Source organism: Lynx rufus, unplaced genomic scaffold (assembly GCF_022079265.1).
Source record: "Lynx rufus isolate CCGP_SWC_20201006 ecotype Redwood Valley unplaced genomic scaffold, mLynRuf1.p SCAF_4, whole genome shotgun sequence".
Classification (NCBI taxonomy): Eukaryota; Metazoa; Chordata; class Mammalia; order Carnivora; family Felidae; genus Lynx; species Lynx rufus.
In genome coordinates this window covers 36,249,653-36,321,741 of record NW_025814856.1, presented here as the reverse complement: position 1 = coordinate 36,321,741, position 72,089 = coordinate 36,249,653, and the positions used below count along the sequence as shown (strand labels likewise).

At 43.1% G+C, this 72,089-nt stretch overlaps 1 long non-coding RNA gene across 1 annotated transcript; it reads right to left on the bottom strand.

Moving 5' to 3' along the window:
- Positions 1–48,607: 48,607 nt before the first annotated feature.
- Positions 48,608–51,236, bottom strand: LOC124523566 (uncharacterized). Its single transcript, XR_006965032.1, has 3 exons — positions 51,157–51,236; positions 49,562–49,703; positions 48,608–48,685 (listed from the first exon to the last, which is right to left on the bottom strand). It is a non-coding gene; the product is annotated as an uncharacterized LOC124523566 (long non-coding RNA).
- Between the last annotated feature and the right edge of the window lie 20,853 nt (positions 51,237–72,089).

The window sequence follows — 72,089 nt, the reverse complement described above, 5'->3', positions numbered from 1 at the left end:
GATGCTACCTTTATTTTTGAGGAGAATGATTTTATTGACCAGGATTCAAGTGGTTTTCTCCCAGATACTCAAGGGGCTGCTCTACACCAAAATGGGGGGTTGTGGTTTGAGTGGTGTTTCCAGTGGGGCATTTGCAATATGACTGAACCAACGTTTCTGATAAAGTTGGAAAAACCTCAGGTCCCCTTAGGTTTTTATTTCTTTGCTGGGAACGTGGCTTTCTGCTTGCTGTCCTGGAGTCTCCCTGCCTGTGGCAGTATGCGGGTGTGTACACCTCAAATGGGAATCACCTCCCTCCTGTTACCGGAAGGTCCAAGGCCATCTGTTGCTCCCAACACCTTGATACGGCGCTGATATCTTTTTAGCTTTGTTGTAAAAAGAATCTGGCAGCTGCTGAAGCAGCACCTGACTCTCATCTTGTCCTTCACCTCTTACTATTGGCCCTTGGGTCACGGAGCTCTGCCCCTTCCATTTGCTCTTCATTCTGTGTGCAGGGCCTTGCTTCTCTGCCTTCTGAATTTCAGAAGACCTACTTACGTTTTTTTTCTAAGTTACATAAACAAGAGTATGTTTTTGAAAGAAATTAAGTAATACATATATATATTGGATAGAATACAAAATACAAGTGTCCCTCTCCCAGAGATCTTTCCTGTGAAGAGATTTGGTATCTATCCTTCCAGATACACTTACGCATTTACACAAAGACACATGTATGCACCTATACTTGACTATTTTTAACAGCTGATTGGAACTGGCTTTCTCCACTCATGAGCATGAGTTGGCATCTCCTTCCTTCCCTGTCTTCCAAATCTTTTCAATCCTTCAGAGACCAACTCGTTCTCAAGCCCTTTGTGGCCTGTAGGTACTGAGTGGTTTGTATTTTTAACTTTCTCTGAATTCTTGTAATCCTTTTTTCTCCCCTGGGCCACCCCTTTTGTCTAGTTTTCTTATGCCCTCCTTTGTTCATTAGTTTGTTCTGTTGACCCACACCCAGTTCAGTTCTTCTGCCGCTGGACAGAGGTTAGTTGTACAGTGGAGGGAACCCAGAGATATGTTCACATGTAATTGTAGTAGAGTATGGTTGTGTGTGACAGTTGGTTGGCTCTTGAGACATGATTGTTGAATGAATGAATACACGAGAAAGAGTTCTGTAGAAGTAGGTGTAATGGTGGCACAGGGGTGGGTCAGTTAACTGAGACTGACTGGGAAGGCTTCAAAGAGGACATGTTTGTCTTGGGTTTTGAAGGATGAGTAGAAATTGGTCAGGAGGATGGGCCTGTTAGAAGGAACAGTGGTGTAAGTCAACACAGTTTGTTTATATTATCCGCTGCTTTGGAGGGAGTATCTTTGTGCTTCTGCATCAGATAATGAAGTCCATAAAAATGGGAGAGGCATTTATGCTCTTACCTATGGCCGCAGATTACATTTATTGAGCACTTACTATATACCAAATTCTTTACCAAGTATTTTATGTGCAGCAGCAAGCCTGTGGAGTAAGTGCTCTCCTGTCCATTTTAGGGATGAGAAAATGAAGGCACACGTAAAATAGATACTGTCCCCAGGTCCTTGTGATGAGTAAGGGATTGAGCTGGTAAGTATCCCCTTTTTTCAGTCTTCATGTGCTCATCTTTAAACAGGACTGTTGGGGGGCAAGGGAGTGCCTGGGTGGCTCAGTTGGTTAAGCGTCCAACTTCGGCTCAGGTTGTGATCTCACAGTTTGTGGGTTTGAGCCCCGCGTCGGGCTCTGTGCTGACAGCTCCAAGCCTGGAGCCTATTTCAGATTCTGTGTCTCCCTCTCTCTCTGTCCCTCCCCCACTCATGCTCTGTCTCTCTCTCTCTCTCAAAATAAATAAACTAAAAAACCAAAACTTAAACATGTCTGGGGGTGCCAACCAGAGAGAGTTGTATGAGGTTTGAGTTATATGAATAATGCTTCTAAATCATGCACAGCAAGGGGTCAGATACCACCTTCTCATAATCCTGAATAAAATACCACCCCCGTGCTTTATGTTTCTACATAGCACTTACCCCTCCTTGGTGTAGAGTTGTTTATTTGCCGTCTCCCCCTTCATCATTTTATACTTGACTGTGTCCCTAGTGCCAGGTAGAGACTTTTAACTATTTGCTGAATGAATGAATACTAGTTTCTGCTCGTCACTGTAGCATCTGAAGTACGGATGCCCAGAAAATACTCGGTGAATCTGATTGAAGGTAAACATTTTATGCCAGTTCTATATGCCAGCAAGGGACCATGGATTTATGTGTCACCAGATGATCATCATTGCTGTTTTATTTGTTTGTTTGTTTGCGGTCATGTGTGAGGAGCTATCCTATGTCTCCCGCCCCTGATTTTCCTGATGTCTCGATTTAAACGGTTTCCAATTTGAATATGCAATTATGCATCAGTCACAGGGATAACTCGTACTTTCCTTGGTGGCTTGTCAGAACAAGTTAGAGCTTAAGTGGAGAAACAACTCTTGGGAGAGCAAGGGCTGGTTGGAGAAGACGTGCCCCCTCTGCCCCCCGGCCCGCATCTGGAACATCACTTCTCCACCCAGATGCCGGTCCCAGTCTTGCCCCTCCCCCAGATTCAGTGTGGATGGTGCCTTGTTAGTGCCCTCTGTGAGTCGGTGGCTGACCGGGGCACCGGCGATGCAGAGAACAGGTCCCAGACTGTCCCCTGGACACTCAGTCTGCATTGTGGAGGAGAGCCCCATCTGAGCTGAGCTCTGCCCCTAGCCTGGGGGGTGTCTGTTGCTCCGCATCTTGGTGTTCTGAGAGGACACACCAGGGAGGAATGCCTTGTCCTCAGATCTGCACTCCCCAAGGTGTGAGGCAGGTGGTCCTGCTGTTAGGTGGGATCATTTCAGGTGGCTCACTAGCCCAGTGTTAACCAACATGGGCCCTGCAGGGGAAGGGAGTGGTTTTCTTTGCAGGGGGCTTTCAGCAGTGCTGGCGTCTTAATCGCTTCTGTGACTCCCTGACACAGTGAACGAGGGCCTCAGGGTCAGGGTGCTGGCCGGCCATGGTGTCTGGAAGTCTAGATGCTGCGGCTCAACCCCCAGGTCATCTGGCCTTGTGTCTCTGGAGCATGGCCAGGACATCCTTTGGTGACTTGGGTGATTCTAAGGCAGATAGGGTTCAGAACCACTGACCCTTCAAATTTTAGAAAGTTGCATTCATTGGCTTTGGCTCTCTCTATATAGCAAGTAACATTGGTCTGCTCTTTGCTAGAGTGATTCCATTTTTCAGTAGACTTTGTAAGAAAAAAGGCAAGTTGATTTGAAAAATAACACTAGTAAACAGTAGTGCAGGCAATACGTGAATGTGGCGCTGTGATGCTGTGCCTCGTGATGGACTCCAGTTTGGCAAGTATTCCTCCAGTCGATCATAGCGTCAGCATTTGAGGCCCCATTATTTTGGCTCCTACAGAATTCCTGGGGCTGATTCCCCTTAAGGGATAGCCCCAGACACCGCGCACACAGCTCACTAGCGCATCTACTCGGGGATTCTCCTGGTTATCTATCTCCCCATAGCAAATGGTCCCAGAATGTAGAGGCAGAAACAGCATTTTGAAATAACTATGTTTTATGGTATGACAGAAAGCTGGCTGCACTTGGCCCTCAACCTCACAGGCTGCAGACTTCTCAAGACCCAGGCAGAGAAGGGTCTGCTTCCTGGCTCACGCGTGTGGTAGGTAGGACTCTGCTTCTTGTGGCCTGCAAGACCCAGAGCCTTAATACCTCTTGGGCTATGGGCTGGAGACTGCCCTCCTTTCTCCCTACCCAGGTTCATTGTGGCCATTTGCCTCATCAAAGTGAGCAAGCCAAGAAAGTATAAGATGCTAGCAAGATGGAGGTCAGCTGTAACCAAACCTCCGAAGGGGCACCCCATCACTTCTGCACTCCCTCTTCATTAGAAGCCAGTCACCGGGGCCCCTATGCTCAGGGAAAGGGGACCACACGGGGCAGGAAGGTTACGAGATGGGAGCCACCAGGATGCATCTGGGGAGGCTGCTTTGCACAGGAAGCTTGCTGAACACACCTGCTCCTTAATGTCCCCATCACCTTCAGGGGCGCCCCTGGGGGAAGAGTTCTCGCAGGTCCCGAAGCCAGGAGATGGGCTGCTTCGAAGCCATCACAGGTGTATTTTGTGGGCAAAGAGGATCTTGGAACTGGTTTTACTTCACTCTTTGGTCAAGAGGCATCTGGGCCAAAATGACTGTTTCTCTTTAGTTGATTGTGTAGAAATAAGTGATTATGTAGAAATGGACAACCTAGAGCTCCCATGGCAGGACTTTGTGTGCAGAACCTCCCCACTCCAGTCCGGAAGTTCTGTTTCTGTCTTTATCTCATCCCTACCTCTTTCTTGCTTGCTTTATTCTTTTTTTTTTTTTTAATTTTTTTTTAACGTTTATTTATTTTTGAGACAGAGAGAGACAGAACATGAATGGGGGGAGGGTCAGAGAGAGAGGGAGACACAGAATCGGAAGCAGACTTCAGGCTCCGAGCTGTCAGCACAGAACCCGACGCGGGGCTTGAGCTCGTGAACCACAAGATCATGACCTGAGCTGAAGTCGGACACTTAACTGACTGAGCCACCCAGGCGCCCCTTGCTTGCTGTATTCTACCCCACCGCAGATACTCTCGTGTGCCTGAAACTTCACGTGTCTTGGGGTTTGGAGAACGTGGCATCTGGAGTTGTGTTCTGTTCAGGGTGGTCTGTGGATTTTTGAAGCACAGAGGTGACCACAGCACCTCCATCCAGGTGCCTGGGGATTCCAACCAGGAACAAGCAGGCAAGGCTGGCATTGAAAGCCCCCATCTGGCTGGCATGCAGCAGAATCACAACTCACAGCCTGAGGAACAGTGGCCACAGCTTCCTGTGTTCCGCAAGCCTCTCTGCCTCAGTAACAGCATGGTTTTGGACAAGGTGTGTTACCTCTTTAGGCCCCACTTTTCCCATCTATAAAATGGGGTGTAGGGCTTTAGTCAGAGGAGGTTGGGTTATTTTGTAGTACCAAACAGCTCCAAAAAGTCATTACAGAAAACACAAAGGTTTCCCTCTCAGTCACATTCCCCATCCTGACGGTTGGCTGGGCTTCTGCATCATCACCATCTTCACACCCAGACCCAGACCACAGAGAGGAAAGAGCCTGGCCAAGCACTCACACTCTGTCTCAGAGCTTACACCCAGGTAGGGCACACATCACTTCTCTCTTCACTGGCAAAGCACGTCCTACTGAAGCATCTCAATGCAAGTGAGAGGGGAAGTGCAATCTTGCCAGCATCTGGAAAGAGCGTCGTGGGTAGCCTTGGTGACTTTCACAAGGGGCACTTCTCAGAGTGGTGGTGAGGATTCCAGCAGAGGACATGTGCAGAGCTGTAGAGTCTGACATTTAGTTACCACTCGTGAGCAGTGATGCTGCGGTCATGGCCGTGGTAATGATGCTGAGCAGACAGGTCAAGCTTATCTAGGGGCCCCTGGTTGATAATTCTTTGTCTTCGTGATCTTTTTCTCCAGTGCCTGTGTCATGAGGTTCTCGGGTTCCTGAGTTCCGAGTACTGTGCTTTGAACTGGAGATCAGAGGTAAGACTGCCATGGTCTGTATCTTCAGATCGCTCATAGTCTCTCCTTGGCAGCAGGAAATGGAGGGATTTCCTTTGGGTTTTCATTGTCAGGGTTTGACCTTCGTAGGGAACCGTATAGAGTAAGATAAATGCTGGAGCTGGGAGGGGCCGTTGTTTCTGTACTGGTTAGGATGCTTTCAGGGACAGAAGCACAGAACTGAAGCCAAAGCAGGTTCAGCAAAGCAAGGAATTTGTTTTGCTGGATAACTGAAAAGTTTAGCACTTGGTGAGCAGTGGTGTCAGGCTGCTCCCCCACTCCGGTCATCATCAAGAGGAAAAATACAACTCTCTGTCCAACAGACAGTTGGGCTGTCCCCCAAATTCCCAACATTCTCTCCAATCAAACCAACTTAGTCATGGGCCAGTTTTGAACCACTCCCTAGGACCATATGGACAGGATGTGCTGTTTGACCTAAGGGATTTAGTGCCTATCCTGGGGTCAAGGCATAGGGTTTTTTCCACATAGATCTCTTGTCAGGTGATTTCCCTTGCCCCTCCCTTTCCTTGGGGGAAAAACAAGCTCAGAGAAGCTAAGTGACTTGCCTGCTGCCACTCAGCACGTGAGAAACAGCAGGAGCCGGCTGTGGGTCTGAGACTGTGCACTCCTGCTGCTTTGCCTTGGTTCCAGAAACATCTTCTCAAAAAGGTGCCCATTTCAAAGGGTTGGAGAAACCTCCCACGCTGGGAGACGTGAATATACAAGGGACGTTAAATGACACTGTGCTTGGCGTCTTTAATTAGCTAAACTTCATTATTTATTGCTTATTGGTAACAGATTGAAAATCAGGCAGGTTTCTCCCTGGCAGGACTGTGTCTTAGGTCTGATCTCTCTGGATGACAGTTCGGGGCTCTAACTGAAGGTTTCGGTGATTGGCTTCCTGTCATCAGTGCCAGTGAGTGGGCGCTGCCCGGTGGTGATGAGACCACTGTCCAGCTGGTTGTGGGAGGCACTGATTTGGGAGAAGTGGAGCAGTTAACCTTCATGGGTGAGTATTTCCAGAAGGTGCTGTTTTGGCATTATTGCCCGTCTCCAGTGTTGAGCATCACAGTGCAAGTTGTCTAAGAGGCACATTTTGCAATGTGCCATTTTAGTGTCTGAGGACAGAGAGCTCAGCTCCAAGAAGTCTTTTTTGATTTCTTCTCTCAGTGCCATAATCTTGGAGTCCTGCAGACTGGATCTCCTAAGGCTAATCACCTGCATGAACTGCTCTGTGGAATTTATTTGCCCTCCCACCCATCTGGCCTTTCCAAGAGCTGATAGCACCGTGGGACAGGTCAGGTGAGTGAACTTAGGAAACGATTTGCCCCTATAGTCACCATGTTCCTCAGGGAAGAACACGTCTTCCAGCGGGCCCCTACCCCCAGTCTTTGGAAATGACCATCCCTACCTGTAAGTGATGCCGTGACCCTTCCTTACTCATTCATTGAGATACTTGCCAAGTGCCTCCTGTGTGTCAGGCACTGGGATATGACACACCAGTATGTAATTTCTTTCACTTAGTGTATGGTAAGCCCAGTGGGGAAGTAGTATCTGCCTGCTTTACCGCTGGGAAGGGCAGGGCTGGGGCCACCGGGGGCTTTGGGCATGCTCTTTGGAGACCATGTCCTATCCTGGTGTGGGTTCTGGACCCTGTGCTTCCTGCTTCCTCTCCCAAGAACCCTGCACCCTTAAGCAAGTCGGGTCACCTCTCAGAGTCCACATCCCCATCTGTGCATAAAATGATGCCTAACAGGGCCTGGCATGGAACAAGAGGGGAGTAAGTGTAACAGATGATCGCAGGTCTGGTGGTTTTACAACAGCACAATACAAATTTATTGTCTGACAGTCATGGAGGCCAGAAGCTTGAAATCAAAGTGTGGGCACCAACAGGGTCTGGCTCCATTTAGAGGCTCCAGGGGAGGATCCTTCCTTGATGTCTCTGGTGGCTGCCAGCCACTCAGCTGGCTGTCCCGTCCGTGACCCCCTCTTCTCCTGCCCTGCGCCCTTCGACCCACAGCCACCAGATGGCTGTCCGGTTGAGCAGCTGTGGTGAGGACACTAAGGTTGGGGTTCCTGGTAAAATGCCACTCAGGAGGAGGGGGGTCTGCCTTAAAACAAATGGAAGCCTTTAAACTACAAGGAACAGAAAATCCACTGGTATGTTTGTAGCCTGGGATAAATCATTCTCAAAAGTGTGGCAAATGCAGATGCCAGCTCAGCGTAAATAAGGAAAGAGATGAAGGATGAGAAAGAAAATAAAAAGTCTTTATTCCAGAAGAGAGGACAGGGCAAAGAAGAGGGAGCAGCTGAGTTTCTGTTCTAATAGAGAGCGACTGAGTTCAGTCCTCGTGTCTCTGGCACCTTGGGGAAAGTGGGCCATGCCAATTCTCTGCTCCTCATGGCGGGGCTGACAGGCTCAAGAAAATGCAGGGGCCTGGGAGAAAGCCGACAGTTTGCTGTAACGTCCCGACCTCCGTAGTGGGGCTGGCACCCTCTGTTTGGAGTGGCTGGTGAACGGGCCCCGAGGTGCCCTGGAGAGATAAGGAGATGAGGTGCGTTCTACAAAGTGGAAAATGGGTTCTGATCAAACATGAGCCCGTGGGAAAGACTGTGAAGTTCTGAGCCACCTGCATCTGCCTTCCTGTTGTTGTCCTAGTGTGGGGAGGTGGGAGGGCGGCATGGGACAGGAGGTTGAGGGGTGGCACTTACTGAGTGCTTACTACTAAGGCAGAGTGGGTACCGCGCTGGGCGGCTTGCAGACATGATGAGGTGGTGAGTGCTGGTTCCATTTTGCAGACCAGGAAACCAAGGCACAAGGATTCTTAGGAAGCGGCGAGACCCAGGTCTGCCTAACCTTAAGACGTCAGATGTTGTGACTTTCCTCAAGGACCTCCGCAGCCAAAACTAATCAGTACAGAGCTTCCAGAGAAGCAGACCCCTCTACCCCTGCCCCAGGTGCCTGAAGTGGCGTCCAGGGTACGGCTTTCTTATTTGTAAACAGCAGAAATGAAACCCCTGGGAGGAGACATTCCAGAGCCATTTCACTTTTACTTGAACATGAGCAGTGCCTGCTCATGTGCAGATGCGATCACTGCGCTTGCGACAGTAAAAATACCAACTGTGTCATTAGCGGCAACCCCCCTGGGCATGCCCATGCTCTAATGACCTGAGCGTCTTCCCTGCTCTTTACAAGAAGCTGCCTTTCTGAGGCGCTCAGTCTTACGGGTTCCTTCCTTCAGAGATGAGCCTGGATTCTTGTTTTGGACCCACATTTCTTGGTGCAGAAGCAGCAGCAAAGAACGAGGCCTGGGATTCAGCCAAACCTGGCTTTGAATTCTTGCTGTATCCGTGAGCACAACGCTCAGCCTCTCTAGCCTCTGGCAGGATGGGGGACACCTCCTACTGAGAGCTTGCTCTGGGCATTTTGTGGATAAAAGCCAACAAGTGACTGCATCTTTAAATGCCATTTATCATCATCAGTCCTTTCCAGAATGACCTGGGGCCTCCTTTCCTTCACTGGCCTCCAAAAGTCATTTCACTGGGCTGTGGAAATCAAACAGTGGTTCCTCCCCACCAAGAAGAGTTGAATGTTGCCCTGAAATTACCAATAATTTTTCTCCGGCTGTCTGTCATTGAGCGGAGCAGGAGTTGGCCAAGTTTCTCTGTCAACGCCCAGATAGTATGGGTTTTAGGAAGGTGGTCCACACTGTTTCTGTCACCATTACTCGACTTTGTGGATGTCATGTGAAGGCCGCCGTAGATGGTAAGTGTTGTACAAGCATCTCTGTGTCCAGAGAGAATTTATTTACCAAAGCAGGCTGGGATTGGCGCACGGGCCATGGTCTGCAGATTCCTGCTCTGTCGAATGGGGAGGTTCTGGGTCTCAGGCTGGAATTGGCAGCATGAATGCTCCACGGTCTCTGCCCTGGAGGGTCGCCCCAGTGACATACCTACACAGTCAGGGGGCGGGGAAGCGGTGGGGGAGTGGGGAGTGTGCTGTTTGCAAGGAGACAGCTTCCGAGGTGATAGGCGTGGCAGGAACCTTCTGTTGTCCCTGCAGTCTGATGTCTCCAGCAGGTTCACCCAGATGTACCCTCAGCTGCTGCTGGGTGATTCAGAACTGCTCAGATCTGTCGCTCTAACAGCCACAATACCTGTTACTGCTCTTGAGTGCTGCTTAGTGGTCCCAGCTGGGCTCCAAGTGACCCTTGCAGTTGTGTCTGCATCTATATGTACTTGGGGAAGTCCTGCATGCGCTCTCCACTTACAATTCTAGCAAGGGCAGATTTGGGTGCTCGTGTTTGCACAAACCTTACACTTTTCTTTGGCATCTCCTGGTTGCTCTGTGTCTCATTTTCTCTGGCCACTCAGTGGGAGATAAGGGTGAAATGAGAATGAATGAATGAATGAGGTGGTTTGTTAGTGGTTTCTTTTATTTTTAAATTTTTTTAAAATTTACATCCAAATTAGCATATAGTGCAACAATGATTTCAGAAGTAGATTCCTTAGTGCCCCTTATCCATTTAGCCCACTGCCCCTCCCAGAACCCTGTTTGTTCTCCATATTTATGAGTCTCTTCTGTTTTATCCCCCTCCCTGTTTTTATATTTTTCCCCTTCCCTTCTGTTCATCTGTTTTGTCTCTTTAAGTCCTCATATGAGTGAAATCATATGATTTCCGTCTTTCTCTAATTTCACTTAGCAGAATACCCTCCAGTTCCATCCACATAGTTGCAAATGGGAAGATTTCATTCTTTTTGATTGCTGAGTAATACTCCATTGTATATATATACTACATCTTCTTTATCCATTCATGGTTCGGTGGACATTTGGGCTCTTTCCATACTTTGGCTATTGTTGATACTGCTGCTATAAACATGGGGGTGCATGTGTCCCTTCGAAACAGCACACCTGTATCCCTGGATAAATGGCTAGTAGTGCAATAGCTGGGTCGTAGGGTAGTTCTATTTTTAGTTTTTTGAGGAACCTCCATACTGTTTTCCAGAGTGGCTGCACCAGTTTGCACTCCCATCGTCTGTATATTATCTGATTTTGACTATGATATGCCTTGGTGGTGGTCATTTTCTGTTGAATCTAATGGGAGTTCTCTGTGCTTCCTGGATTTTGAGGTCTGTGTCATTCTCCAGATTTTGAAAGTTTTCCACTACAATTTATTCACATAAACCTTCTGCCCCTTTTTCTCTCTTTTCAACTTCTGGGATTCCTATTTTTAAGATATTATTCCTTTTTTTTTTTTTTTTTTTGTAAGTCACTGAGTTCTCTACTTCTTGTATTATGCTCTTTTGCCTGTTTCCCTCCTTTTCTCTGCTTCATTATTCTCCACAATTTTATGGTCTGTTTTGCTGATTCACTGCTCTGCTTTGTCCATCCATGCCATTGTGGCATCCATTCAATATTGCATGTCAGTTTTAGCATTTTTAATTTCATCCTAACTAGATTTCATTTCTTCTCTCTCTCCAGAAATGGATTTTATGCTTTTTCCACCCCCACTAGTACTCCTATTATTGTGGTTCTAAATTCTAGTTCAGACATCTTGCTTACAGCTGTGTTGATTAAGCCCCTATCATTTCTTCCTGCTCTTTCTTTTGGGATGAATCCCTCATCTTGTTATTTTGGAGGAAGAAAAAAAATTGGTCAAATAAAAAAAATTCAAATAAAGGAAGCTAAATTCTAGGTGTGTTTTGGTTGCCTTGTGAAAGAAGCTTGTTATGTGGGGAATAAGCTTAGAAATTTGTTAGCAAAGGGATGACTTGAAATAATGGTTAATTTCGTGTGTCTCAAAGTTTTCATGAGTAATTGTAAAGATAGCTATGAAGAGCTTTGGTAACCTAAAACTTTGAAGTTTTGCTAAGTTAAATGATAAACTGGGTTGAATTCATTGGTATCTAAGTATTTTCCAAACGAGACAAAATACTAAAGCAATGATTACTGAACATAGTTTTGTGCTTTCAGCTTCTTTTTGCACAGAGCCTGAGGATACTTGGGTTTGTTGGTCAGTGTGCTGTGTGCTTAATTGAAAGACTGTACTATGGAAGAACCTCTGTGTTAAAATTTCAGATCTAGAAAAATTCTGATGTAACAGTTCACAATTGGTCACTACTTAGTTTTCACTGGAGACTAAGGTTTCTAAGAGGTAAAATTCTTCTGCTAAATGTAATTAAGATTGATGGAAATAAGGAAAGCAACTCTGAATTTAAAAAAAAAACATTGTAAAAGGTTCATGAAGGAAAATCTTTGGAAAGGAATTTTATGTGCTGTTGGGACAAGGTTGAAATAAATGGATTTTAAAAAGTACACTGGTATTCTGCTTTTCTCTCTGTTAAAAAAGACAAAGGTTTCTTGGATTGTTGGTTGGCTCTTGATGAAAAAAAAATGTAAACAAAGTTGTTTTTTTCTTCTCTTTTGTCTCCCTAGAAAACCAAAGTTTCTATGTCTTGCCTTTATCGGGTCTTTGGTTACTTAAAAAAGGTTAAAACTTCTCAATATTAAAGGAGCTAAGTTTTACTCACAGCTATATAACCCTACATATTTGCCTTTAAAATCTTCATGGCACCTTGGTTAAATAAATAAGTTTCAAGTTTCATAATGATCAATAATCCTATTTAGACATGTACTTTAAAACTTTCTGAGGGTTGGGGCACCTGGGTGGCTCATTTGGTTAAGCATCTGCCTTCAGCTCAGGTCATGATCTCACAGTTTGTTAGTTCGAGCCCTGTGTCGGGCTCTGTGCTGACAGCTCAGAGCCTGGAGCCTGCTTTGGATTCTTGGTTTCCTTCTCTCTCTGGCCCTCCCCCACTTGTGCTCTCTTTCTCTCAAAATAAATAAATGTAAAACTTTCTGAGGGTTTTAACAAACTTCCTCAAGATGTGAATTGTAAATGAAGTCTTTTTGACTAATTAGACTTTTTGTTTGGTATGTTAAATTACTTGGAAAGAACTCTCAAATAATGATAAACCTTAGGTTGTATTGCTTGGGTCAATGCTGTAACTGTTCAAATATATATGTGAAATTCCTGCAGTTTTAATATGCTTTGATAATAAGGTTATGACTTGATATTCTGATTATTGAAGTGTTCTGTGTTACAGAAATAACTGAATTTTCTTGTCAAGTGCATTACAGTCTTTTGTCACTTGCAAAATGAGTTTCATCTTCAAGGAGGTTCATAAAAAGAACTTTTTAAAAAAAAACAAATACAGCTTTTTGATATCTTTAAAATCATAAAAGTGAAATGGGCAACAATTTCTAGAACTAAAAAGCTGCATTCAAACTGAACAAAAGATTACTAACATGACACTAAGTGAACTGAAAAAAATTGTAATTTTTATGACTTTTGTTTGGAACATTACTGGTTCTCTAATGTTTGCTCTTCCAGATTAGGAAGAGCTCAGGCTCACACAACAGGACAAGAAGGTCTTGACCTTACAAAGACTTGACCTTGCATGTGGATACTAATCGACTACTCCAGCCAAAGGGAAGAAACTCTTTCCTCACTACCGCCATCTCTGCAACAGCTCAGACAATGAGAAGCCACCACATTTCAAACCACCATTTTACTCCAATGGACTTTTAATCGGACTTTCCTACTTACCCTTTTTCTCCTTAAAAAAAGCATCCCCCCCGACTTTGTTTCCTGTCCTTGCTTATGGTTTTGCCACGGCTTGTATGTCCCAGATTACAATTTTTCATCCCTGAATAAAACCATCTTCTTCTGGTAAAATAACTGGCGGTTTCTATTTTTAAGGTTAACAATTCTTGGTGATCAGAAGTGGGCTCCAGAGAAGACCCCAACTGCTCCAGAGCTGGCTAGCAAACAGGTGCAGTACCCATGGACATTTCTGAGCTGCTTTCATGCCTACCCTGGGGCTTTAAGGACAAGTTTTCTCCTGATTTTCAAGCTCCACACCTCATGTCTCAGTTCTCCAAGATTTATTTGAGATCTATTTACGATGGGTTTTTTTTTTTTTTTTTTTTTTTTTTAATCATCTCAGAGGGTACTCATTTGGCCTTAAGTCTAAAGGAACTGTGCTAGCTTTTGGTCTAGTTCCTGTTTTAAATGAGACTGCTCCTAATGGAACTGGACTAGCCCTCACTCTGAGTCCTTTTCAAAATCAGACCTTTCCAGTTGGAAGTGTGCCAGTAGGAATTGTGAAGGCCTTTGTTCCTATTTCCCTTTGCAACTGGACTGTTCCCATTGGAACTCTGCCTGTTGGAACTGTGTTAGCTTTCAGTCTATGATCTTTTTGGGGCTCAACTGTTCTCTCTGGAACTGTGCTGGCCTTTGGTCTGATTCCTTCTGGAAACAGGCTGTCCCTGAAAACCTTCTAAGAAACGGGATCCCAGACATCAAAATGCTTTGAGGGCATCCTGCCTACTGGGACTCTGGATGGTTTTATGTTTAAAAACCATGGTCCCTCTCTGTATGCACATTTATAAATAAATAGACTGACTTAACCAGAAATAATTTAGAACTTCAATGGCCATGATGGGGAACTTTCAGTCATTTCAAACTTAATTTTCTCAAAGCTAAACTGGAAAACCAGGGTTCTAAAATTGACAAAACTGAATGAGATACCTATTTCAGTAGGTATTTTGAAGCTTCCAAATGCTATCAAGAATCAAAAATTACATCTCTCCTTGGGGTGCCTGGATGACTCAGTCGGTTGAGCGTCCGACTTTGGCTCAGGTCATGATCTCATGGTTCGTGAGTTTGACCCTGAGTTGGGCTCTGTGCTGACAGCTCACAGCCTGGAGCCTGCTTCGGATTCTGTGTCTCCCTCTCTCTCTGCTCCTCCCCTGCTCATACTCTGTCTCTCTCTCTCAAAAATAAATCAAGATTAAAAAAAAATTTTTTTTTAATTCTATCTCTCCAAATACAATTTACAATCTAAATGATGCAAGCATAGATTAAAAAGACAAAAAGGGGCTTCTGAGTCCTCTTCTTCCCTTCCCCCACTTTCTCTGTCTACAGAGAGGAGGCAATCACCTTGTGCTCAGGCCACACCTCAGGCCCTGCCTCTGGTGCCCATCTTCCTCTGACATAGTGTGTAAGGCCATGACTAAGGCCTCACATTTTTCTTAAGGCTCCTTTCCTGTTGTTTTGTTTTGTTTTGTTTTGATCTCAGTTGTAATGTCCCCAATTGGCAGCTCATACCACCTCCTCCAGGGTCCCTTCCAGGCCAATAGCCAATTTTTGCATCTTCCTCTGAATATCTGGGGGCAAATGAGTGACAAATTTGTCATTTAAAATCATCTCAGCCTCAGGGGTGTCAGGGGAGATAGCCATATATTTAATGAGAGCCTCCCTAAACCTCTCTAGGAAGGCCATCGGGCTCCCATTTTGTGTTTGTAAAATAGTGGCTAATTTAACATAATTCAAGGGCTTAACCTTAGACCTCCTTAATGTCTCTAAAGCACAAGCTTGGAAGTGGTGGCAATACCATTTCTTAATGGGATGGTCATAGTCTCAATTAGGATCTTGGGATGTAATTACCTGGACCCCAGTAGGAAACCAAAAGTTCCCTATAGGGCGTCCAACCCCATGATAATTAGCGAGTTGTCTTTATCTTTTTCTTTCAGAATTTATGGATCAAAATCATCCCAACTTTTCAGAATGCATCCCACAGGAGTATTGGCCTTGGTTGGAGAATTGCCCATCTATAGGAAAAGGAGGAAGAGGCATCCCTTATCTTAATTTTCCCATAGCTGGCCAGGAGAAGCTTCATGTCCTGATCCTGATAGTTGGACAGGAGAAGAAGCCTCATCTCCTGGCCCTGCATTTTGCCTGGCTACTCCACTGGCAGCCAGAAGCTTTGTCAGTCTCGTGAGGTGCTGGGAGCAGTCACTCTTGTCCAGGTTGACCCTACCTCCAAGAACTGACCTTGTCTTCCCTGATTTCTCCTGTCGCTCTGTTTTCTGCCTGCAGGACTTTGGGGGTATCGACCACGACCAAGCAAGACTTCCCTGGTTTAGAAGGATGCACTAATTTTATTTTGGCCCAAGAATAATCATCTTTACAAATATATTTTAAAAGGCTTGTGAAAACCATTTTTTGTAAGGATAAAATTGGCTGCCCAGAGGGCTGAAAGGGCCAAAGTAGAGGTCTATTTCCTTGCCTTTTTCAGCAGCACCCACAGAAATGTGTTCTAGCCATTTAGAGTATCTAGGATGTTACAAATTGGAGGACACTGGGCTAAGTGTAGCAAAATGGCTCCTATGTATTCTAGTAAAAGCCCTTTATATATTATAGTGATCTATCCCTTAAATGACACAGGCATCCATTCCTGTTCGAAACAGAAACAACCCAAATATGGAGCATTTGGAGTCTGGCAGCGAGGACATTGTCACCATCTCCCCAGCCTTTGGATCAAAGGAGGGGAAATTTCAAGGCTTGAGTAAAACAAATCAAAAGGGCATACTGTCCTGCTTTTTTGGTTAAAATCACATTCTCCCCCATCTTTTTGGGCAGACAGAAGTGGGGGGGAAAACCTTTGTTTACCTTTTTTTTTTAATCAAAAGCATACTGACAATCCAAGAAACCTTTGCTTTTTTAACAGATACTAGGGCAGAATTTTAATCTTATACCAGTGTACTTTTAAAATCCATTTATTTTAACCTTAGTCCATCCTGAGCACATACAAAATTTATTTCCAAAGATTTCCCTTCACAAACCTTCTACAACTTTCTTTTCCTTCAGATTGTGACCTAAGCCCCTTTTCTCCAAACAACCAGTCTCATTTGGGACAAAATTACCTTCTTTTACCTTCAACAAAAATGTATTCCCCTTCCTTACATCTTCCTTACATATATCCTACTTTTCTACATAGTAACTTTCTTATCAGTCTTAATTACATTAAGCAGAATTTTAACTCTTAAGAAACCTTAGTCTCCAATGAAAACTAAGTAGTAACCAATTGTGAACTGTTACAGAATTCGGCAGATGGCAAAATTATCAATTAAGCAAAAGCATGTTTTCCAAAAGACCCAAATATCCTTTGTTTCTGTGCAATAAGAAGTAAAAAGCACAAACCTATGTTTAGCAATCAATGCTTTAGCACTTTATCTCGTTTGGAAAAGACCTAGATGTCCAATGAATTCAATTTCAATTTATCATGCTAGCAAAACTTCTAAGTTTCAGGTTGCCAAAGACTTTGAAAGCTATCTTAACAATTACCCATGAAAACTTTAAGAATTAACCATCATTTTAAGTCACCCTTTTGCGAACAAATTGCAACAGAGATAACATAAGCTAATTTGACCTTCAGTAAACCTAGATAGAATAAAAAGTTTTCTATTTAATGCTGACTCTATTTTTAATTAAACCAACAAACTTGATTTCATTTAAATACCAAAGTTTCTCTTGCATCCGCTTAAAAGACAATCAGTTGTTCCCTATTGTCAGTTTTTACCTGGGACACTGGTGGGGAGATCTGAAGTGGTGGCCCAAGGGAATGCTCTTCGCTCCCTGACATCAGAGGGTGGGAGGAGAAACCAATGATGCCTGAGGCACTGAGGATGGTATAGCAGCCAGTTATGGAGGCCTCACCCAAGGTGGTGCAGAAACAGGAGAAGGGGGAGGGGAAGGCAGAAGAGGCACGATTCTGCCTAAAAGCCTAAGGCAGATAAAAGCCCAGAGAGCAGACAGAGAGGTCTCCTGGTCCTAAAGTCTGTCAACGTGAACAGATGAGCAGACGCCAGGTTTTTCCACCAAGTGGAATTAGGCAGTACATGTTGGGCTAGAGAAGACAGAGAACTTTCCCCGATTAAAAGGAGTTTCAGCAGTGGCTTGGGAATATTCTTTAAAGTCTCCATTCCGAGGTAGACTAACTAGAGATAGGTGGCTCTAATCACCATAGTCAATGACCCAGGAAGTGAATGAGGAAGAAGCCCCCACATACAGTTAGAGTAACTAGGGATGTGCTCAGGATGGACTAAGAATGTATTAGGAAAAACAGAGAGTGTTAGAGTCCCATTTGTTAGGGATGGCCTGTCTTTTTTTCTTTCCTCAGTACCCTGGGTTAGGTTTTGGAACACTTCTATATATTGATCAGGGTTGTCTGCAACTTTGCTTAGGTTCTTTTTATTTGCTTAGAATCTTGCAAGAAAAATGGAACTTTCATGAGACCAAATTCACCATGAAGCATTTTAGTCAATAGATACATTGAATGTGCCTTCCTTTCAAGGGGAAGATTTTTCATCTCTGACAATCCTGGATAAGGAGGGCATGAGTGTCTAACAGGTAGCTTTTCCTGAGAAGAGCCCTCAGAGGACAAGTCTGCAAGAACTTGCTTTTCTCAGCCCCTTTAAAGGCCAGAAGGTTGGCACCTAACTTACAAGTCTTATATCAGGAAATTTTGACCATTCACCCTCTCTTTTACAATATAGATCTAACACGGCAGCCCCAAACCTCTGGGATGCAGCAAAGGCAGTCATAAGAGGGAAGTATATAGCAAGCCAGGCCTTCCTAAAGAAGGAAGAAAGGTCTCAAATACACAACCTAACCTTACACCTTAAAGAGCTGGAGAAAGAACAGAAAATAAAGCCCAAAACAGGCAGCAGAAAGGAAAAAATAAAGATTTGAGCAGAAACCAATGATACCAAAGTCAAGAAAACAGTAGGACAGATCAATGAAACCAGGAGCTTGTTCCTTGAAAGAAGTAACAAAATTGCTAAACCCCTAGCCAGATTGATCACAATGAAAAAGGAAAGGACCCAAATAAATAAAATTAAGAATTAAAGAGGAGAGATCACAACCAACACTGCAGAAATAAAAAACAATCTTAAGAGAATATTATGAGCAATTATATTCCGTTTAATTGAGAAATGTGGAAGAAATGGATAAATTCCTGGAAACATATAAGCTACCAAAAGTGGAACAGGAAGAAATAGAAACTTTGAACCCATCACCAGTAAAGAAAGTAGATTATTAATCAAAAATCTCCCAAAAAACAAGAGTCCAGGGCCAGATGGCTTTCCAGTGGACCTCTACCAAATATTTAAAGAAGAGTTAACATCTATTCATGTGAAGCTTTCCCAAAAAAATAGAAATGGAAGGCAAGCTACCAAACTCATTCCACGAGGCCAGCATTACCTTGATTCCAAAACCAGACAAAGACCCCACTTAAAAGGAGGACTACAGACCAATTTTCCTGATGAAAATGGATGCAAAAATTCTCAACGAGATACTAGCCAAGCAGATCCAACAATACATTAAAAGAATTATTCACCACGATCAAGTGGGATTTATACCTGGGACACAGGGCTGGTTCAATATCTGCAAATCAATCTATGTGATACATCACATTAATAAAGAGTAAGAACCACATAATCCTCTCAATAGATGCAGAGAATGCATCTGACAAAATACATCATCCTCTCTTGATAAAATCCCTCAAGAAAGGAGGAATAGAAGAATCATACCTCAAGATCATAAAAGCTAGATACAAAAGACCCACTTCTAATATCATCCTCAATGGGGAAAAATTGAGACTTTTCCTCTTAAGGTCAGGAACATGACAAGGATGTCCATGCTTACCATTGTTATTCAGCATAGTGTTGGAAGTCCTAGCCTCAGCAATCACACAACACAAGGAAATAAAAGGCATCCAAATCGGCAAGGAGGAAGTCAAAATTTCAGTCTTTGCAGTCGATACGATACTCTATGTGGAAAATCCAAAAGATTCCACAAAAAAAAAAACAAAAAAACAACCTGCTAGAACTGATCCATGAATTCAGCAAAGTCGCAGGATATAAAATCAATGCACAGAAATCGGTTGGATTTTTATACACCAATAATGAAGCAGCAGAAAATCAAGGAATCAACTCCATTTACAATTGCACCAAAACCCATAAAATATCTAGGGATAAACCTAACAGAAGGGGTAAAAATTCGATACAGTGAAAACTATAGAAAGCTTATGAAAGAAATTGGAGAAGACACCAAAAGATGGAAAAATATTCCAAGCTCATGGATTGGAAGAACAAATATTGTTAAGGTGTTAGTACTACCCAAAGAAATCTACGCACTCAGTGTAATCCCTATCAAAATAACTCCAGCATTCTTTACAGAGCTACAACAAAAAAACTCTAAAATTTGTATGGAACCAGAAAAGACCCCATAGCCAAAGCAATCCTGAAAAAGAAAACCAAGAGTGGAGGTACCACAAGTCTGGACTTCAAGATGTATCACAAAGCTGTAATCATCAAGACAGTATGATACTGGCACAAAAGCAGACACATAGATCAACTGAACAGAATAGAGAACCCAGAAATGGACCCACAAACGTATGGCCAACTAATCTTTGGCAAAGTAGGAAAGAATATCCAATGGAAAAAAGACAGTCTCTTCAGCAAATGGTGTTGGGAAAACTAGACAGCGACATGCAAATATGAAAGTGGACCACTTTCTTACACCATACACAAAAGCAAACTCAGAATGGATGAAAGACCTAAACGCAATGCGGGAAGCCATCAAAATCCTAGAGGAGAAAGCAGGCAAAAACCTCTTTGATCTCGGCCACAGCAACTTCTAACCTGACGTCTCTGGAGGCAAGGAAAGTAAAAGCAAAAATGAACTACTGGGACTTCAACAAGATAAAAAGCTTAACTGACTGAGCCACCCAGATGCCCCTCCACTGAGCAATTTTAATGGCTTTTCTTTAACCAGAAGATTGAAACAAAGTTCAGTCTTATACCAAAAAAAAGCCTCATGAATCTGTTCATGATTATTACTTTTTACTCCAAATTGTCTTTAATGAAAACTCTGCTCCTCCTTTAGATCTATGTTTATTAATGTGCTAGTCTGGGATCTTTCCCTTTTAGTTAAAAGAACCAAGAATGGAATGGGAAACTATGCCCACTCCAGGTTTAATTAACCTGGAAAACCACTTTGCTCAGACCCTAGATGAGTCATCTAGTGGAAAGACTGTTAAATTTTCAATTCTCAACTCCAGCAAATAAAGCCCCCCCCCCCCCAAAACTAGAAGCCTAGTTCCTGCTGTGACTGAAAGAACTAGGACATTGGAAAAAAAAGATGGTTATAAGTTTAAGAGCTTCAAGGCCCTCCAGCCCTCTTGCCAACCTTTTCAGTGTCCTCCCAATTCCCAGTGATGGGATTCCAAGGAACAATGGAGCCCTTCCCAACCCTCACTCTTAATCTCTTTGGAGAAACTACTCTCCAGATTGGGAATGAATATATCTCTGTCTTTACTGAAGCTGGAACTAACCCCAGTGCTATAAAGCAGCCCTAGCCTTGGAGTACAAAAACAGTTCATTTGGTGGGGATCTATTAGATCTCAACAGGTTCCTATCTCTGAACCTACTCCCTTTGATCCAGGCCCTTTGAGAGATATACATCCTATTCTCCTTAGTTCTTCGACCCCTATTCATTAACTGGACTGAGATTTCTTAGAACAATATCATGCTGGAATTTCTCTTGTACAAAAGGGAAAAATAATTCTAGAATTTGACAACAGTAACCAAAATAGCAAAAAGGGGAAACAAATGATCCTTTGGCACCTTTTCTGTGCCGTGTCTATGCTGGCACTATAGCTGAGTCTGGCGGTACTGATCATTTATTCCTACTGGATCAGCCACCATCCTCTTTATGGGAAAAACCTTCAACTGATCTTGGCAGAATCCACAGAGTACCTCCCGTCAAGATTCAAATCGATCCTGCAAAACTTCTCCCTAGAATTAATCAAAATCCTATAAATTAAGAAGGCCTTCAAGGCATCAACACCCTAATAGAATGTTACAAGGCTTGTGGCCTCATTATCCCCTGCAGTAGTCCATGTAACACCTCTATTATACCTGTGAGAAAACCCAACTGCTGAGGATAGTACTTTGTCCAAGACCTCCGAGAAATAAATAGCACTGTTATCCCTCGATATACCCTTCTTCCCAAACCTCACACTCTACCAACATCCACTCCCACTGAAAGCAAAGTTTTCACTGTCCTTGACCTATGTGCTGTAGTTTTTAGCATTCCAGTTGATATGGACAGCCAGTATGTTTTTGCCTTCACTTGCAGAGAATGACAATACATCTGGACTGTAACTTCCCTGGGTTTCACAGAGTGCTTCGTGTTTCCCACACACCTGAAAGGCTGATTTGGATGATGGAAAGTGTTCTGTAGGCTCTACTTTGTTACAGTGTGTCTATGCTTTGCTTCTCTGTTCCCCTCCTCATGCCTCTTCACACGAAGACAGCATCCATCTGTGAAAACTTTTGGCTTTAAAAGGCCTATGAAGACTCCAGAGAAAAACTGCAGTTTGCTCAAACTCAGGTTAGGCATTTAGCTCACCTATTGTCAGAACAAGGCCAATATCTAGATGCAGGCAGACTCAAAGCATCCTCAATCTCCCACAACCTAAAATTACAAGGCTTTTACAAGGCTTTCTTGGACTGGCTGTCTACTGTCAAAACTGGATTCCAATCTTCTCTCTTGAGGCTCAGCTTCTATATGCTTTACTAAAAAAATGAGAATCCTAACCCTACTATTCGGAAAGAGTAGGGGGATGACACAGCCTCGGAAACTTTATACCTTTAATTTATGTTATATGGGCCATTATGTATACAAGAGAACCTGGTCCTTACGATCACCTTGCATGTCCTACCCCCTGGACTGTCCTTCATCATCAGTCATGGGCTATGAGCCACCCCCCACTCTCCACCGACTCCATTTGGTAAGATGACCTGAACTGGATGAGGGACTTGTAAAGAATATTCATCTTCTTCATGAAAGACTTGGTGGGAATGATGTAGGGATGCTTGTGAGGGCTTGGCAATTCAACTGCAATCCTGCCTGAGGACAGTGTCACATATCTCAAGTTTCTCAGGACATAGTGTACAATGGCTGTGTCATTTCCCTGTAATGAGGTCAGCTGTAGGTTTCTCTTGTCAAAAAGAAAGAGGATTTTTACACAAAGGCAGACGTATTGGGAGCACTGGTGCCTATCTTACAGACACAATGTTTTGAGCTCTGTGAAGGCTGATATGTACCCCTAAGTGTAGGTGCCTCAGATGTCCCGTCTGAAAGGGGGCACATGCATTATATGACACAGACCTTGTGGTCACCATAGTGGAAGTACCAGTGAAGGATCCAGTGCAAAAATGGGGGAACTTGAATCACGCAGGAATAGAAGGGAAGTTGAGCACAGTAAGCCAAGTTTGAGGAGGTGCAGAGGGGAGGGTGCTGGGATCAGTGAGATGCAGTTGGAGGCCATTCCTGGCCACAGCCTGAGCAGGGAGCATGAGGTCCACACGGAGCTGCTATGTGGGATCACTCTCAGCGCACAATGCAGTGTTTATCTCCAAAACGTCAGTGCTGCCAAAGTGCACCTACGCAATCATCTAAATGGATTGTTTTCTCCCTGGGCTTTCTAAAGGTTCTGGATATTTGTGGGAAAAATGCCCGGCAGATATGGGAAGTTTAACGTGGTCTTACGGAAATGCTTGTCTAAGTTCATATCCCTCAGTGAAACTAAAAGTGAAGAAAGGACCTAGGTCAGCTGAGTGCCTGAACTGGCTTTCAGCCTGAGTCAGACTCCAGTGGGTCAACCTACAATTCAGGGTTGACCAGATGCCACCCCTGCTGGACCCCCGTCAGCACCCTGACTACAGCTTTCCATCTCCTCAGACTTCTCTCACAATATCCCAAGGTTTTTCCTGCGTTCCTGCTGTCTCAGCCCTAATACCAGTTCTCAGTGGGACCTACACAGAGCCTCAGCTTTGTTTTCTGTGAAACAGGGGTAATATTTGTTGCTAAGGACATTATGAAAAGAAGACATTGAATACAGAATGCATCTGCAAAATGTCTGGGAAGTGTCCACTCACCCTTCTCACAGTTTCAATTAAGATATCTCCACGCAATGATCATCAAAAAAAGACGGTCACGAAGTTCATTAAACTAAGACTGTTAACACCTCAGCCCAGGGATTGGGAATCACTGTTTTAAACAATAAGACAAAGACAGGCTTTTTCTATTAAAACTCAGGACCTATCAGACAAAGAAAGAAAAGATAATTACGAGAATGTGTATATTCATAGGTCTACATCTGAGGTGTGAAGACAGTCATATTCCATTACGTATAGACTCACAGATGCAGCCACGCACTAGAGTGTTCATCTGAGGTCACAGATAAACTACAGAAGACAGAATGCATGTAGGAAAACATAAAACCCTAGGGAAATAACCCCAAATCTCGTAAATCTCACTGCCTTATATGACAACTATTTTGAAATTTGAAGAGGACTGTGTGAGGTGACAGACTATGGTGATTATATATTTTAAAAAGGTGTGAGATCTGCTTGAATGCTTTCCCTGCCCACCCTGCACCCTCTACCTTGTCCTACTTAGTATCTCCTAATACACCTTTCACCGTTCTCTGTTTCAGTGTCTGCTTCTAGCAGGACTTACTCTCACTCCCCATCGAGTACACACAGTGCGGTTCCTATACACACAGATAACAAACTAGCAGAAATTGCAGTGACAGAGGATAGTAACAAGCTCACCTTTTGTGCAGGGGAGCCTGAGAGAGTTTTCTGGGGTGGTGGTAACTTCCTGTATCTAGACTTATGGGGTGCTTGTGCTCATGTATTTTAGAAATATTCACTGACTCCCTGGTCAGATAGACAAGTATCTGTCCCTAGCATATGGCTGATTTCTAATGGTAAGGTATGGCAGGGTAAGGATGAGGGACGAGCAGTGACTGTGGGAGAGGAGTGAGGAGGCCACACATGGAGTCAGACCCACGCCCAGGGTGCCAGGTCTCCACAGACAGCAACCTTGTGTAGGAGGGCTCTGAGGAGCACAGATTTCTTGATCAGTCCTGTGAACTCTATAATCCTCCTCCAGATTTCTCACTGAGGGATGGACAGGGCAGAGGCCAGCAGCTGGAGGACGCCCTGATCATGGCTGGAGTGAAGCAGTGGACCTGGGGGATTTGGTCAGAGAAAGGGACAGGCAGAAGGTAGGGACAGGGAGTTTGAGAGACAAAGGGAAGAGAAGGGAATGTTTTCTACTGACTTCACCCACATTTCTGTGTGAACAAAAGGAGATTCTTGTCTCCAAGGGTAGGGAAGAGGGCTGGCAAAAAGACAGTGACATTCTCAGTTCAAGTGTCCAGGGTATCTGCCTTGCTCTTGAATACCTAACACAGGAAGCCCATGCTTTCTGTCATAAGTGGAACTGCAGCTCATACCATTTGGTGAAAATTGAAGCAATTATGAAGCCCTCATCATTAAAGCACTGCTACAAGATTATGTGAACATACAGAGAGATACAATAGAAGACAAAGTCCAAAGGTCGACAGACTGCAATACTTATGGGAATATAGACTATCAGAAAAGAAGGTACCCCAAGGTAGACATTCAGACACCTGGGCAATATCTGAAAATGTAAAAAAAAAAATTTAGTCCTTCAAAAGCAACATTAGCATTAGACACAAAGAGATCGTGATGTAAGGTTTAGGGAGAAACCATATGATTTCATGTTGCTGTACCCATGAGATCAAGTCTCATCAAATTATACCCTTTAACTTGAGGCTATTTTTATATGTAACTTATATCTCATTAAAGAGAGTTTCAAAACATAAAATACTAGGAGAAAATGTGGGAAAGTTCCTTTCTAATCCTGAAGTGCATGGGTGATAGGAGTCTGTCTGCCCATGTCTCAAAAATCCAAAATAGTAAGACATTTAAAAAATTACTAATTGCAGAGTAAGAGGACCCTGTGTTCGCCCTGTCCCATGTTTTCAACTACATAACATCCACGTCCAAGTCCATAAACCACACAGCAATCCAAAGAGTGGCAGAACAAACTCTACACCTAAATAGAAAGAAGCCGCATCTGAAAGGTTAGGAAGGTCAGAAAGGTGGAGGGCGGCTGCCTGCAGGGAGGGCAGAGAAAGTGAGCCCTCACACCAGGGAGCTCACACAGGGAAGACTAATCCCCATAACATTTGGCTTTAAAACAGAGAAGGGCCAAATTCGCTTGAATTTAGATCCTGGAGCTTTGGAGGTCAGCTGACCCAGCACTGGGTGATCCAGGAGGGTGAGTGATAGCCAGGTCCCTGCCTGTGTGGAGAAGAGGCAATGTAAACGTGGCAGTTTACGCAATGTGGAGGCAACAGGAGACAGAACTGTTCGTGCTGATTTCTGAGTGCGTTGGGGGACTTCAACAATGAGGGAGGTCACACGCATCATTTTTATCCCGCACCCCCGCAAAACAAGCACAGAGGCACCTACCAGGGGGGTGAGGCTGCACAGACACTTGCTGCCTAACCCATTAGCAGTGGGCCAGTCCCAAGGGTTCACTGGGGGACTCACCCACACCAAGCCTGCTGGTCTCAGTGCTGGTCTCAGAGCAAACTTTGTTAAAACCACACAGGCATCCCGTGTGGCCAGCTGCATGCACAGCTGCCAAAGCATGCTGTGCACATCTGCACTGCACCCAGGTGTGCACCCCCCACCACCCTCATCTGTTTCACCTAGCCACATGCCCCCAGCCACTGATGCACTCCGTGCAGAGCCTCAAGCCCCTGGCTGCCCTGGTCCATGGCCCCCAGCCACCAAAGGACATCAGGAAACCTGGCATAGGACTAGTAGCCCTGTGCAATTTTGCTAACACTCCTGCCCTGCTCCCAAGTTACCCAGCGGGCATATCACCCCACAGCTGGCCTGCCTGGGTCCCACTAATACCACTGAAAGCAAGCACAGCCCACAACAGGCACACAATCAGTGCAGGCACCTACAATGAAAGGAAAAGTAACCCAGACACTACAGCAGGGAGTGAGTGATATCCCTAAGATATTCTCCTGAAGGTCCAGGTCCTGTAAATAGAGACGTGCACTGCTGAGGATTCCAGGACCTCTTATTCATAAATTCATTAGTTTCAAGAGCATAAGGCACAGCTGACTTTCTTAACACAGAGAAACAGAGCCAGAGAGACAGACAAAATAGGGACAAAGAGCTGTTTATCCACAATGAAAGACCTAGTCAAAGCCACAGCCAGAGATCTAAGCCAAAGTGATATAAGTAACATACCTGATACAGAATTTAAAGCAATGATCATAAGGATCCTCATTGGAGTTGCAAAATGAGTAGGAGAGTGAGACCCCTGACATAGAGATAAGGAATAACACAGTAGACAGTGAGGATACAATATAGGAGAAACATGCTCGCTGGAATGAACAGAGGGACGGAAGAAGCAGAGGAACAAACTAGTGACCTCGAAGACTGAGTAATGGAATTAATCACACTGAACCAAACAGAGAGAACAGAATTCTGCAAGATGAGATGAGACTAAGGGAACTCGGTGATTACAGAAAACATAATAATATTAATATTATAGGAGTCCCAGAAGAAAGAGAAAAGGGGGCAGAAAATCAATTGGAGGAAATAATAGCTGAAAACTTCCCTAACTGGGGGAGGGAAACAAACATCCAGATCCAAGAGACTAGAGAACTCCCATTAAAATCAACAAAAGCAGGGGCGCCTGGGTGGCGCAGTCGGTTAGGCGTCCGACTTCAGCCAGGTCACGATCTCGCGGTCCGGGAGTTCGAGCCCCGCGTCAGGCTCTGGGCTGATGGCTCAGAGCCTGGAGCCTGTTTCCGATTCTGTGTCTCCCTCTCTCTGCCCCTCGCCCGTTCATGCTCTGTCTCTCTCTGTCCCAAAAATAAAATAAACGTTAAAAAAAAAAAAAATTTAAAAGGGAGTGGGAGGGGCGCCTGGGTGGCGCAGTCCGTTAGGCGTCCGACTTCAGCCAGGTCACGATCTCGCGGTCCGGGAGTTCGAGCCCCGCGTCCGGCTCTGGGCTGATGGCTCGGAGCCTGGAGCCTGTTTCCGATTCTGTGTCTCCCTCTCTCTGCCCCTCCCCCGTTCATGCTCTGTCTCTCTCTGTCTTAAAAATAAATAAACGTTGGGAAAAAAAATTAAAAAAAAAATCAACAAAAGCAGTCCAACACCCAGACATATAGTAAGCAAACTTGCAAATTACAGTGATAATAAAGAAAAACTCTTAAAACCATCAAGACAAAAGAAGTCCTTAACTTACAAGACAAAAGAAGTCCTTATAAGACCCATAAGGCTAGCAACAGATTTCTGAACAGAAACCTGGCAAGCCAGAAGGGAGTGACAGGACATATTCAAAGTGCTGACTGGAAAAGTCAGCAGCCAAGAATACTCTATCCAGCAAGGCTATCATTCAGAATGGAAGGAGACACAGTTTCCCAAACAAAAACTAAAGGAGTTTGTACCACTATACCAGTCCTTCAAGAAATATTAAGAGGGACTCTGAGTGCAAAGGAGAGACCAAAAGTGACAGTATAGAGGTACAAGACACAAATCAAGTAAAAAATGAATATTTCTGTAAAAAATCAGTTAAGGAACTCAGAAAAAATGGATTTGAAATATAGTAACATTTACCAAAAACCTAGGGAAGAGAAAATAATGAGTCCAAAGGTAAAAGACCATCAACTTAATACAATGTTAAATGCAGAAGAGGTTACATAAAAACCTAACAGTAACCATATACCAAGAAACAGTCGCAAATATGCAAAGAATAAAGAGAAACAAATGAAAATGTATCACTAAAGTAAATCAGCAAAACATGAAAGAAAGACAAGAAAGGATCAGAGAAACTCATGAGAAACCACAACAAAACAGGTAACAAAATGTCGATACATACATACATACATATCAATCATTACTTTGAAGGTAAATGGAATGAATGCTCCAATCTAGAGATGTACGGTGTAAGAATGGATGAAAAAACAAAACAGGTTTATATGCCTACCAGTGACCCATTTTACACCTCAAGAATGATAGTGAGAAGATAGAGAAACAGCACATAAATGAATGTCAAAAGAAAGCTGGAGTAGCAATATTTGCATCAGAAAAAAATACACTTAAAACAAAGTTCATAATAAGAGACAGAGGAGGACACTATATAACAGTAAAGGGTACAATCCAAAAAGAAGATATAACAACTGTAAATATATCCCACAATTAATTGGGATTTATTCCCAAGCTGCAAGGGTGGTTCAATATTCGCAAATCAATCAATGTGATACAATATCTCAACAGGAGAAAGGATAAGAACCATATGATTGGGGCACCTGGGTGGCTCAGTCATTTAACAGTCCGACATCAGCCTCAGGTCTTGACCTCATGATTTGTGAGTTCAAGCCCCGAGTTGGACTCTGTGCTGAAAGCTCAGATCCAAGAGCCTGCTTCGAATTCTGTGTCTCCCTCTCTCTGCCCCTCCCCTGCTCACACTCTCTCTCAAAATTAATAAACGTTAAAGAAAAGAACCATACGGCCATTTCAATACATGCAGAAGAAAGCATTTGACAAAGTACAACATCCATTCATGATTATAACCCCCTCAAGTAGGTTTACAGGGAACATACATTGATGTAATTAAGGTTATCCATGAAAACCCCATAGTTAACATCATCCTTAATGGGGAAAATCTGAGAGCTTTTCCTCTAAGGTCAGGAACAAGACAAGGATGTTTATTCTCACCACTTTTAATACACATAACACTGGAAGTCCAAGCAACAGCAAACAGACAAAAAAAATAGAATAAAACCAAACCAAATAAAATAAAATAAAAATTAAATAAAATCCAAATCTTGAAGAAGTAAAACTTTCACACTTTGTAGATTACATGACACTATATATAGAAACCCTAAAAAGTCCACCCAATAACTGCTAGAACTGATAAATGAATTCAGCAATGTCACAGGATACAAAATCATTGTAAAGAAATCTGTTGCATTTCTAGAACATAATGAAACAGTAGAAAGAGAAATTAAGAAAACAGTCCAATTTACAGTTGCACACCAAATAAGATATCTATGAATAAATCTAACCAAAGTGGTGAGCAACCTATACTCTGAAAACTATAAAACACTGATGAAAGAAATTCAAGATGACACGAAGAAATGGAAGGGTCCATGGACCCATTCCATGCTCATGGGTCAAAAGTACAAATATTGTGAAAATGTCTATACTTTCCAAAGCAATTGACACAATTAATGCCCTCTCCATCAAAACACCAACAGCATTTTTCTCCGAACCACAACAGTCCTAAAATGTGTATGGAACCACAAAAGACCCCAAACTTCGGAGTAAACATTCTTTATGTGAAGTGATAATTATGGATGGTATTATGCCCCTGGATCTTCTGCTCCAAAACACTTTAACTCTGGCCTAAGCATTTGAACAAACGTTAGACATATCCCAACCAAGGATCATTCTACAAAATACATTCTACAAAAGTACCCTCAAAACTTTGCAGATTATGAAAAATATGGGAAATCTAAACATTGTCATGGCCAAGTGGAGCCAAGGGAGACAGGATGACAAAATGTAATGTACCAGCTGGGATGAGTCTGGAACAGACGAGGTTAAAACTGAAGAAATCTGAGTAAAAATATAAACTTTAGTTAATAATACCATATCTCTTTGGGATATTGATTGTGATAATGTACCAACTCATACGACATCAATAGAAAACAGTCTGATGTATGTGGACACTCAGTACTATCTTCCTAATTTTTTTGGTAATTAGAAACCCATTATGAATGAAAAGATTATTAGTAATCATGGTTTTATTTTTTCAACACATAATATTATACAACTAGTTCTAGTATTAGTTACCAGTGATTGATTGACATTTACCTATTCTTATTGTTCTTACTATGTTTAATTTAAATAATAGCATTCATGTTACAGAAAACTGAATGCACAATGATACACAATTCATAGAAACATCTCCTTTGCATATTTTAAGAACATATATATATGTGTGTGTGTATATATATATGTGTGTGTGTGTGTATGTATATATATACATACATACACACACCACTGTATTATGTGGTATGTAAATTAACTGTTTTTCTTATCTTGAATGAGCATGTCATTGAATGGCTTTCCATAAAGGTGGTTATCCTAGATAATGAATGATACTCAGATTTTACAGGGTGTACTTCACATCATGCCTGAACATTTTCAAAAAAAAATGTAAAAATGGCCAGATGATTCATTGGGACTGGCTCACTTATTCTAAAGAATCCTTGTTTTAATATTTTCATGCATATTTTTAGCAGGAATAAAACAGAATCAAATATTTCCAAATCAAAGAGATATTCAAAGACTGGAAGAATGATAGTGAGTTCAAGGGGTTTCAGAAGGAAAAGATGTGACCATGAAGTGGCAGTCACAGGCAAGCAGCTTTCTCTGAGCCACTTAAACAGGTTTGCATGAGTGGATGTCCATCACAGCATGTGACTTGCCAAAGGGTAAGACCCAGAAGTACAAGAGGGAAAGACAACGCTTTAGGAAGAGGTGACTTGGAAAGGGTGCTTCTGTGCCTAAGTGATGGCTCAGGAGCCTGGCTGGGCATCCCTGGGTCAAAGATTTCAACAGGCCAGCAGTAACGTAGACTCACAAAGTTCTTAGTAACTTGGATCAAAGTAACTTAGACCCACAATGATCTTAGAGTCACAGAGTTGATCTTCATCTATGATTAGGAGATGGTCATAGTTCCACAGGATATGAAATTGGGCCAGCAGTAGATGGCTAAAATATTATTTAAGAGCATATTTTTAATAAAGAATGGATGTGTAAAAATTTGGGTTCGGAATGTTAAGAAAAATCACAGGCCCATCATGGAGTTACTTACATTAAGGCCCCATGTCACCAAACCTAGTTTCATTCCTGCAGGAATGTAACCTTTAACCAGTCAACAAAGAATTTCCTAGTCAGTGCTGGAAATTTAACTGACAGATCCCTGCCATTCCCCTCAGGGAGGCAATCTTGCCTAAATAAGGTATTCTGTGCCACTATTTTTTTTCAGTTTATTTATTCTGAGAGAGACAGAAAGAGAGCACATGCAAGGGAGGGGCAGGGAGAGAGGGACAAAGAGAATCCCACAACCACGAGGTCATGATCTGAGCCAAGATCAAGAGTCAGACACTTAACCAAGCCATCCAGGCACCCCAAGAATGTGAAGTTTCAAAGGTTAGCAGGCTTGGCTGGGACACAGCTCTGGGGGCACTGGCCTACTCCCGGAGAGAAGGCAGCAAACTACTTGCAGGCATATGGCATGGAAACAGTGGTCTGTACAACGCCTGGCACACACAGTGGGGAGATTATACACTCATCTTGGAGAGCATCCCTGTGAGGCAGTGTTCACAAAGAGGGGACAAAGGAACTGGGACAGAGGAGCTGGGTGATGCCATTTCCCTCCTCTGCCCCCCAGCATAAACACAGAGCCACCTGCTGGAAACAAGGCAATTCCCACATTGACTGCCTAACCTGCTTACACCAAAGACCACACCCTGTGCCCTGGCAAGACTGGCCTTCCAGGTCAAGCTTGCCTCCATCCCAATGGAGCTGGCCCCTTCCCCAGAAGACTAGCAGAAGCCCCTGACCACACCACCTCTCTTGACCAGACAGTTGTGCAGGGCTTCACTTCTCGTGGCAGTCGTTCCAAGTCTCATTTAACAAGCAGATCAGAGCAGACCTAGATAAAACTCACCACGTTCTGGCCAAGGACCATACATTGCCCATACAACTGGCCTGAAGGATAGTGCAGCCAGAACACAAAACAGTGCATGCAACACACACCACAGACACTCCCTGATGTGCCAGGCCCTGGACACTAGATGACATCCTCTTCATAAAGCCATTCATCTCACAGGCAGGTAACATAATGAGCCTTTGTAACACAGAGAGGCAAATACTCAGCCAAAATGCCAAGACAAGAGGAATGCATCCCAAATGAAAGAACAAGATAAGGTCATGGCCAGAGAAATGGAAGGAACACTTCCAAACTCATTCTATGAGGCCGGCATGGCCTTGACTCCAAACTGGACAAAGACCCCACTAAAAAGGAAAACTACAGACCAATTTCCCTGATGAACCTGGATGCAAAATTTCTCAACAAAAATTAGCAAACCGGATCCAACAATACATAAAAAGAATTAATCCCCACAATGAAGTGGGATTTATTCCTGGGATGCACAACTGATTCAGTGTCTGCAAATTAACAGATGTGATACATCACATTGATAAAAGAAAGGATAAAAACCACATGATCCTCTCAATAGATGCAGAAAAAGCATTTGACAGCATCCTTTCTTGATGAAAAAAAAAAAAACCCTCATGAAAGGAGGGATAGAAGGATCGTGCCTCAACATCATAAAGTCCAGATACAAAAGTCCCACAGCCAGTATCATCTTCAATGGGGGAAAAGCTGAGAGCTTTACCCCTAATGTTAGGAACACGACAGGGATGTCCACTCTGGCCACTGTTATTCAACATACTGTTGGAAGTCCTAGCCTCAGCAATCAGAAAACAAAAAGAATACAAGGTGTCCAAACTGGCAAGGAGGGGTCAAACTTTCCCTCCTCGCAGACGTAATACTCCCCGTGGAAAATCCAAAAGACTCCACCAAGAAACTGCTAGGACTCCTATAGGAATTCAGGAAAGCCTCAGGATATAAACTCAATATACGGAATTTGATTGCATTTCTATATGCCAATAATGAAGCAGCAGAAAGAGAAATCAAGGAATTGATCTCATTTACAATTGCACTGAAAACCATAAAATACCTAGGGATCAACCTAACCAAAGAGGTAAAAGACCAGTACACTGAAAACAATAGAGGGGCACCTGGGTGGCTCAGTCAGTTAAGCGCCGACTTCAGCTCAGGTCATGATTCCCCAGTTTGTGGGTTCGAGCCCTGCGTCAGGCTCTGTGCTGACAGCTCAGAGCCTGGAGCCTGTTTCAGATTCTGTGTCTCCCTCTCTCTCTGCCCCTCCCCTGATCATGCTCTCTCTCTCTCTCTCCCTCTCTCAAAAATAAACATTTAAAAAAATAAAAGAAAAACAACAGAACGAAAGAAAGAAATTGAAGAAGACACAAAGAAATGGAAACACATTGCATGCTCATGGATTATGAGAACAAATATTGATAAAATGTCAATACTACCCAAAGCAATCAACACATTCAATGTAATTCCTATCAAAATAACACCAGCATTCTTCACAGAGCTAGAACGAACAATCCTAAAGTTTGTATGGAAACAGAAAAGACCCAGAATAGCCAAAGTAATGTTGAAAAAGAAAAACTATTCTGGAGACATGCCAATTTTGGACTTTATGGTGTTATACAAACCTGTAATCATCAAGACAGTATGGTACAGACACAAAAACAGACACAGAGATCAATGGAACAGAATAGGGAACCCAGAAATGGACCCTCAAATGTATGGCCGACTCATCTTTGACAAAGCAGGGAAGAATATCCAATGGACAAAAAGAGTCTCTTCAGCAAATGGTACTGGGAAAACTGGACAGTGAGAAGAATGAACCTGGACCATGTTCTGAAACCACACACACACACACACACACACAACCTCAAAATGGATGAAAGATCTAAATGTAAGACAGGAAACCATCCAAATCCTAGACGAGAAAACAGGCAACCTACCTCTTTGATCCTGGCCACAGCAACTTCTTGCTTGTTGTGTCTCCAGAAGCAAGGGAAACAAAAACAAAAATGAAGTATTGGGACCTCAAGATAAAAAGCTTCTGCACAGCAGAGGACACAATCAGCAAAACTAAAAGGCAGCTGAATGGAATGGGAGGAGATATTTACAAGTGACATATCACATAAGGGGTTAATATCCAAAATCTATAAAGAATTATCAAACTCAACACCCAAAAACCAAATAATCCAATGAAGACATGGGCAAAAGACATGAAGAGACACTTTAACAAAGAAGACATCCAGATTGGTCACACATGAAAAGTTGCTCAACCTCACTCGTCATCACTGAAATACAAATCAAAACCACAAGGAGATATCCCCTCACACCTATCAGAATGGCTAAAATTAACACCTCAGGAAACAACACGTGCTGGCAAGGATGCAGAGAAAGGGAACCGTTTTTGCAATGCTGGTGGGAATGCAAACTGGTGTAGCTACTCTGGACAATAGTATGGAGATTTATCACAAAAACTAAAAATAGAACTCCACAATGACCCAGCAATTGCACTACTAGGTATTTATCCAAAGGATACACAAATGCTGACTCGGAGTGGCACGTGCACTCCAATGTTTACAGACGCATTATCAAAATTAGCTAAATTATGTGAAGAGCCCAAATGACCATTGACTGATGAATGAAGAAGATGTGGTATAATTGATACAATGGAATATTACTCGGCGATCAAAAAGAATGAAATCTTACTATTCGCAACAACATGGAGGGAACCAGACTCTATTATGCTAAGCAGAATATGTCAGCGAAAGACACACATCATATGATTTCTCTCGTCTGTGTTATTTAAGAAATAAAACTGATACACATAGTGAGAGGAAAGCAGAAATAAGATACACACAGAGAGGGAGTCAAACGATAAGAGACTCTTAAATATAGAGAACAAACGCAAGGTTCCTGGAGGGTTAGTAAATAGGGGAATGGGCTAAATGGGTGATGGGCATGACCGGGGGGCACTTGGGATGAGGACTGGGTATTTTTTGTACTTGATGGATCACTAAATTCTACTCCTGAAACTGTATTCCACTATAAGATAACTAACTTGGGCTTAAATTTAAAAATAAATAAATAAATAAATATTAAAAATAAATAAATAAATGTAATACCAGTCAAAAGAAAAGAACATTTAAATCACACTCTTTGCATGGAAATGAAAAGACCAAGAGTGATACAGACAACAAAGGATCAGAGAAAACATCAAGAAACAATGGCAAAACAACTAATAAAATGGCACTAAATATATATCTATCAGTAATTACTCTGAATGTAAATGGACTAAATGCTCCAATCAAAAGACATTGGGTACGGTGTCAGAATAGACAAAAGAAGAAAAAAGCAAGCAAACAAACGAACACACAACAAGACCTATCTAGATGCTGCCTACAAAGCCTTATTTGGACCTAAACTCACCTGCAGACTTAAAGGGAGGAAATGAAGAAATATTTCTCATGCCAATAATGTCAAAAGAAAGCCAGTAGCAATACTTCTATTAGGCAAAATAAACTCTAAAACCAAGACTGTATTTTTGTACCCTTTGGGTAAATACCTAATAGTGAAATTGCATGCACCCAATATTTATACCAGCATTATCAACAATAGCCAAACTATGGAGAAAGCCCAAATTTCCATCAACCGATGAAGGTATAAAGGAGGTGTGGGGTAGGTGTGTGTGTGTATATATATGTATACACATACATACGTATATATAATGCATACATACATACAATGGAATATTACTCAGCCATCAAAAAGAATGAAATGTTGCCAATTGCAATGATGTGAATAGAGCCAGAATGTATTGTGCGAAGTGAAATATGTCAATCAGAGAAAGACAAATATATGATTTCATTCCTGTGGAATTTAAGAAACAAGCCAGATGAAAACATGGGAAGGGGGCAGTAAAAGAGAAGAGTGGTAACAAACCATATGAGTCTCTTAATGATAGAGCAAAAACTTAGGGTTGATGGAGGGAGATGGGTGGGGGATGGGTATTAAGGAGGGCACTTGTTGTGATGAGCACTGGGTGTTGTATGTAACTGATGAATCACTAAATTCTACTCCCGAAACCAATCATGCACTGTACGTCAACTAAAGCTTAAATTAAAAAAAATAAAGCTGTAACAAGAGATGAAGACGGGACACTATCTCATAATAAAGGGGAAACCAAACAACAAGTTCCAACGATTATAAATTTTTATGCACCCAACATACAACCACTGAATATATAAAACAATTAACAACAAATGTAAAAAAACTCATTTATAATAATTTAAGGATAGTAGAGGTCTTCAACACATCACTCACATCAACAGACAGAACCTCTGAGCAGAAAATCAACAAGGAAACAATGGCTTTGAATGACACACTGGACCAGATGGGTTTAACAGGTATATTCAGAACACTCCATACTAAAATGGCAGAATACACATTCTTTTCAAGTGCACATGGGACATTCTCCAGAATCAATCACATTCTAGGTCACAAATGAGGCCTCAACAGATACCCAGAGACAGAGATCAGACCAAGCATCTTTTCTGACCACAAAGCTAGGAAACTTGAACTCATCCACGAAAGAAAGAAAGAAAAAGAAAAAAAGAAAGAAAGAAAGAAAGAAAGAAAGAAAGAAAGAAAGAAAGAAAAGAAAAGAAAAAAGAAAGAAAAAAGAAAGAAAGAAAGAAAGAAAGAAAGAAAGAAAGAAAGAAAAAATAAATAAAGGCCACAAATAAGGGGTGGTTAAACAACATGCTACTAAACGAATGGGCCAACCAGGAAATCAATGAGAAAATACACTGAAACAAATGAAAATGAAAATGAAGATGCACTGGTAAAAACCTTTGGAATGAGGCAAAAGCAGTCTAAGGTGGAAGTATATATAGCAATACAAGCCTACCTGACAGAGCAAGAAAAATCTCAAACAATCGAAACATACAACCAAAGGAATGAGAAAAAGAACAATGCAAGCCTAAAGACAGCAGAAAGAAGGAAATAATAAAGATTAAGGCAGACATAAGTGATAATAGAAACTAGAAAAACACTAGACCAAATCAGTGAAACCAGGGGCTGGTTCTTTAAAAACAGTAATCAACTTGAAAACCTCCTAGGCAGACTTTTCACAAAGAAGAGAGAAAGGACTCAAGTAAATAAAATCACAAATAAGACAGGAGAAATAACAGTCCACAACACAGAAATACAGTTAGAAGATAATATTAGGGAAAACTATAGGCAACAAATTAGACACTCTGAGAAATATGGATAAATTCCTCGAAACACATAAACTACCAAAACTGAAACAGGAAGATACATAAAATCTGAAACCAGAAAGAAATTGAATCAGTAATAAAAAAATATCTCCCCCAACACAAGAAGAGTTCAGGGCCAGCTGGCTTCACTGATGAATTCTACCAAACATTTAAAGGAGAGGTGATATCTATTCTCGAATTATTACAAAAAATAAAAAAGAAGGAAAACTTACCAATTCATGTCATCAGGCCATCATTACCCTGATACCAAAACCAGATAAAGACTCCCCTAAAGCAGAAAACCGCAGGGGCCTCTGGGTGACTCGGTCGGTTGACTGTCCAACTCTTAACTTCAGATTAGGTCATTATCTTGCAGTTCCTGGGTTCGAGTCCCACATTGGACCCTGCGCTGACAGTGTGGAGCATGCTCAGGATTCTCTTTCTCTCCCATCCCTCTGCCCTCCCTCACCTTTATATACTCTAAGTAAATGAATAAACATTTAAAAATGTATTTAAAAATTTTTTAAATAAAACTGCAGACCAATAGCCTGATGAGTATGTATGCAGAAATTCTCAAGAAAATACATTCAAACTAAAGTCAGCAATACATTAATAGAATCATTGACCATGATCAAGTGGGATATACTCCTGGGCTGCAAGGGTGGTTCCACATTCACAGATCAATCAACACAATGCACCACAGTAATAGAAGAAAGGATAAGAACAATTTGATGCTTTCCACAGATGCAGGAAAAGCAGTTGACAAAATGTCACATCCATTCATGATAAAAACCCTCAGCAAAGTAGACTGAGACTCAACCTACCTGCACATACTAAAGGCCATCTGTGAAAAACCCACAGCTAATCTCATCCTCAATGGGGAAACACTGAAAGCTTTTCCTCGAAGGTCAGGAACAAGGCAGGGATGACCCCTCACACCACTGTTACTCCACATAGTATTGAAAATCCTAGCCACAGCAATCAGACAACAAAAAGAAATAAGAGGCACCAAATCGGCAAGGAAGAAGTGGAACGCTCGCTATTTGTAACTGACATGATGCTCTCTATAAAAAACATGAAAGACCCCCATAAAAATTGCTAGAAGTGATACATGAGTTTCACAAGTTACAATATACAGAAATCAATGTACAGAAATCTATTGCGTTTCTAGAGATGAATCATGGATTAACAGAAAGAGAAAGTAAGGAATCAATCCCATTGACAGGTGCACCAAGTATCACAACATACCAGGAATAAACCCAACCAAAGAGGTGAAAGGCCTATACTCTAAAGGCTATGAAACACTGATGAAAGAAATGGAAGAGAACACAAAGAAATGAGAATACATTTCATGTTCATGGATGAGAAGAACAAATACTGTTAAAATGTCTACACTCCTCAAAACAATCTACACATGTAATGCAATCCCTATCACCCTAACAAAACATTTGTCACGGAACTAGAACAAGTAATCCCCAAATTTGTATGGAACGACAAAAGACCCCAGAGAGCCAAAACAAACTTGAAGAAGAGAAGCAAAGCTGGAGACCTCACAATTCCAGACTTTAGGTTATATTACAAACCTGTAGTGATGAGAACACTGTACTGGCAAAAAAAAAAAAAAAAAAAAAAAAAAAAGGAAGGAAGGAAGGAAGGAAGGAAGAAAAAGAAAAACACACGGACACATAAATCGATAGAATGGAAACCCAGAGATGAACTCACATCTATATGGTCAATTAATTCTCAACAAAGCAGGAAAGAATATCCAATGAAAAAAAGAGAGTCTTGGGGCACAGGGGTGGCTCAGTCACAGAAGCATCTAATTGTGGATTCAGCTCAGGTCATGATCTCAGTGTTCACCAGTTTGAAACCCGTGTCAGGCTCTGCACTGACAGTGTAGAGGCTTGCGTGGGATTCTCTCTCTCCACTTCTCTCTGCCCCTCTTCTGCATGCTCTCGGTCTCTCTCTCAAAAATAAATAAATACATTTAAAAAAAGTCTCAACATATGTTTTTAGAAAAACTAGACAGCAACTTGCAAAACAAAATAAAACAGCAACAGACCAATTTCTTACAACATACACAAAAATAAATCCAACATGGATAAAGACCTACGTGTGAAACCCGAAACCATAAAAATCCCAGAGGATAACACAGGGAGTATCTTCTCTGACGATGGCTGTACACACGCCTTTGTTGATATATCTCCTGAGGTAAGGGAAACACAAGCAAAAAGAATGGGACTTCATAAAAATAAAAAGCTTCTGTCACCAAGGAAATAATCAACAAAACTAAAACACAACCTACAGCATGATGATATTTGCTAACGACATCTGATGAAGGGTTAGTGTCCAAAATATATAAAGTTATACACACCCAAAAAGTGAGAAATCCAACTGAAAATGGGCAGAGGACACGAATAGATATTTTCCCAAAGAAGACATACAGATAGCCAAGAGACACATGAAAAGATGCTCAACAATACTGATACTCTGGGAAATACAATTCAAAAGTACAATGAGGTAACTCATCACATCTGTCAGAATGACTAAAATCAATGGGTGACGAAACCACATGTGTTGCCAAGGATGTGGGGAAAGAGGAAACCTCTTGCACTGTTGGTAGGAATGCAAACTGGTGCAGCCACTCTGGAAAACATCATGGAGATTCCTCAAAAGATTGAAAACAGAACTACCTTACAATCCAGCAATTTCACTATGCGATATTTACACAGAGAATACAAAAATAATACTTCAAAGGGATATAGCAGCATTTTCTACAACAGCCAAATTAAGGAAACTGCCCAAGTTTCCATCAACTGACAAATAAATTGAGATGTAGTATATGGAATGGAATATTATTTAGCTGTAAAACATGAAATCTTGTCATTTGCCACGAGGTGAATGGAGCGAGAGAATGTTATGCTGGGTGAAATAAGCCTGTCAAAGACAAATACCATATGATTTCACTAACACATGGAAATGAAACAAAACAAAGGGGGCGGGGTGGGGGAATGGAGGGAAGGAGACAGTGACAAACAAACAGACTCTTAACTAGGAAACAAACTGAGGGTTTCCACAGTGGGATGGCGGGGGGTGGGGGGATAGATGAAACAGGTGATGGGGATTAAGACATGCACCTGGGATGAGCACCCAGTGACGTGTGGAAGGGTTGCTCTATATTTACACCTGAAACTAATATTACACTCTACCTTTACCACGTGGAATGTAAACTAAAAAATAACCTAAGGTTAATGACACCTACCTACCAGGTTTTCTGTAGTTTTCAACCACTTCACTAATTGGAGAAATAACCATGAAAATCTGTAAAAGCATGTATGATGTGGGGGACAGTTTGTGCCCTTACCTCGGTCTTTGGTTCCAGCAGGACTCGCAAAGTGGGTCCCAGCTCATTCTTCTAGACGGTCCTGAGACGAATATTTCATGTATTCACATCCTAACTGAATGCAGCTCCCGGTCTTCTGAATTTCTGTCAGGATTTCTCCCTGGAAACCAGCCTGAATCTGGAACAAACCATCCACGGTATCCATGATGTGATGTCGTGAGACCCCTCGATCCACGGGTCCTTTAATAAAATACATCTTGTTCAAATACTGTCCGGGAAAGTGAGGAATGAAACACGGGAACAGCCCACAAAATGCAAGGGCCTGTGCTGCTGACCGACTGACCAGCGCCCAGGGAAGCCACCCAGGGCCCTCTCCTCAACACTCAGTGCAACAAGGCAGCTTCTCTTTGGCGACTCCGGAGACACCAAGTTGCTGCAAGGCTCCAAAGGTCTCCCCTGGAGAGGGCGGCAGAACCTGCTGGAAACGCAGCTCTGGTCTCTGTCCTCAGGCAGTGGCAGAGGCCCTGAGAGCTCTGGGAGCAACAGAAGCCCTTCCTGCTCTGAGGTGCCCTGGGTCAGAAAAGCCGATGGGCCGCCCTCTGTCGGCAATTACCGTGCATAGAGAGGAGCCTGCTCCCAGGGTTTGTGGTGCTCACACGCACTCTGCTGGCCACCATGGGAATTCCTGCAATGTTGAAGGCCATGGCCCTCAGCTGAGGGACTGAAGGTGTTCTGGGCAAATAAGCCTGTTCTCCACATTGGGAGGAGTCTTAGTGACAGGGCCTGGGACACTAAGAAATCTTTTCCTTCCCCTTTCTTGTGAGTGAAGAATGAAACCACATTTATTTATGTAATGACATCATTTGTAACGCTTGCAGCAAGGGTCACAGACAAATAGCCCACCTATTTACACATGCTGAACAAGAGGTAATTGTGTTTACCACCAAAATACTTAGGTTAGATAAAGAATTGACACCTTTGAGAGAGAGATACCAGCTTCCAGCTCTGGAATGAATAAGTCCTAGGGCTACAAGGTACAGCCAATGGAATAGAGTCAATCTTGTAATAATAATGTTGCATGCTTTCACATGATAGCTACACTTGTGGTTAAGTACAACATAATTTATAGACATATGGAATGACTACACTTTATGCCTAAAACTAATACAACAAATGTGTGAACAATATTTCAATAAATAATCGACATCCTTTACACTATTTTTAATTTCTCCTTCTTTGCCATTAAAAAATCATTCCTGGGGCGCCTGAGTGGCTTAGTCAGTTAAGCGTCCAACCTCGACTCAGTTCATGATCTTGCAGTCCATGAGTTTGAGCCCCAGGTCACGCTCTGTCTGACAGCTCAGAGCCTGGAGCCTGCCTCAAATTTGGTGTCTCCCTCTCTCTCCCCCCTCCCTAGTTGGGGGTCTCTCAAAAAAAGAAAAAAAAAACATTAAAAATTTTTTAAAAAATCATTCCTAATTTAGACTCTGTGAAATTCCATTTATCCCACATTCTCTAACATCACCATCTTGATGTTGAGAGCTTATCTGAAAAGTCACTAATAACATCTTTGATGGACACTTGTGACAGGTCAGAAGGCAACTTACAGGGAGCTACATGTCTGTTATGACTTTACTGTAAGTATCCTTGGCTGATATTTTCAAATTATGAAAATGAGCTGGCTCCCAGCTCATTCTTTTAGAAGGTCCTGAGAGTCAACATTTGGCGGCTTCACTTCCCAACTGAATGCGGCGTCTGTTCCTCCGAATTTGTGTCAGGATTTCTCCCCCGAAACAAGCCTGAACCTGGAAGAAACCAAGCCCAGCCTCTCTGACGTGGCCTCACGGGACCCCATGAATCCACGGATCCTCCAGGGAAATACCGGCAGGGGAAATGAGGAACAAACCACGGAACAGCCCAGAAAAAGCGAGGGACTGTGCCGCCAACCGACCACCCGCGCTTCCGGGGAAGCCGCCCAGGCCCTGCCTCTCCTGCCTCGGGACTCAGCCCCACCACCTAGGAGAGGCCAAGGGGCTTCGAAGCCTCCAGGCTCTCCCCCAGGCCCGGGGGCGGAACCTGCTGGAAACGCAGCTCTGGCTCTTTGCCCACACTCAGAGGCACTGGGTCCTCAGAAGCAAGGAAGCCTTTCCAGCCCGGAAGCGCCCTGGATCAGAAAAGCCTAGTGGGCGCCTTCTCAGGCCAGCACTGCCCAGGCAGAGGCCCGGCCCCACCCTGGGCGTGGTGCGTGCGCGCCCTCTGCCGGCCGCCGTGGGAATTCCTGCAATGCTCAAGGCCATGGCTGCTCAGCTGGAAGTACTGAGAGTGCAGCTGGTCCAGTGAAGCCTGTTCTCCTGGTCAGGAAGGGTCTTAGCGAAGGGCTTGCTTGGGACACAAAGAAACCTTTTCCTTCTCCTTTTTACTGAGTGCAGAATGAAACCGAATTTATTGACGTAGTGATATCATGTGTAATGCTTTAAGCAGCATTCGCAGAAATACAGACTGCAAATTGACACCTGCTGAACTACAGGTTATGGTGTTTAGCACCAAAATACTTGGGTAAATAAAAAAGTTGACACCTCTGAGAAAGAGATACAGGATTCCAGCTATGGAATGAATAACTCATTGGGATCCAAGGTACAGCCCATAGAATAGCGTCAATCCTGTAAGAAAGCGTTGCATTCTTTCCCAATATAGCTACCCTTGTATAGGTACCTGGAGAGCGTAATGTATACACACGGAATCACCATGATATGTGCCTGAAACTAATACAACATGGTGAGTCTCCTATATTTCAATTAAAAATGACAATATTTTTAATTTCTTCACCATTAAAAATTATTTCTAATTGAGAACATATGAAATTCCATTTATACCACATTCTCTAATGTCAACATCTTGATGTTGAGAGCTTATTTTTCTTGTCAATAATGTCTTTGAGGACACAAATGGGACAAGGTCAGAATGCGCATCTAGAGGGAGCTACACATCTGGTATAAATTTCCTGCCTCTATATGGGTAATTTCAATGAAAAGTGCTTTATGGACGAAGATGGATGAAATCATTTCCATCAGACTCATAGGTAGATAATTGTGCCTTCAAATAATAATTGCCATCTCTTCATATCAGAGGAAGGCTGGGTGAAGATAAGGGTTTCTCTTTTGATGTAAGAGAAGGCTGTGGTGTTTTAAACTGCTCACCTACCATCCAGAATCTAGAGATTAGCAGCCCTCGGCCTTCTGCTCTGTGCAGCCCTGTCCAGGAAACGGCACCACATCTCCTGTGCCCCCTCTCCCCTGTCATGTTTTAGCTCAGGCCCTGATCACAGTGGATGAGAATCCTGTTTGGAGAAGTTGCTCATGCTGACCTTTACTGGAGCACTGCTGTTCCCAGCCACCTCAGGGAAGCATGTGGACAGCCAGATTTTGAGCCCTTGGTGGCCCAGCTATGACCCCAAAATGGATGGAAGGGTGGTTGCCTCCATAACCTGGGAGGAAGGAGGGCCAAGCAGGAGTCAGGGGCTCTGGAGCAGAACGCATGGGCTTTGAGGACCTGGAAAGAGTCACATGCTTACACCCAACTCCTCCTTGGTGGTGCGGAAGGAATGGGTATCATGTCATTGACTTCTGCCCTGCCAGTCCCTCAAAAAGGAAACAGTGGGGGGTGGGGCGACTTGGTGGCTCAGTCACTTAAGTGTCCCACTTTGGCTCAGGTCATGATCTCAGGATTTGTGAGTTTGAGCCCCACGTCGGGCTCTGTGCTGACAGCTCAGAGCCTGGAGCCTGCTTTGGATTCTGTGTCTCCCTCTCTCTCTGCCCCTCTCTCAATTGTGCTCTGTCTCTCTCTCACTCAAAAATAAACATTGCATCAAAATAAAAGATAAAAACAGAAAACACTGAGAGGAATATGGGCCATTATAAGACTCACACCCACAACTGCTACCTTGAGTCTACCTCAGCTCCCACCTGGATTGGTGCTACCGTGAGGTAGCTGGTACGTGAGGAAATCCACATCATGTGGATTAATGCAGGGTGTCCGCACTGTTTTACCCAAGACACTGCTGACCCCTCATCCATGTCTTGCAATCACGAATCAGCCATGTCCTGGGGGCTGATAGCTGCCCTGCTGATCACCACACACCACGGTGAGTAGGAAGTGCCACGTGCTTGCGAGGATCTATTGACGAGTGAACACAACTGTCACCAGATCTGGAAGAAGGTTGTGGCCACCACCCCAGAAGGAACCAGCGGGACATGTGCAGTCAATACAATTCAAACAGTCACTTATCTTCTGCCCCTATTACTGTAGATTCTACCTGTTTGTGACCGTGTGTACAGGGGTCACACTGTGTACATCAACACAGAATGACCGTAGGTCCTTCTGGAAGCAGATAATGACAGAGATACAGAACTGTGATGGGTTTATTAGGGGAAACGAGGAAAAACAAAATAGAGGGGACAGGAATGGTCAGGGAAAGAATTCAGTCAAATACGCATATCAGACAACTTTTCTAAATATATCACATCACCACAGCCAGTGGTCACAATTCAGGGTCCTCTTCAAACTTCACATTCTCCTGTAAGGCAAAGAGATTTTGGGTTATTGCAATGGGATCTTGTGTTCTCCTCTATGTATTTTGTCTTCAACAATATATCTGTGGCCTTGGATGAACACTTAATTGTGTGGCTGCATCTGTGTGTCTACCTCTAAGGGATTATGACTGTCTTCAAATCTTAGATATAGATCCCTGAATGTACACACTATCACAGTTACCTTTTTCTTTTTCATAAAGTAGGACCTGAATTTTAAAGGAAAAAACACAGGGGTCTTTGCCGTATTTTTTGAAACAGGGATTGCCAACCTCTCAGCCTCAGGCATTACACTCTTAGTTTCATGAAATTGAAAGAACATCTGTTGATGACCTTCTGTGTGGAGATACATTCATTTCCACCCTGAGAAGGGTGAGTGTCCACTCATCCCATACATTTTACAAATTCCTTAAGTGCTTCTCACCTCTTCATCGTACTGACCTCAGAAACCAACATTGTCCCTGTTTCTCAGATTACAAACCTGAGGCTCTGAGATGACCGCCGAGAGCTGGTGTTAGAGCTGACACAGCAGGAACACAGGCAAAACCTCAGGAGATTGCGAGGGAACTTTCGGAGACGCAAACCTGCAGGCAGGGTGGTGACAGCAGACGCAGGGGTGTGGTGACCAGAGTTCAGCAGGGGCGGCTCCTCCTCACCCCTGAGTTCCCCACCAAGAGTCTGACTCAGGCTGAAGGCCAAGATCAGCGGCACAGCTGATCTACAACCTGCCTTCACATTTAGTCTCACTGAGACACACAAACTTAGGCAGACAAGCGTTTCCTAAGACTAAGTTTAATTTCCCAAGTCTCCCAGAACATTCTTCATACATGTCCAGACCCTTCAGAAGACCAAGGGAAACAACAAACTTTATTTAGATTATCAACTAGGTGCACTGTGGTAACGCTGACATTTCAGAGATGATGACTGCATTCTACATTGTGGTTGAACCCGTGCAGCAGTTCTTTGCAGACTTCACACTGTCCTCATGCTCCCTTCCCAGTTTGTGGGTCCTGCCAGAAATGGCCTCCAAGTCCATCCTACTGACCCCAACGCCCTCCCCTCTGCACCTCCTCAAACTCTGCTTACTGTGCTCAACTTCCCTTCTATTCCTGCGTGATTCAAGTTTCCCCCAGTTTGGCACTGGATCCTTCAATGGTACTTCCACTATGGTGACCACAAGGTCTGTGTCATATAATGCATGTGCCCCCTTTCAGACGGGACACCTGAGGCACCTACACTTAGGGGTGCATCTCATCCTTCATGGAGCTCAAAACATTGTGTCTGTCAGACAGGCACCAGTGCTCCTGATACGTCTGCCTTTGTGTAAAAATCCTCTTTCTTTTTGACAAGAGACACCTACAGCTGACCTCATTACAGGGAAATGACACAGCCCATTATAAACTATGTCCTGAGAAACTTGAGAAATGTGACACTGTCCTCAGGCAGGTTTGCAGTTGAATTGCCAAGCCCTCACAAGCATCCCTACATCATTCCCACCAAGTCTTTCACCAAGAAGACGAATACGCTTTATCAGTCACTCATCCAGTTCAGGTCATCTTACCAAATTTAGTACGTGGAGGAGCTGGTGGAGGAGGGGGAGGTGGCCCATAGCCTGTGGCTGGTGGTGAAGGGTGGTCCATGGGGGACAGCCTGCAAGGCGATACTGGGGAAGGACCAGGCCCTCTTGCATTCACAATGGCCTGCCGAACAGAAATGAAAGCTATGTTCATAGGACAGAGCAAAGCACCAACACCAGCAAAAAGTGGCAACCCAAAGAAGCAGTGCTCATCTCCTGCCAGCTTCCCCACCACCAGGTTCCAAGAGGGCAGCATCAGCGCCAAAATCTCTACCCATACTTTGGGTTCCACTTATAGCTTTGGGGGTGGGGAACGGATGCTATGGGGACAAACCACTGTTCCCACATGTGTGCAAATGTAGAACAGCAAGCTCTTGTCCGAGAGGATTTACGGAATGAGTACCAAATTAATAAAATAGCATATTCCTGATAGGAAGGCATTTAAGTCCAGAATCGCCTTCCACCCCGTATCCGCCTCCACCACAGAGGCTGCTTATCTGTATGTGAAGAACTACAGATTGAGAAGGAATGACAATCCCAGGCTCCACACATGGAATCCTAGCCCTCGTGGCTCAAAGCTCTGCCTCTGAGCCCCCGCCTGTGCCCGATCTGCTTCTCTCCCGACAATGAGGTCTTCTCCTCTCTGCAAGTGCTATCCATGGGCACAGAGACATGTTGGGGGATGGGGATCCTGAGGTCATGCAGAGAACCTCGAAAAGCATGTTCTTAGAGAAACATGTTACCTACACATGTTAGGTAGGCTTAGCTAATTTATTTTCTTTCAGGGGTACTTCTCAGTTAAATACAGTACAACTCGCAGGGTACTTTTGTTCTCTGAAAAGATAAGCTGAAATTCTAAATAACAGAATTAACACAAATACACTTTCGTTTCTGCTGTACATCTCCATGTTTCACCTGTAACAGTGACACAGGACACAAGAGAACGTGCTCATGTGAACACAAAGGACACAGTGGAGAATCACAATGCAGGTAATTACGGATTGTCTCTCTTCACCACCCATGTAGCAATGCGTGTTTTCTAGGACAAATATGTCACCTCTCGTAGTTCAGAATATGTATACCCAGGGCACACCTGAAGAGATTCCAGACAGCACATTTACAAAAAAAAAAAAAAAAAGGCTGAATGTTGATGGGTATTAAATTTACTTTGTCTCAGACCACTCTAAATGACACATACAAAAATATAAGTTGGAGTGAAGGCAGTTTGCATTTTCAAAACATAAGGATAACTGCCGATTTTCTGAACACATTAATCCCCTAGAAAGAAGCAGAACAGGAAGAAACAGCAAGAGCAATGATTCCACACTGAGGAGGTCCAGAAAAAATAAGTCATGCCAAAAGACTTCCAGGTGGAGTGTGGTCTCTTCCGCCCTGGGTTATTTCCAGGTATTTATCAGAAAAGCCCTTGGGTGCTCAGCCCTAGGCACGATTGGTTCTAAACCCTCCACAAGAAGTTGAGAGGCAGAAAATAGAGAACCCCACAGACACTTCGGTTAAGGTTGTGCATTTGGAAAATGAGATAAACAAGCAGACATATCATACAACACACAAAGCAGACACAAAGCCAGGAGAGAGCACCGAACAGAAAAAGGAGGGTTTTGCCAAAGAGTTACAACTGAAAATATCCACAGCATTTACCTTGTCCTCCGTGATCCTTTTGGTAGAGTCAGTGTTGTTGTTACTCACAGGAGCAACATGTGGATCTGAAAAAGGCCCTAGAAGGGATGGAGGTTTATTCTGCTTTGAGTAGATTGTGCAGAGATTAAAAAAAAAAAAACAAAAACACAAAAACAAACAAAACAAAAACCCCAATAAACATAAACCACTCTCCTCATTCCTCAAGCAACTTAAACTCTTTGGCCCAGTCAGATCCCAAATCACATGCACAGGGTATCCCACATGCTTCAGGTGATCCCAAGGTAAAGGGAGAGCCATTCTTTAAACTCTGATGAAGACCCATAAAAGCCCTGGTTCAGGTGTTTTCATAACGCCTCAAACAACTGTGGATGACTGGGGGCTCAACTGGATGGATATACGTTAGGCTGCGCCTCATGCCTCCCACCGCCCAGCACATGGACTGTGTATGGCACACATCGGCTGAAGCGCTATGCCTGCTTTCCTGCATACAGCCCCATTCCATCTCCACAAGAGACACCTGTACCAACACAAAGTGGGGGAAATGACCCAAGGATGATAAGTCAATCATGAGAAACTCAAGGAATGTGGTGATGATGGCAGGCATTTTCCTTGCGTTGCAATGGTCTGTGGTACCACCTCTGCACCTTGTACAAGACTCAACAACGGGGCGCCTGGGTGGCTCAGTCGGTTAAGCATCCGACTCCGGCTCAGGTCATGATCTCACAGTGCGTGACTTCCAGCCCCACGTCGGGCTCTGTGTTGACAGCTCAGAGCCTGGAACCTGCTTCAGATTCTGTGTCTCCCTCTCTCTGACCCTCCCCCATTCATGCTCTGTCTCTGTCTGTCTCAAAAATAAATACACATTAATAATTTTCTTTAAAAAACACTCAACAACAACAACAATTAGATGAAGGTTCTTAGCAAGCCAACTCATACTGCCCAGATCATCTTACCAAGTGGTGCAGGTGGAGGGGTTCGGGATGGTCCCGAACCTGGCACAGGAGGTGGATGTGCCCAGATCAAAGGGTGGCCTCTATAGTGGGGTGGGCAGAATCTTCCAGTTGATGGAGGAGGTCGCCACGGATCCACACTGCCCTGCAGAACAGAAGTGACAGCTATGTGCAGATGCCACACAAGAGAACCAATCCCCAAAGCAGCTGAAACCCACAGAAGTACGGGTCAGCACCTGCCCCCTTCTCTGCCACCAGGATCCAAGAGAGTAGCATCAGTACCTGAAAACTCTGTCCCTGCCACTGGGTACCACCTACAGCTTAGGCAACTAACCGCAGGCGGTTAAACTACTGTCACCACATGTCCCTGCCCAGGTCTGAGAATTTAGAACCAAATGATCCCATCTTACAGGATTAAATAAGTAATTCCAAACTAATGAAGCAGCATATTCCAGACAGGCGGACATCCATGCGCAGGATCACTTTGCATCCCTCCACTACAGTGACGGCAAAAGCTCTGTTTTTGGCTCATTCCGAACACAGAAAAATGGACTGCAAATACACAGCTCATTCTCTGCACATGAAATCACAGCTTCTCTTGGGGACAAGTTCTGCCTGCCGGCCCCACACTTGGCCCCCTCTGCTTCCCTCGCTGAGAAAGAGGTCTTCCTACTTTCTGCAAGTGCTGTCAAAGGCCAAGAAACCACTCGGGAGTTGGGGATGCCTGGAGTCTTGTAGGGGACCTGAGGAAATGTTTGCTGTGAGGAACATATTACACCTCAATGAGTACTAGGCCCCCAAGTGTTTACCTGAATTCATAAGGAATTCTGGTTTTGTGTACACTACAAGACACAGAGTGATACATCCTATGGGAAAAAAGAGGCAGACATTCAGGAAACAGAATTAATGCAAATGTGTTTTGACTTTGGTATACATTTCCAGGGATGTGTCATGAGCGATGCTATCAGCTCTAACACTGACTGGAGACACAAGAGAACCTGCTCATATGAATAAAACTGAAGGACCTTGTGTTCAGAATACTTTTACCTAAGATACTGCTTGAAAGGATTCCAAACAGTTCATTTACCCATGAAGACGTGAAGGTGGTGAGTTATGACAATGACTTGGTCTAAAACCATCATAAATTGTACAAGGCACACAATATAAAGATGGAGGGAAGTCTTTTCACGTTTACAATTAACAGACAGTCTTCACACATGAATAGTGTGACCAGAAAGAGGAAAATAACAACAACACTGATCCCACAGAGAGGTAGTGTGTTAGGAGTCAACAAGCTTAGAGACTTTGCTATAGAGTGCAGTGTATCTTCCTGTTGTTGTTATTTTAAACACAAGGCAAAAGCCATAAGGTGGTCAACTTCTAAGTTCCCTCGGCTACTAAACTGACCAGAAAAAAGATGACAGGCTGAAAAGACAGAAGCCTGTAGACTCTTGGGTTAGGCTGTGCATTTGGAAAATGAGAAAAACAAGCAGACATATCATACAACACACAAAGCAGACACAAAGCCAGGAGAGCGCTGAACAGAAAAAGGAGGGTTTTGCCGAAGAGTTACAACTGAAAATGTCCACAGCATTTACCTTGTCCTTCGTGGTCCCTTTGGTAGAGTCATTGTTGTTGTTACTCACAGAAGCAACATGTGGATCTGCAAAAGGCCCTAAAAGAGATGGAGGTTTATTCTGCTTTGAGTAGATTGTGCAGAGATTAAAAAAAAACAAAACAAAACAAAAACACAAAAACAAACAAAGAAAAACCCCAAAAAACAAAAACCACTCTCCTCATTCCTCAAGCAACTTAAACTCTTTGGCCCAGTCAGATCCCAAATCACATGCACAGGGTATCCCGCATGCTTCAGGTGATCCCAAGGTAAAGGGAGAGCCATTCTTTAAACTCTGATGAAGACCCATAAAAGCCCTGGTTCAGGTGTTTTCATAACTCCTCAAACAACTGTGGATGACTGGGGGCTCAACTGGATGGATATACGTTAGGCTGCGCCTCATGCCTCCCACCGCCCAGCACATGGACTGTGTATGGCACACATCTGCTGAAGCGCTACGCCTGCTTTCCTGCATACAGCCCCATTCCATCTCCACAAGAGACACCTGTACCAACACAAAGTGGGGGAAATGACCCAAGGATGATAAGTCAATCATGAGAAACTCAAGGAATGTGGTGATGATGGCAGGCATTTTCCTTGCGTTGCAATGGTCTGTGGTACCACCTCTGCACCTTGTACAAGACTCAACAACGGGGCGCCTGGGTGGCTCAGTCGGTTAAGCATCCGACTCCGGCTCAGGTCATGATCTCACAGTGCGTGACTTCCAGCCCCACGTCGGGCTCTGTGTTGACAGCTCAGAGCCTGGAACCTGCTTCAGATTCTGTGTCTCCCTCTCTCTGACCCTCCCCCATTCATGCTCTGTCTCTGTCTGTCTCAAAAATAAACATTAACAATTTTCTTTAAAAAAGACTCAACAACAACAACAATTAGATGAAGGTTCTTAGCAAGCCAACTCATACTGCCCAGATCATCTTACCAAGTGGTGCAGGTTGAGGGGTTCGAGATGGTCCCGAACCTGGCACAGGAGGTGGATGTGCCCAGATCAAAGGGTGGCCTCTATAGTGGGGTGGGCAGAATCTTCCAGTTGATGGAGGAGGTCGCCACGGATCCACACTGCCCTGCAGAACAGAAGTGACAGCTATGTGCAGATGCCACACAAGAGAACCAATCCCCAAAGCAGCTGAAACCCACAGAAGTACGGGTCAGCACCTGCCCCCTTCTCTGCCACCAGGATCCAAGAGAGTAGCATCAGTACCTGAAAACTCTGTCCCTGCCACTGGGTACCACCTACAGCTTAGGCAACTAACCGCAGGCGGTTAAACTACTGTCACCACATGTCTCTGCCCAGGTCTGAGAATTTAGAACCAAATGATCCCATCGTACAGGATTAAATAAGTAATTCCAAACTAATGAAGCAGCATATTCCAGACAGGCGGACATCCATGTGCAGGATCACTTTGCATCCCTCCACTACAGTGACGATAGAAGCTCTGTTTTTGGCTTATTCCAAACACAGAAAAATGGACTGCAAATACACAGCTCATTCTCTGCACATGAAATCACAGCTTCTCTTGGGGACAAGTTCTGCCTGCCGGCCCCACACTTGGCCCCCTCTGCTTCCCTCGCTGAGAAAGAGGTCTTCCTACTTTCTGCAAGTGCTGTCAAAGGCCAAGAAACCACTCGGGAGTTGGGGATGCCTGGAGTCTTGTAGGGGACCTGAGGAAATGTTTGCTGTGAGGAACATATTACACCTCAATGAGTACTAGGCCCCCAAGTGTTTACCTGAATTCATAAGGAATTCTGGTTTTGTGTACACTACAAGACACAGAGTGATACATCCTATGGGAAAAAAGAGGCAGACATTCAGGAAACAGAATTAATGCAAATGTGTTTTGACTTTGGTATACATTTCCAGGGATGTGTCATGAGCGATGCTATCAGCTCTAACACTGACTGGAGACACAAGAGAACCTGCTCATATGAATAAAACTGAAGGACCTTGTGTTCAGAATACTTTTACCTAAGATACTGCTTGAAAGGATTCCAAACAGTTCATTTACCCATGAAGACGTGAAGGTGGTGAGTTATGACAATGACTTGGTCTAAAACCATCATAAATTGTACAAGGCACAGAATATAAAGATGGAGGGAAGTCTTTTCACGTTTACAACTAATAGACAGTCTTCACACATGAATAGTGTGACCAGAAAGAGGAAAATAACAACAACACTGATCCCACAGAGAGGTAGTGTGTTAGGAGTCAACAAGCTTAGAGACTTTGGTATAGAGTGCAGTGTATCTTCCTGTTGTTGTTATTTTGAACACAAGGCAAAAGCCATAAGGTGGCCAACTTCTAAGTTCCTTTGGCTACTAAGCTGACCAGAAAAAAGATGACAGGCTGAAAAGAAAGCAGCCTGTAGACTCTTGGGTTAAGGCTGCGCATTTGGAAAATATAAACAGGCAGACATATCACACAACACACAAAACAGGAATAAGGCCGCAGAGCATGCTGTTCCGCAAATGAGGGTTTCCTGACAGACTTACAACTGAAAATGGCCCCAGCATTTACCTTGTCCTTCTCGGCATTGTTGGTAGACTGCTTGTAGTTGTGACTCATGGGAGTGACACCAGCTTCGGCTAAAGGCTCTGAAAGGGATAGAGGTTTACTCTGATTTTAGTAGACTGTGCAGAATTCACACAAACACCACATTTTGTGTCGTGTTAAACTCTTGCCCACACTCAGGACCAGGAGGAGAGGCAGAGAGTAACCCACAAGCCTCAGTTGACCCCAGTGATAAGGGGGAGATCTATCCCATCATATATTAATGAAGAAACCATAGGGTCCTGGCTCATGTTCTTCATAATTAGTCAAATAACTTTCAAGAGGGCAGGTCAAAGAGAAATCAGGAAATCGTCACCAAAACAGCCATTTCTCAATACACATGAGGGGTAATAACTCAGCATCTCATTTCAGATAAAAATTAAAATGAGAGCGTCAGTTGGTGGATAACATCAAAAAACCCTCCACAGAAGAGCATGGGTGTGTTTCTTCTGACGCGAGGCAAATTGTTCAGTCTTTCAGCTTATCTATAAGCTGCCTTCCACATGAGAGCCGGTATTATGTAACTATTTCTGAATGGAACTGAACTTGACTGATATTATATTAATAAGTAAAGGAAAACTATGGATGTTTAGCAGTGAAGCCGCAGAGTTGCACTGATAACATCAGAGGGCGAAGCTATTTGGAGCTTGGATTCAGGAATGTAGGTCTACAGTTCACAACAATAAAAATAAAGGAACATTAAAAATAGTCAATAAATGACCTTCTCCTCAAGTAAACTAAAGTCTTCACATTGAGTCCGGGTGGGAAGAAGGATGAGGCCCCTGTCCTCTCATCCTTTCCAGGCTCTCCAGACAGGGGGATGCTAGAGGAGGTGGGAGGGTCACAGTCAGAGGAGGAGCATGAGCTCCAACAGTCCCAGGGACAAGTGCCTCATTGCTTGCAGTACCAGAGGAGAACACCCTTCTGTCACCCCTTCAGACCACCTGCTGTCCTTAGTGTTTGCGGTTCTGTCCAGGACACATGATGATCACCCACAGGAAAAGGCTTTGCTGCAGAAATTAGGCTGCTGCACATCACCACGTGCTCCTTGCCTCTCCTCGGAGGGTTCTGCGTCTCTGGACCTCCAGGCATTGGTCTCCACCTCCTGTATCCCTCAAGCAGCCTCTTTCCTTCCATCCAATCCAGTCTTGGATACAGAAAAAGAATGGACTTCTATAAGAGTTGCAATGCCACGTCCTCTGACTAGACACTAAACGGCACCGCTGTCATCCCTCAAAACACCCATAAAAACTCATGTCACGCTCCCACACCTGTGTTTCAAGCGGGCGACCTCCCGGCTCTGTTCCGCCATTCTCGTCTCCCTGATCTGAGTCTTGATCTAGGGGAGAAAAACACATCCACCTTCAGTCGTGCCAGACTGGGCACCAAAGAGAGAGGAGGAAAAAGGAAAACACTTACCCAGTTGTCCTCAGCATTACGCTCATAAACTGCGACCTGAAAAAGCAACAATGAAAAGTCCGTGTTTAGGAATTCCAAGGGCCACTACACTCAACCACATGAGGTACTAAGGGTTCAATATGTCAGGCAGAACTCACGTTACCTGGTGTGTGAAGGTGAGTTCTGCCTTCTGCAGTTGTTCTCGTGTTTGTTCAATTTGCTGTCTGTGAGATACAATTGTTTTTGTCAAATAAGACCTAATATTAGGTAGGATTATAAATAATCTGCTCATGTTCCCGTCATCCTCATATCTTTCCCCAATACAATTTATCCTTTCACATGAAACACTTTTCACACAATTATAAATGTACAGAACCAAAGCTATTGTTCCATCCTCTCCTTACTCATTATTCCATGCCCGTAGGGTGCAGAGGTCATAGAATTCTTTTCCATTTGCAATCTTGCCCTAATTCATCATGTGACAAGTGGCTTTCATCATAAAGCCAACATAAAGTTCTATTCTCCTTTAACTTGTGTACTCACCAGGTTTCCTAGGTTTGCAAAGACCAGGACCATCAGATGGTACTACCTTGTTGATGGATATGATTTCATCCTATGACACACTGCTTTCCTATAGATTATGACAACTGACACCACCCCTCAGGAACGTTGGCATGGATGAAGTTTCTACAGGGGCAGGTCAATGCTGGAGACCCAGAAATGTTTAGTAACTTAATTGTTTTATTCTTTCTAATACTTATCTTTTCCTATCTGTTAATTCTGTACGGATATGTCCTCTGAATTTGTGTTTGTATTACTATATTCATGGAGCCTACCCATTGTACAAAGGTTAGAACTAAGAAACGAACAGGGGTTTCATGAGCCGCTGCTAATTAGTATCTGAACTCACTTGCACTTGTGTATGTCCCTTGTAGCTATTTTCAGATTTTCCTCTGCAGTTGCCATCTGATTCTTCATTGCCACTAGTTCACAGTTTGTCACATCCAGATTCCTAAGATGGGAAAGATATATACATAGTCCAGTAGCCAAGGTCCAGAAATTCTGCCTTTTTCCTTCTCGGCTCTCTTAAAGCCTAGATTCAAATATCCCTATCCCCTCCCCCAACGATGCACAGACTGACAACACAGTCAGAGAAATGAAGACCCCATTTAATGTTAAAGAAAATTCAACCTCCGTCTGCTGCCACGTCGCCTACAATCAGAGCCGCCTTTCTAGTTCTCTGCTTCTACTCCTTCATCGTCAAGTCATCAAATAACATTGCACCTTGTGCCTTCCCAGAGTTGGTCTTTTGTTTGAGATGGAGAAGGCCTATTTCAGGTCAGTGTGAAAACCTGTGCCTGACCAACTGTACCCATTAGGATGAGGCAGGGGATCATCATTGCCTTACACCTCCATGGGGCAGTGCACTGAATCTCAGTCCAGAAGTTGTACCCTGACACAGACACTGAGTATGAAAGACAGCCTTCCAGGATATGGCTTCACCAGCATTGCAAATCACTCCCATACACCACTAAGGTTCAGGAGTGCAACCCCTGCCCACTCTTTCAAAGATCCTGGTGGAGGGAAAGGCCAATCTTAGAGTGGCAATATATGTTGAAATATAACATGGTGTGAACTGTCCCACAGTCAGGCTGTTATCTTCAGGAAACAGATTTCAGATGGAAAGCCATCAACTTCATGGAGTCAGTCTACTTTAACAAGACTGTTGCTTTAAAGGGTTTCAACTTGGCACCGGATGTGCTCAAGAATCACATGCGAAACTGAAAGACTGTTAGTAGTGGACACAAAAGCACTAGACAGAGAAAGGTACATGCATTTCCTTCTGGCCTCTCAGGTAGTCCTTCAGCAAATGTTTTCTGGGGTGGCTGTAATGTAGAGGCTCTGTTGTAAGGGGGTGAAGATAGAAAGGTGGTCAGGGTGCTCTACCTGCTCCCACAAAGAGCTTACAAATTAACAAAAACAACATGCCAGTGAGACAGAGCAGGCTCCACCCCGGGTGTGGAAAGGACTAACAGAAGCTGAGTCTCCAGGGAAGACAAGGAAGCATTTCCTTTTCAATGTGAATGAGGGGCTCTAAAGGCCCTCCTCCTGAGAACAAAAGGAAATACTGGACCAAAGAAGAAACACGCACCTGGTGCACCAAATTTCTAATGAACCCACGAAGACACACTTCATACGAGTCTCACTTGCAGACTGGATGAAGAGATGCAGTACTGATGCCATCCCAACCCACAGTCTAGAAAGAAACTCCCATGGTTTCTGCAGCAAGATAAGTCAATGTTTTCCCTAAATATTTTTGACCCAAGTCTGGTGCTGAACAAAGATCACCTAATTCCCGGCTGATAAGACAATGGGATGGGATTGAAACCTATAGGCCAATGTAAATGGATCCAGAGGGGATCCTGTTATCAGTGTGCTTCATGCCAGTATCTTCCCTCTTCTACCCCAAGTACATGACACAAGAATGTGTGACAAGCACTAAGGACAGAAAGGAAAATGCAGGTTATAGGAAGCAAGGTAGGAAGGGCAGGCACAATTCTCCTGAATGCATTTGGCAAAAATACTCTGGATCCAATTCTAGAAGAAATATATTTATCTATAGCGGCCACCACATTCATTCATACAACAGTACTCGGGACCATTATCACATGAACGTCTTACTTTGCTGTAGCCATTTTTCTTTCTTCATAGAATTTATCAAGGACGTCTCCTCTCTCCTTCAGCCTTTTGGCTGTTTCTTCCCTGATTGCTTTAATAGAACTCAAAGTATTAGAAATGTCGTCCAGGGACTTTTTCCATGCTGTAAAAAAAATGGTTATTTTGTGCATGTGCATATGACCTGAGACTTGGTTTTGGGGTTACAGGAAAAGGGCAACTAGTGCGAAGGCAAGAAGGCATTCTTTCCCTTCCCAATGCAAAGTCATTGCCACCATATGGGATTTCTCCCCAACAGACAACATACCTTCCAGTGCACATTTATGGGACCTCCAGGCTCTCAGTTCCTCCAATTGACCGTTTGCATCTTCTGACTTTAGGACAGATATGAGAAAATACATTCAAGAAATAATGATCGCACAACAATGTGAGTGCAACAGGACTGTGCATGGCAACAAAGAAAGGTCCTGGGGCATAAATACAACAAGGAGAAGGCAAAGAACATGGAAAATAGTTCCAGTCAAAGGGCTCACAAATGGCTTTCTTAGGAGAATATTCCTCTATGCACACTGAACATTGTTGAGCATTAAGAGAAGAAGGCAGTATACAATTTGCTATTGCCCTTCATCTCTCAACTATCTTGGGGGATTTTCTCCATATCTTGGAGGGCAGGTCTGAATGATGTGGTAATGACCTAGTTGTGAAAATAAAAGATACTTCCTAGTTCTTGAAATAGCAAACTCCTCATGGTGGTCCTAGTGAAATGCCAGCTGTGCAGATGGAGGTTTGTCTCCCAGAGGCCCACTCTCTACTATGGTAAACAGCAAGCGAATATGCTATGCTCACCTCACCCAATGCACAAAAAGCCTCCAAAGTCAAATTACAGTAAAAGCAGCCAACTCTTAGCACTTCCTGATTCTTGACATTCCTCTCTCTCTCTCTTTCTGATTGCAAGGTAACATGTGCACTTTGAAGGGTGTCATTTAAAATGTTATTGAAGTGCTCAACTTTTGTGATGTCCTCCTTCAACAGAACATGTTGAATGAGTCATAACAATTCCTTAATTTTACTTGTGTTTTTAGAACGCAATCCAGGCAAAGAAAGGATTCTTACTTTCAACTTAAGAGCTTCAGCAGAGTGAATGTTACTTTCTCTCTTAGCTTCTTGAAGATGTATCTTTAATTCATTGATGTATATACAAAACATATGAAAAAGGAATCAGAATTCAAAAATAGCATCGTGGTAGATAAGCCTATGTCTGATGTGTGACTCCTTTCACAAATAAAAAGGTAGTTTTTTATTACATTTGTGAAGCTTGTCTTGAATTGGAAGTATTTATAGAACCCATGAAATAGGTCAGTAGGATGAACTACAAGAGGTAAAACTAATCAAAATGAAGTCACAAGAAATATTTGAAAGGGCAACGCTACCTTCTGTTCCCACATGGATATTGCTTCAGCCAGCTCTGGGTTTTCTTTCTCCAACGTGTTGATCTTTGCAGTTTTTTGCTGTAAATTAACTAAAAGGGGATAAAACAATTTTTAAGGTTGTTACCAAACCAGTGACATCGAATAATCCCACTGTATTAGCAGCACAGACACATGATCTGACACATGGGTGTAACTAACTTTTTAGCTTTCTCATTGCGCCTGAAGAAAGCAAGTTTCAGCAGCATTTTAAACCCAAGAAACCTCATTTCACTGACATTCCTATACGTGTAAGCTCTAGAACACCGACTCCTCTAACAGACACAAAGTGCAAACTCCTCTTACATTGGCCCAATGTGAGAGCTCTCATGCCCTGAGGTCACTCTTCTCATCACCACCACCGCTGCATTTACAGTGATGAACACCAACCAGTCTTTGAGGGCTTGTTAAGTGTCAGGTAGCCACCTTGCCTCTCAACAGACAGCACCACAGAATCACCACAGTCCATGGGGTCCGTGCAGAATAGATTGCCCCCCATTTGCATCAAGTTCACTTTTCCCCTGGCATGAATGGCTCCCTCCACCTCAGACTCAAAACCTTGGTTTAACCCTCTCCTGTGACACACACCCTGCCTGGCAATACCTGGCTTCTTCTCTAAGCTTAGGCTTCTTGACAGACTCAAAGAGGGTTTTCTCATCTTCACATTTCACCAAAAGCCAGGTCATGGCAAAGTACTCACTCCACACCTCAGGCTCATATCATCACTTCTGTCCTAATCATTTCTATGCAAAATTACACTCATTCTGTTCTCCTTCCTCCTGTGATGTTTTCCTCCCCTGGTCTCTTGTCTTAAGAGAGGCAAATCCCTCCACATTGTCACTTAGCCTCTAACAGGGAAGAGAAAGATTTTCAAGAGTTAACAAGTCAATTAGACACCAGAAGTCACCATATTTATCCCTAGTTAAAAAATTAAAACCCACACCAAACACGAGTAATGAAAAAAAACTGCAAAGACTACTCAAACCTAAAATCTTACCTGGATATACAGGAGGCTCTGTCTGAGAGAGGAAGAAACAAAATTAAGTTTGAGGTCAAAACATAGTAATAGCAAAAACTTATTCTTCCTGATAAAATACTGAAATGTCATACAATGAAATTACAATGATCATTTTGTTCAGCATAATGAATTCATAACATTAATATAATAAAAAAGTAGAATTTCATATTTAGTTCATGATTCTTTATAAACCATTTCTGATAAAAGCATAAAGATTCAGAGCTTATTTTGACCAAAAGATAGATTTACATTATATTAAATAAACATCAACATATTCAATTCTGTCAGTGATTAATGCAGACACTTTTAAAAATACATAAATAAAATATTTGTCTGATTTTTTTTTCTCTTGTAGTCAAACCCAATATCCACACTGAAGTCCAGAACCCAGGATCATTTGAAATGCCGAAAAAAGAAAAAGAAAGAGAGAGAGAGAAAGGGAGAGAGGAAGAAAGAGACAGACAGAGAGAGAGATAGAGAGAGAGAGAGATGGAGGGGGACGGTAGGGGGGCGAGAAGGAAAGGGAAGGGATGGGAAGGAGGAAGGAAGCGGCAAAGAAAAGGAAAACCTTTGTATGAAGACACGCTTCTTTCATTCTCTAGAAAGCTTTCTGAAATGTTACACAGGGTTGGCTGCTTTCCGAACCAATAAACAATTACAACATGTCAGGTGCTATGATTTTCCTAGATCACTAAAAACAGAGGGTCTTCCAAAAACACATCATCAAATGAGAAAGAGAGTGGAACATGGCTAGGGAAAAAGCACAGGCACCAAAAGAAATGATGGCTAACATTTCAAAAACAAAGCAAAAAGGGCTCCCGTTGAGAAGGTATAAGAAAAGCAAGAGGAACTTAATTCCTGTAAAGGCACTGGTCTAAGGCAAGAGTTAACAGTTTCCATACTGGAGACTTCTGGAAAAGTGAACCAAAGAGAGAACAGGTATTAGGGAGTAATGGTTGTCTGGGCAAAAGTAGAAATAACAATTTAAAGCCTGACTGCACTAGGATTTCTATTTTCTAGGAGCACTAAAAGCACGTCAACCATGGAAAAAGACATCCTGTGATTGTCTTGTGTCCACTGAAAAGTAACAACCATAAGATAATGACTGTGGGACTGAAGGATGCTTCCCCACTCCCAGCCCCTCGCCCTTTGGAAAAGTGCCTTTATAAGCCTGGCACACCACCCTTTTGGGGAGCGATATTCCTCTTTCTCGGTGGCTCCGCTGTATACAACCTATCTCTAATAAACGCCACCTGCTTTGTTTCCCTTTCGATCAGTGTTCATTACTAAGACACTGAGACTGGAGAACCTGGTCTGGGTGGTCCAGTAACACCCAGACCCAAGTCATCCCCTGATGAATTACAGCTCAATAAAATCTAGGCAAGACTCTACTTTAACAAAAGGTAAAGACACATTTTCTTGATCTGTAGGACGTATATCCCTATTTGAAAGTTTTGAATGATGATGTGATGCTGAAGCGAGCCCCAACATCTTGCCAGGATATTGGAATATCATCATGGTATCAAAAAGTGAGTCATAAAAATGTTGTTATAGGAAAGTGTATCTACGGAGGGCAAACAGGAAACCATGGATAGTCCTTTAATGTCACATGTTTCCTTTCCTAAGCAGGGGAAATGGAAAGAGAGATGGCCTTACAAGTACTTAATATGCATATTTTCTTTTTGAAGGGAAAGATTTCTAAATTGAAAGGCAAAGAGGAAAAACAGCCACTTATAAATAAACTCATGCTGTTCTGTTCTTGCTTAGAAGGCCTGCCCTCCAGAGAAACTATTTCTCCAAAGCCTAATGGGGTTTTTCTGAAGACAAGCAATACAGATGAAGGGAAATACTCAACTACAGTGCTCTTCCTCCTTCCTGTCTCATAGGGGAGTAAACTCAGCCTAAAACCTAGGTAAAGACAAAACTTTACACTAAAAGCCTTCACCTCAGTTTTTTTAAACACGGACGTGACCCCAAGCTTCCCAAAAAACTTAACAAGGTACCCTAAAAGGAAAAACCACATATTTTGAACACAGAATGCAAGCATTAGAATCACACTTCCTATGGCAGAGATGGTGGGATAATCAGGCTGGGAATGTAAAACCGCTCTGATTAATAGGATAATGACTCTAATGGAAGAAGTAGTCAGTATGCAAGAAGAGGTGGTGAATGTGAGCACAGAAGCGATAACTCTAGGATCCAAAAGGACTTCTAGAAATCCAAAACATCATAACAGAAATAAGGAATGGCTTCGTTGGATTTATTAACACACACAACACAGCTGAGGAAAGACTCAACAAGCAGAAGGAAATGTCAAGTAGAAACACCCAAACCAGAAACGCACACAAAAAAATTAAAAATACAACAGAGAAAATCCAAGACCAGTGTGACAATGACAAAAGGCGTAACATACACAAAATGGGAATACCTACTTATACGTTTGAAGTGAAAATGACTGAGAATTTTCCAAAATTAATGATAGTCATAAACCAAAGATTCAGGAAACTCAAAGAATTTCAAGCAGGATAAATACCCCCCTCCAAAAACACCAAACCAAACCAAAAACAAAACAAAACAAAACAAAACACAAAAAACACAAGACTATCCCTAGATATATACTATTCAATCAAGAGAAAATTGAAAACAAAGAATTTTGGAAGAAGCTAAGGGGGTAGTGTTGGGGGCTGGAGTTGCAGGGAGATGGAAGAAATAACACCTTACCCAAGAGGAACCAGGACAAAAAATACTCAGAATTCAGAAACCACGCAATCAAGAAGAATGAAATGTTCATATTGTTAAAAGAAAAGAACCCATCCACCTAGAATTCTGTGAACAATTAAATTGTCCTTCAAAACATGTACAAAGTAAGGGAAATTATTGGAGATACTGAGGTCAATAATAAAGGCTTAATTCTCCAAGAAAACATAATCCTTAATGTACATGCATTAACAACAGAGTGCCAAAATACATGAGGCAAAAACTGATACAACTGATAGGAGAAGTAGACATATACATTATTACAGCTGAAAGAATTCAACACCCTCTATCAGTCATTGACAGATTGAGCATAAAGATATTCAAATATAAGAACACAGTTGGACTGAACTGCATCACCAATCACCTAGATCCATGACCATCTGTAGAACACTTTCTACAATAGAAAAATACACATTCCTCTCAAGCTCATATAGAACATTCACTGACACAGACCATATTCAGGGTCATAAAATACACCTTAACTTGAAGTCAACAAAATCATAGAAAATACGTTCTCAGAACACATATGTAAGCTAGACATCAATAATAGAAAGACAACTGAAAAACTACAAAATATATGAGAGATATTCTAATAGAAGATAGAGAATAGAGATAGACTAGAGAAATTCTAAAAGAAGAGGGTCAAAGAGACATTCCACAGAATTTTAAAAATATGTCCATCTAAATGATAATGAATGTTGGAATTACTACAATTTGTGGGATGCAATGAATGCCGTGCTTAAAGGGAAATTTGAAGTACTGAGTGCATACAAATGGTCTAGTAACAAATTTGTGCTTACCAAAAAACTTCTGCTTACTTATGCTTAAAAGCCTATCTGTAAGTTATTGTAGTATACTCACAGCAAGGACAACTCTCCAGAGGTAAATAAGACATGCACAAATTGCAACGGTGGCAGTAATAACGGCAAGCTTCCACAGAGTTCCGAAGACACGAGAGCCAAGAGGGGAATGGTCAGCCAAAATAGGGACAAGCTGAAATAATATTTGAGATGATGAGGAATAGCAAAGACATTTATAATATCTGTCACAAAGAATCATTTTTATAAACCTTCAACCAGCCTCCAGGAGGTTATAAGCACACCTCTCAAATGCCTCCTCCTGAAGGGGAGGGAGGACAGAAGGCTTACAAAGGAGCAGGGGCAAACCTGTAGGAGTGATGATTGTGTTTACGATCTTACTGTGGTGATGGCTTCATTGTTCCTTACCCTTTTAGTAGACAAGAAGTAAATGACTTCTGTTGTACATTCATGAAGTACCTGGATAAAATCCTTTGGAACATTTCCAAAAATACACCAAAATTTACGGAAGGATGGGAGAAAGTAACAATAAAAATGTACTAGAGATTCAAATGAGACTGTTATAGAGACAGATGTTTACAGATATGGATATAACTGAGAGATGTGCAGCTGCTCTTATAATAATATGGGATTATTCCAACAAAAATAAATTCTACATTATTGTTTAGTTTCTAAAAACACTGAGGTTTTCTTTTTTCTAATGTTGATTTATTTTTGAAAGTAGAGAGAGCGGGGGAGGAATGAGAGAGAGGGAGACAGAGAATCCAAAGCAGGCTCCACGCTGTTAGCACACAGCCTGATGCTGGGCTCAAACTCACAAACCTGAGCCAAAATCAAGAGTCAGATGCTTAACTGACTGAACCACCCAGGCTCCCCATAAGGTTTTACGTTCAAGGTTTACTTTGAATCTGAATCACAGCCCAAATTGTCAGATTTCTGAATTAAAGAAAGATTTGCATAATCAGGTGATCTTGTCTATTTTGATGAAATCTATGAGGTTTTAAGTTACTTGAACACACATCTCCAAATAGCCAATACAATAAATTCAAGTTCCTATTTCATAGTGTTGCACCTAAACCAATCAATAACAACTATGGAAATTACTTTCTAAATAACACAAAAGTCCTGGGTATGGTCACCAAAACAACAGAACACATATCATTTTACTGTAACTAGACTTACCAGTCCTCTAGGAGAAAATACACTCACAATGCAATTCATACTAACTCACATACCAAACTTTAATTTTGTGCCAATAAACCTCTCTAGAAAGTAGCCTCCAAAATGTGTACCATTTGTATCTTCAGCTCTCAGAACTGAGGTCACTAAATTGCGTCCTGGTGGGAAATGTACACTGTCTTTGAGTGGCCACTGTCTGCAAGAGACCAGGGGCTGTCAGCACAGTGATCATGGGGATCAAAAGACAGAGGCCATCTTGACATGAATGGTAAACATCCTAAGTCCTGGGCACTCTTGATACCTCTGCCAGCTATCTGTATGCTGATATGATTAGTTACCGTTAACTAGATTAGATCCAAGGGAGCCAGTAACACTTGGTTCCCACAGACAATGGTCATGACCAGGTGGAGGTAGGAAATGCAAGACAAGTTAGTTTGTGCAAGAATTCAGAAATGAGGGAGGGAGAGAGAGCTGAACTGATCTATGAGATGCAGCCTAGGTAGAAGGGGGAAATTGCAATAAACAGAACCAAGAAATTTCCTCCTTCGTAGACTCAAAAGAGACAGAATAGATTCTGTTGTGCCTGCGGGTATTCATGTGAGAGGATTCTGCCTCAATTTAGGTTGTTCCTGACTTGGGACGTTGCAGATCCCTCTCTAAGAATCTGGTGCATGCCAATCTCAAGAAATCTACTTTTCTCTATGGGTGTCCCCTGTGTCTCTGTCTCAGGCTCTTGGGAGTACAGGTTTTGCTTTTTAATGATAGAATGAAACATTCACACTGGCAACCAGGTATTTCTTTATAGTTGGACAATCCTAAGGACATTCAAGACCCTTTTTGCTTTGGGTAAATCAACACTCTGCACATAGTTGGCTAAAGAAAGGACAAGAATGCATTCACTTCCTGATCACATCACTCCTAGTGATTTTCTTATTATAAATGTCCCAGCAGGCTGAGGCCACTTCATGTACGCTGAGCTTGTCATCTACCTGGTTGGACACAGAGTCCTTGGGGGCAGCCTCTAAGACCAGAGGGAGAGGGCTGATGCACAAGTTCCCAAAAGCGAACAAACCAGGAAGCACAGAGCACAAACGACATTTCACTTTCCAACACCAACACTTCGGACACCACGGTTCCCAGGGCTACCAAACTTCACAAATGCGAACAACGTGCTGATAGGAAAACTAACTACGTGTAAGAGGGACTCTAAACTTACAAAGCTTGAAGAAGAATCTTGACAGGCCTTCCAGGAGCCATCTAATAGTATAAAATACTATTAATACTATTAAATGGCTCTTATTCAATAGAGTTTCTGACATTTTTAAAAATGATTTTAAGGAAGTATAATTCAAACATCATACGAGCCCCTTATTTAAGACAAAGATCTCAGTGGCTTTTAGTATCTTCCCATGTCCTTCTTTCTTGACATTATGAAGCTCAGGTTTCCATCCTGTCAACACTACTCTTTTTGGACCAAGTGGCCCAGACAGGATCCACAACTTCATGTGGACAGGTGTGGCCAGAACCCCTACATGCTGGTCGAGAAACCTTGCCCTGAGTTAATGGGTTTTCCAAAAGAACTGAGTTCTCATCGAGGACTCCATGAAAAAGCTGTTTTTTTTTAACCACAGTCTGAAAAAGATAAATAAATACAAAAGGAAGAAGTCACTGATGTCGGATGTGTACTCACATTTGTGTTGCGGTAACCGGGATACCCGAGTAAGAGGGTACAGAAAAATAGCTTCTGAACCGTCATATTCTGGTCCTTTCAGGGGGCGCCTGGGCACCAGAGAGGAGGTGCAGATGGGGGTGAGGAGGTGATGGGGGTGGGAGGGGAAGGGACGGGGTGGGAAAGGGGGTGAGGTGGGGGGGCGGGGTTTAAATAGGGATGGGATTGGGGAGGGGGGTGTGGCAGGAGAAGAAGGGGGTCTGGGAGAGTACCCGGATCAGATCAAGTACAAGAAGGGAGGGAGGAGGGTTCAGACAAGTTAGTAGCTCAGCAGGTCAGTAAATCACTAGATGAGCAGGCCACAAGTAGCCAGTTAAGTAGACTGTCAGTAGCAGGTGGAGCAGACGAAGATCTCTCTTCATCCAAGTCTTCACCTGTTTGAGCATTGCCATAGCAATTCAGACGCTTTATGCTCTCTCTCCACCAATCAGCTGCCTTCGACCCTGATAGCTCACAAAGGACACCCCGCGTGACCATGGCTTTTCAAAAGCCCCTTCCATTATGTACATATCTGGGGGCATGTGTGTCCCTATGGGAGTGTCTATGTATGATATATTAGTTATGTGTGTGAATTTGCTGCCCCTTGGGTCTTACCGTGTGTGGTGTGTGTGGTGTGTGTGTGTATGTGTGTGTGTGTGTGTGTGGGTGGGTGGGTGGGTGGGTGTGTGTGTGTGTTCTCCTCGGGGTGTCACTGGCCGTGTCTGCAGTGTGGGTCTGTGTGTGAATCTGTCCATAAGCCCCATACCTGTGTTCCCAGGTGAGGCTGGGTGTGATTCTGTGCTTGTGGTGTCTGTTTATTTCTTAGTGAGTATGGGTGTCTGTGAACCTCAGAAATGAGCTGCCACAAAGGGGACTCCCCAGGGGCGCCTGGGTGGCGCAGTCGGTTAAGCGTCCAACTTCAGCCAGGTCACGATCTCGCGGTCCGTGAGTTCGAGCCCCGCGTCGGGCTCTGGGCTGATGGCTCTGAGCCTGGAGCCTGTTTCCGATTCTGTGTCTCCCTCTCTCTCTGCCCCTCCCCCGTTCATGCTCTGTCTCTCCCTGTCCCAAAAATAAAATAAACGTTGAAAAAAAAATTCAAAGGGGACTCCCCAAAGGTGACCCCCAGCGATGGGTGAATATGAGACAATCTATCTCTTCATTAGATTCTGTTGGGAAAACTGTATATCTACATGCAAAAGAATGAAAGTGAGCCCTTCCCTTACATGATACACAAAAATCTACTTACAATGGCTTAAAGACTTAAATGTAACACCTGAAACCATCATACTTCTAGGAAAAATCAAAGAGGAAAGCTCCTTGACTATGCTCTAGGCAATGAGATTTTGGGATTGGCACCAAAAGCATACGAAGTAAAAGTAAAAATAAACAATTGGGCCCACATCAAACTAAAAAGCACAGGGAAGGAAAGGGAAGGAAACCATCAACAAAATGGAAAAGCAACCTACAGAATCGGAGAATACATTTGCAGACCATCTCCAAGAAAGAGTTAATATACAAAACAAATAAGGAGTTCACATGAATAGTTAACCTTAAAAATAAAACTACCAGTTATGTTACCAGGAAAAGAAAATGGCTTATTTAGGAATAGCAGAGAACTGCCCCTTGGGAGAAGGAAGCTATAGCAAGTCTGGAGAACAAAGGAGAGGAACACTTTTGTAGAGGAAAGGAAGAAATTGGGAGGGCTATGATATAGTAAAAGTCCATTGGAGTAAACTGGGAGATCCAAGTATAGTGGCTTTTCATTGCTTAAGTTGTGACCGTCATCAGCTGGGCCATCATGAGGGAAGAAGAAAGACCTTTCTTCCTCTTGCTGAGGTAGTATAGCAGTAGCTGAAGTAGTGTCAGCTTACAAGATATGTCTCCTTCCAGTGGGTCTGCAGGAAATGACACGTGGTAGAGTTTCCCCTTCTGGCCCCCTGACTCCATTTTCTTTAAGGTTTTATTTTCTTTCCAGTTCATTAGCATACAGTGTTGCATTCGTTTCAGGTATACAATAGAGTAATTCAACACTTCCATTTTAAATAAAGTTTCCTCTTACAATTTTCCCAAAGTCAACAGCAAAGAAACCATATAACAGGGTGAAGAAGTGGGCAAGGACCCAAATAGACTTTTTCCAAAGAAGACATACAAAAGGCTAACCGGTATAAGAAAAGATGCTCAACATCGCTAATTGTCAGGGAAATGCAAACCAAAACCACAATGAGCTATTACCTCACACCTGTTTGTTCAGATGGCTATTCTCCAAAAGTCAAAAGATAACAACTGTGGGCAAGGATGTGGAGGAAAAGTGAACCCTTAAGCACTATTTCCAGGAATGTAAATTGGTACAGCCATTGTGGAAAACAGTTTGGAGGTTCTCAAAAAGTTAAAAATAGAAATACCATATGATCCAGCAATCCCACTTCTGGGTGTAGATCACTATCTCAATGAGACATCTGTACTCCCATGTTCATTGCAATATTATTCAGTAGCCAAGATATGGAAACAACTTTAAGTGCCCATCAAAATAAAGAAAAATGGCCCCTACATTCAGTGGAATATTATCTGGCCAGAAGAAAGAAGGAAGTTCTACCATTTCTGACAACGTGGGTGAACCCAGAGGACATGATTCTAAGTGAAATTAGACGCAAACAGATACTGTATAATCTCATGCACACGTGAAATCTTCGTCTAAAGAAAAGTTAAACTTGTAGAGACAGAGAGTTGAAGGGTAGTTACCAGAGGCTGGAGGATGGGCAAAAGGGGGAGATACTGATCAAAACGTACAAACTTTCCATTGTAAGATGCACAAGTTCTAGCGACCTAACGTACAGTACGGTGACTACAGTTAACAATACCGTATCGTATACTTGAAATTGACTAAGACAGCAGGTCTCAAGCATTCTAACCACACCACAAAAACAAAGTAGCTATGGGTGGTGATGGATATGTTAACTAGTTTCATTGTGGTTATCACTTGACAGTGTATGCATATATCAACCTATCACATTGTAAGTCTCAAATATATAAAATTTTTATTCATTAAAATAATAAATAAGTAAGTAAATAAAGACCAAAATAAAGAGATAAATGAACAAAATTCCAATGTGTGAAAATGACTTTGGATAATGCCTGAAACATAGTAACAGCCACCAGAGATACAAGAGGACCTGGGAAATAGATACATACGTGGTACTTCAGTATACCTGGAGCAAAAAGGTGAGGAGAGAATACAGGCTTCTTTTAAGAGATGAAGCTGGAGAAGTAACCAAAGCCTGTTTCTGCAGGACCTTGCAAACCAGTAAAGAACTTTGTGCTTTTTCCGGAAAGTACTGAGAAGCCATTGAAGAATTTCAATCATTCCCTGACTGATTGCTGAGCTTTCATTGTTAAAAGATCATTCTGATTGGAGATGGAGAATGGGTTGACGTGAAATGGAAGTGGGTGGCAGGAAAAGTAAACAGGCCAATTTTAAGGCTGCGCATGAGATGATGGTGGCCTGGCCTATGTTAGTTGCGCAAGACTGGAAGTAGTGGGAAGATGAGGCAATTGTTTCAAGACATACAAGTGAGAGGTCTTGATGATTAGCTATTGGGGTTGGGAGAGAGGGAGAGGTCTAATGGGTCAGTCGCTACAGTGGGATCGAGAAGGGCAAGAGACAACTTGCATTGAGCTACGACAGGATGACCTTGGTGGGAATGATACAACTGGGAGGTGAAGGCCAGAACCCAGATGACCATATGTTGAGGAGAGGCTGGGAAGTGAAGAGTGGAGTCAAGATTATTGACTTGTCAACAGTACTGCTTGTTGCCACCTAACATCCATTCCCACCTTCTCTCATATTGAGAGAATTCCTGATATTTAGTTGGGGACATGGCTTTGTAGACTAAGCCTTTACATTACCAGGAAGTGTTAAGTTACGGTCAACAGAATGCAAATGGAAGTGAGGTGTGCTATGGGCAATGGCGTTAAAAGAAAGGATATGCTCTCCCCTCCCCATTTTCCTTGCCTGCTGGCTGCAAGCAGATGTGCTGTGCTGAGTCATCTTTGACCTTGGCAGTAAGGAACCACAGAGCAACCATACAGAATCCTGGGTATCTGACACGATAGGGTAACCATTGTGGGTTTGAACATATACCTAGACTGTTACATGAAAGAGAAATACATATTTTGTTGAAGCCACGTTTATTTATAGCCCCTGTTAGAGCAACCCGCTCTATATCCAAACTATTACAGAATTTGATAGAAGAAGGGAGTGGCTGATGGTTTAGAACCCAACATAAGTGGCATAGGTTTGGTGGGCAGGCAGTAGGTGGGAAGGCACAGGTATTACAGTCTGGTGGCAAGTCTGGTGACATTTTTTATGTTGTGACAAAACACTAAGCTGTTGTCTATGATCATTCTCATGGCGGATCACATGCCATCAGAACCTGAAACTCAAGAAGAAATTAATCATAATATTTGGAATGTGGTGTCGGTGGGATGCATTTTGCCACTTTCACCAGGAACCTGCCACAAACAGATCTCAGGCTAGGGTCAGCCAGTCTGCCAGCACTGATTCAAGGGTATACAGCTCTTCTAAGGAAGCTCTTTCTGCCTGTAGATGACAATCCAATTTGGCGGCAACGAGAGTGACCAGTGCCTCCAAAGCCTGAGAGAGGCAAAAACTTCTGCACCCCAAACTGAAGGAATTACACGTGGCTTTCAATAGGTAGCCTAAGCAGGACAGGACACCCAAGCCTTTCTCAGCCACCTCCCCAATATGGCTGACTCAAGGTAAATTGGCTAAGTGCAAAATAGCTGTCATTGATTTAGTAGGGAGACTTGGTAAAGCCCAGAACAAGCTACACAGAAGACCAGAGTTTTCAGGCCCCAAAACTATGCCTGAACAAAATATTTCAGTATGATTATTTACATATGGAATTTGACAGACATAAAAGTAGACCAGAAGCCTAATTGTTTGAGGGAATTTTCTTGCAAAAGAAACCATAGCCTAGGAAAATGGGGAGGAGAGAGCATATCCTTTCTTGTAACGCCATTGTCAATAAGGCATAGACTAGTTTGACCTCTAATACAATCCTCATGATCCCCTTTCTGCGCAACAGGAAGTGGGCTGCAAAAGCCATCCTGCTTTTGTGCTCTTGTGACTGATGAGCAATCCCTTTCATCAGTGCAAGACTTTGTGATAAAATCTTACTCGACTTCTGTGTCTGTTATCTTAAAGTCTACCACACCTGGCACTATAGTCTGTGGCCTATTTCTCTTGACATACTATTAAAAGTCAAGATATATTCATTGTTTCATTTTGCCTCACGGCCCCCAAGCCCCACCTT